Source organism: Onychomys torridus, chromosome 4 (genome assembly GCF_903995425.1).
Source record: "Onychomys torridus chromosome 4, mOncTor1.1, whole genome shotgun sequence".
NCBI classification, from domain to species: Eukaryota; Metazoa; Chordata; class Mammalia; order Rodentia; family Cricetidae; genus Onychomys; species Onychomys torridus.
Window position 1 is genome coordinate 96,965,370 of NC_050446.1, and position 72,089 is coordinate 97,037,458.

Sequence of the window (72,089 nt, forward strand, 5' to 3'; positions counted from 1 at the left end):
CAATGGGGAGAAGCCAGTGAGGTCTCAGCCCTACACACAGAACTACAGGCAGCTGAGGAAAACTGAGAGCAGGAGAGGGTATCCTCCCCAGGGAGGAGCACACCAATTGGCTGTCCAGGGCCAAACAGTCGGCCCTGAAAACATACATACAATTAGCATTGTATGGACTCAACAGGTTATATTTGGGAATATATATGTCTATACAAATACATATATGCATGCAATAACATTGAAAAGAGAGGCCATGACTTTGAAGGCGATCAGGATGGGGTATATGGGAAGGTTTGGAGAGAGAAAAAGGAAGGGAGAAATGTAATTAAATTACAACCTCAAAAATAAACAAAAAATTAAAACAAGAGTTATGCTTGGATTATTATTATCTTAAAAAAAAAAAGAATGAAAGGTTGGTTTCCCAGTGTGGTCTGGTAGGATTGTGTCCATGTTCCCACTGTTGTCCTGAAACATTGCCACGATTAACTGGTTCTTTATGACACATTGATCCCTAGAGCACCTGGCCAGGCCTCTGGGCACCTACACATCGTTTACACCTAGCTCAGGGTGAGGTCCTGTCAACTATTCAGCAAGTGTTCAATGGATGGATGAAATCCTCACTGGAAGCTGAAAATACAAATTTATTTTCCTGATTAGAAGATCTTTAGTAAATTTTACTCTTTGATGTGCTTCAATGCATGTCTTACATAAAACACAGGGCGCTGACCAGATGCTCCAACAGACTCTGAGACATCTTCTCTTTTCCTGATTAGATGATCTTTACAAATTTATTTGCAAAAGAGTGAGTGATCTGTGGGCATCTGGTAAATGGAGTGTCATGGGCACCTTTCAAGGTGTGCACAAGAAAAAGTCACTTGGCCTGAAAAACAGTAATCAGAGGCCTGGGGGCAGGTTGGAGGGAGGAGTGGGGGACAGTCAGCTTAGCGTGGAGTTGGAAGACTGGTGTGAAGAGGGAGCTGAATGTGACAGGGAGAAACTTTAAGGAGAGGCCAAGAACCGAGTGGCCTGGAAAGGCTTTCTGTGCTGGCCAGAGCTCCCAGAGCATCCTGTCACCTTGCTCCTTATGCCCCTCACTGTTACCCAACTAACACTATGAACAGGAACTAGGGTGGCAGTGGCTGGGGCCATGGGGAGTCTCAGCCCTGTGATTACTCAGGTCTGGTCTATTTGTGGTCACAAGAATGCAAACGTGTGGCTTTCCGTGGCTGCCTGCCCTGAGGGTTCACAAGGCTAGCCGTCCACAGGCCTGTTTCATTTCTTCACGCTGACCTCCTTAGCGCCTTCATGCCTCTAGATTTCTTTCCCTTCATTCCCAAGAAGTTTATCCCTCTACCCAGATGAGTAGAGTCTTTCTGTCTGCCCTGGTCAGGGGTGGTACGTTCCTGGGCATAGCACCCCTCTCCTCCCATTTCCTTCCTTCTTTTCTCTGACTGCTGAAGGTCCCAGAGCTGGTGGCAGCAGTGATTGGATGACCTAGGGCCACTGGCATCACATTATCATGGATGGGTCTTGGATAGCACTGGCCAGTTTCGGTGGCTTTCTGGAAAATATGACAAACAGGCACTGAGGGCGGAAAGCCATGGTTTGTACATTTTCCTGATCCCTGCAGTGCATTTACCCTCTGCCTGTGGTGAAATGAGAGAAATCACCATGACGTCATAGAAGGCAGAATAGGGAAGAGATGCTCAAGCTGCCATGGATCATCTCACACTGGGTGTGGGGCCCGGGGAAGCATCTGGCATGGACAACACCGTATAATCACCGGGAAGTCAGGATGTTGAATCTTTCTTTTTAAAAATATAACTGATTTTCTTATACATTTTTCTAACATATGGTGTAGAGGCATAATAGTTTAACAGTTGCTCTGAGAAACTGCAAAATTAACCATTAGACCTTGTGAGATGTGAAAACTAACTCTAGCCAGCCACCAGCTCTGCCTGGGCCGGGAGAAAAGTGAGCGACTGCCAGCCTCAAATTCTAGAGGGCACCACCTTCGTGGCTGTGTCTACTCTCCTCATCCAGATGTTGGACAGCCACAGCTGGGGCTGCAGGTGACTGTCAACAGGCCTAAGAGTGCCCCTAGAGTCAGACCTCCAGGAAGAGCACTTGGCCCTGGCTCCCCAGTGCTCACAGACATATCTTTTTCTGGCTTGGTCCTGCCCTAGCCCAGTCTCTGGATGCCTACCCTGGTGGCCCAGAGCCAGGAAATCCTCATGATGTAAAGTTCTTCCCCTTGGAGGTGTGAAATTCTGAGGGCTAGAATTACCACATCACTAAGACCCATGCTTGCTCAATGCTCCCCGCGAAGTAAGGAAGGGAGGCAACATCTCTTGTGTGTCTTGCATCTGCTTCTTCTCATGGCTGCAAGGGTGCCACGCTGGGTCTGAATGGATGTGGCTCTGTTTGGACATTTCTAACTGAGGAGGATGAAAAGCAGAGCAGAATTCATTCCCCATGTTCTAAGTGTGCCCACCCTTGCTCTAGCCCTTGGGAACACCTGAGGAGGGACCCATAGTGGAGAAAAGACTCAGACAATGGATTGACTCTGTGACTGCCTGTTCCCATGTGTCTGCCCATGAACCATGCACTCACTCACTTCCAAAGGTCTGGGTCCTGTCCAGGGCTTGAGAAACCTGGAGAAAGGGTTCCGGCCCCACACATTCTCCAGGTCCTCAACTGAAGACGCCTCACTTCCTTCTCAAGCACCCACCCTCTTGTGTTCCCTCTTAGAAGAACTTCTCCAGCCTTCTCCGCTGGCAGGGCTATCTCCCGGGTCTCCTTTGAGCATGGGCCATGCGTTCCTATGTTCAAGAAGGCTAAGACCTTGTCATTTGGTCCGCGTAGGGTCAAGTGGTGGTGCCAGGGAGAAGAGCATAGGATGCAAAGCTTGTCCTAGCCTGAGTGTGGGCAGCAGAAGCCAGGAGAGTCGCCAGGCTGAGTGCTGGGAAGAGCCAGTGAGCCAGTACTGAGGCAAATCCCCACGACGGCATTCTTGTTCAGCAAGCGGTCTGTTTTCTTACTAGGTTTCCAAAACCCATCAAGTCAGTTCTCAGAAATCACAAAATAGACTTAAAACTGCCAAGAGGAATACAGGAGAGAGGCAGAAAACGGTGCCTCGCTTCCTGACCAAGCAAACCTACCGCGCGGCTCTTTTTCTCAGACTGAGTGCCTGCCTTCTGTAAACAGTGAAACAGGGTCCCCATGCAGGGCGTGATGGCCTTCCTCTGTGTGAGTATGTGGTAGCTGACTCCTCAGAGGCTGTTTCTACTGATGTCTCTTCAGTACACCTTCTTCTGAGTTCCTTGCATTTGGTGAAGACTTCTCTATTCCTGTATTTTGAGGCATCATTTTCCTCCCGTAGATGGATATATTCCTCTCCTCTGAAGATCTAGGTCTAGCCATTTTCCCAATTTAATCTCTCTTTTGCTCTGCTTCCTAGAAAAATATTTTGAGGCTAGTTGAAAAAATACACTGGGTAGAAGGGTAAGAGACAAGCCTAAGGCGCCATCTACTGGTTGATTGTGAGTATGACCAAATTGAACTGGAATGGAACAGCTTGTGTTTAATTAGTTGCTTAAAAGTTGAAGGGGTCAGTGAGATGGCTCAGAAGATAAAAGGAGCGTTTACCACCCAAGCCTGACAGCCACTGACCCTATGAAGCTGACTTCTGGCCTTCACACCATGGACAAGCCCACCTCCATCCTATGCACACACAATAGATAAATAAAAATATATTGTTGTGCTTGAATCTTTGCAGGTCACATAAAAACTCAACGGGAACAGCAAGAGACTTAAAAGGCAAACGTGAAGAAAACGATATCCAAATGAGAATGAATCCTTGAGAGCAGTCAACACGGTGCTCTTTTGAGCAACGATTCTCAGCCAGCCTGTGGGTTGCGACCCCTTGGGGATCAAGTAACCTTTTCACAGGGGCTGCATCTCAGATAATTACATTATGATTCATAACGGTAGCAAAGTTTCAGTTATGAAGTAGCATAACTGAAGTAGAAAATGATTTTATGGTTGGGGGTCTCCACAACGTGAGGAACTGTATTAAAGGGTCGTAGCATTAGGAAGGTTGAGAACCACTGCTTTAGAGGCTCTTGAGGAGAAGAGATGTAGGAAAGTCTAGGACACCCACAAGCCCTATGTGCTGTAGCCTGTGAAGGAAAAACACAGGCTGGGCATGGCGACCCATGCCTTTAATCCCAGAACTCGGGAAGGAAGCAGAGGCAGGACAGAAGGATCTCTGAGTCTAGGGACTGAGTTCTAGGACAGCCGGAGGAAAAGGGTCCTACAAGTAGTCAGTGACCCCATCCTCCAGCTCCCACTGTTAGGAATCCCAAAAGAACAACAAGCAACTCAGCCATAACATAGAGGCAGAGGACCCAGGTCAGACCCCTCCAGGCTCCCTGATCTCTGCGAGTCCTCATTAGTCTCCTTCAGTTGACTGAGATTCTGAGGGCTGTGTTCTCATAGTGACCCTGGCCCCTCTGGTTCCTCTGATCCTTCCTCCCCCTCCTCCACAGGACTCCCCAAGCCCAGCAGAATGGTCATCAAAGAAACCAGAGAGACGGACAGGTGCAGATGCAGAGTCCCACAGCCAAACTTTTGCCTTATTTTAAAATCTGTCCCAGAGAAAGGCAAATTCAAGTCACAGTGTGATACCACCACACACACCTGGAATGGGTAAGATTAAGACCAATAATGGTAAGTCAGACAAAATCTGGAGCATCAGGTGCTTACACACACTGGTGAAGGGAGCATACCTACCCCTGTTCCACATAATACAGAGTGTGTGTGGTGTGAGGCGACCCAGTGCTGCACACACACAAGGCCCAAGTTCCAACCCTTGTCCACCCCTTGTTCTGTGTAATATTATATTTTACAAGTTAAATAGAGACATGCCCTACCACATAGCAACTCGATTCCTTGGTATATATTCAACAGAAATGTGTACACCTGTAAACCAAGACTCATAGATTAATTCTGACTTTGTTACTGGTACTGGCCAATCATGGAGACGACTGACATGTCCATGAAGAGCAGGTATCATAGTTTATAGTGTATCGGTGCCATGAAGTAGCTAACAGCGGACCAGCCAAACAAAAAGTTGCACCTGTACATGGCAAAATATAGGCAATTTCTAAAAACTTGACCGGATCGAAAGAAGTCAAATGTAAAATCATGCAGACTGTATTAACATTATACAGTTAGAAAGGTCAAAACCTTTGTTGGATGTCAGGATAATAGTGATCTTGCATGCAGGGGAAAGAGATTCATAGTCTCCCTCCTAAGGGGTGTGACTCCCTATCCTCACTTGAGGGGACTATACATGTGACTTTTTTCTCTCCTCTGAATTGGGGGGGCATGGGGGTACAATATTTGTGTGAGCTAAATCATTTGGTTGAAGAGTTCAGCTATTTTTAATCTCCTGTTTATAAACTGCTGGATTGTCCTCCAGAATGTGCTTAGAGAAAGGAACATTTTCCTCTGAAATGCTTGGTGGGTAATTTCCCTTCACACCTACTGCCTGCTCAACGTGTGGATCTCACATATTTACTAGTAGAGAAATGTTTTCTTTATGGGTATGCATTTATACAGAAATCAGCTTTATATTATATATTAATATAAATATACACTATATAAATATTAATATAATATAATATTAATATATTAATATATATATATTAATGTTTCCTGAAGAGTGACATGATACAAAAATTTTTAAAATTTGAATACAAGTTTTTATACATTACCTTGTTAAATTTGTTTGTTTGTTTTTGTTTTGGGGGACAGGGTCTCATTATGTAGTCCTGGCTGGTCTGGAACTTGCTATGTAGATCAAGCTGGGCTTGAACTCACCTGCCTCTGCCTCCCGAGTGCTGGGATGAAAGGTGAGTGCTACTGTATCCAGCAATTTAATCATTTACTCTGCCAAGAATATCCCACTGCAGACTCTGCTGTGTGTGAAGTAAAATACATAGATCAATTTTTATTATTTTTTTCTATTTTATTATTCATCAGCAACTTATTGACACTTCCTTACAGAATTCATTAGGTAAAAATGCAAGGCTCTTCCTGGTGTCATTTGACTGTTTTCCATTTCTTGAACAGATCTTTCCCCATGGGGATTTCTGCGTAGTCATTTTGTTTCTATCTGGCTTCTATCCTGCACTGTCTTTATAGGGAAGACACTTCACTTTGCTCTGTTAGAAGCAGTAAGAACCTCTTATTTCCCTGCCATTCATTGTGGCCAAGATGGTTGCTACCTCGGAGCCTGTTTCCCTGCCAGTAAGAGGGGAAATGGCAAGTGTAGATGGTGTCTAGCCAGGAGAAACACAGAAGCACCAGAGATCCACCTGGCCGCACTTGGCTAATGGAGCTGAAGGTGGGGTCCTGAGGAGGAGAAGGGAGACAGCGGTTATTAAGCACTTGCTTGGTGCCGATCACACTGCATATTCCCTTGGACAACACTCAGCAGCCTGGTGTGCAAAGGCTGGAGACTGAGGTAGCTAGCTCGAGTTACCACAGAGCCTTGTCCAGGTCTAGCCAAGTAATAGCTGCTCTGGTCTTATCCTTCCTTTCTTTTTCCTCTCCTTCCTCTCCTTCCTCTCCTTCCTTCCTTCCTTCCTTCCTTCCTTCCTTCCTTCCTTCCTTCCTTCTGTCCTTCCTCCTCCCTCCTTCCCTCCTTTCCTCCCTCCCTTCTTTCTTTCTTTCTTCCCTCCCTTCTTCCTTCCTTCCTTCCTTCCTTCCTTCCTTCCTCCTTCCTTCCTTCCCTCCCTCCCTCCCTCCCTCCCTCCCTCCCTCCCTTCCTTCCTTCCTTTCTTCTCCTCTTCCTCCTCCTTCTTCATGTTTATGTGTTTATTTTGGTGGGGGGCATGCACATGCTCTGGTGTACTTGTACAATCTGGATGCCAGAGAACATCTTGAAAGAGTCTGTTCTCTCCTTCCATCATGTGGGTTTTGGGGATTGAACATAGGTCCTCGGGTGTGGTGGCAAATGCCTTTATTCCCTGAGTGACCTCACCAGGCTTCCTTCCCTCCTATATTCATGGATAGTGTGTCTTTTTGAGAATTATTGGTTGCTTTCAAAATTCAGGCTAGCCAAAATGCAAGGGCCTTGCTTCCCCCAAACTTGGGGACATATGAGTGCCCAAAGATGTCAGGATGCCCATAGAGCAGAAGGTGATCTGGGTGCTGAAGTTTTCCTTCATTTTTTTTGTTTGTTTTGTTTTGTTTTATTTTGGTGTGTGTGTGTGGGGGGGGTGCCTGTAAAATTGGGCAGGGCCACCAAGGATGCAGATGACTCCATGTCAATCCCTAGCTGAGTGTTTTTTTAATGGAAACAGCATCAGCTGTCTGCTCCTGCTTCCTAGGAAGTCTCCCCAGGAAGGACTGAGCATCGAGGCTGTGTTAATTCCCTTCCTAAAACATCATGACCACAGCAGCTTAGAGAAGGAAGGAGGGGTTTACCTGGGGTTAATCATTCGAGGGGGTTAGAGTCCATGATGGCAGGGTGGAGGCTTGCAGACATGGCAGCTGGAGCTGGAAGCGGATAGCTGGGGGGGGCTCACATCTTGAACCACAAACAGGAAACAGAGAGAGAAAGCTTTGAACCCTCAAAGCCCAGCCTCAGTGACATCCTTCCTCCAGAAATGCCACACCCTCTATGTCTTCCCAAACTGCTGGGACCAAGAATTCAAGCATGGGAGACTTTGAGGGTGTCTCATGCAAACCACACAGGCTGAGCACAGCGTATGGGAGGAAAGGACAGGGCCTGGAGGACCCCAACACTGAAGGAACAGAAGGAGTCAAAGGCTCCAGGTGTTGTGCCTGTGTCGCGAGACCCCCACGCAAGACCGGCACAGAGCCAACATCCGATGCAAGTACAAAGGAGTTTATTAATAACAAGCAAGCCTGGGCTTGGTCCTCGTCCAACACACTGGCTTTCCAGGTGAAGGAGGATGACCCTGAGCTCTCAGAGTGAAGGGTATTAAAAGGGAAAAACCACAAGCTAGGGGTACGAACCTTTGTGTTTCAGGGTCATACTTCAGTTAACAGGAACGTTTAGCCAGGAGAAGAACTACAGAAGACAAAATACATTTGGAGACTCCCCCAGTACTATTGGAAACTTTGATGAATTAAACCTTTGTTTTGGCTATTTCTTGGCCAGCAGCCTACCCACCCTGGGGGAAGTGGGTTGCCTTGACCGGAGTCTTAGCTGGGGTTCAGCTTTTATCTTAGTTTTGCTAGAAATGCACTTTTCTTTAAAATGGAGTTTGTCTTGCTCTCTCACAGGTAAGTGGTCAGAGAGGTGAGTGAAGAGCCTAGGCACAGAACCAGTGTGGTGTCTCCAGGAGGAGCCAGGCCACTAAGGTCAAGGTGGGCAGATCCAACTGGTACTTGGGAAGCAAGTGTAAGAAGGCTTCGGAGGGAGGCCCTGATAGGGAGATCACAGATAACGTTCCTGGGTGCAGACAGTGCGGATTTGTGTGCTTCTCCATGTGTTTAGGGAGTGAATGAGGGGGGAGAACACAAGAAGTCGCCCAAGAAAGTAAACAAGCAGTTACTTCTGGGAGAGAGACAGTTGGGGCGGGAGGTGAGATACTGATGGCTGTGTTTTTTGAGGGTTTTTTTTTTTTTTGGTTTTTTTTTTATATTGCCTTGATATTTGAATCATATGAAGTGTCATGTGTTAAAATAAAGAAAATTAAAATCTACACCAAGAACCAAAATATGTCCAAGGGCATTGACAGTTGGGAAGGCATTAGTGAATTAGTGACCTCATGGGAATATTTTCAGCAGTATATCAAGGCAGATAAATTAGGGCTGAATGGCTGGAGAAGGGCGCCCTAGCCTGGCCAGAGGGGAACTCAGGCACATGGCTTGCCTTGCTCTTCTACCAGCTGGCACACGGGAGGGGAGAGACAACCTATAGACGTGTCTCCTGAGTCAACATGGTAGCTTCCGGCCATATGCGGCTCCCGAGCTCTTGAGATGTGGAGATGGGGGGAGAGAATTTAAATTCACTGGAATTTTTATTCCTTTTCACTCAAGGCATAATTAACCTCTGCTACCCTGCACACATTTGAAGGGAACATTATGATATGCTTTGGTATGTGAATATCCTGATGAAACCACGATTACACTTAAGACAGCGACCCCATGACCCCAGATGTATTCTTCTCCTGCATCTTTGAGGACCCTGCCCTCATTTACTACAAGCCAGCAGCCCTTCCTGTTACGGCAGCTTAGACTGAACTTAAAGAGCTGCATATGCATGGAATCCCCCAGGCCTTGCTCCTTTCTTCTGCCGCTGTTGCTCAGGGTCATTATTTTGAGGGTTTTGTACCAATAACTTTATGGTTTGTTAGTCACTCAGTCGTATTCTATACCACTAAAATGCTGTTTATTTTTCCATTCATCTGTGAATTAATGTTTTCAACCCCAAATTTTAGATGTTGCGGGAAAAACACTGCTGTTTACATCCTTCTATTGGTGTTTTATAGGCATATGATTTCATTTTCCTGGGTTGCATACCTAAGAATGGAATGGTTGGATCCTGCAGTAAAATTTAATCTTAATGAACTTTAGTTTAACAGCAAAAGGTGGCCAGTAGCCATCATATCAGGTCATAGAGTTTTAGAGTACACTCAGTGCCCCAGTGGATGGGTGCCAGGGAGAAGTTTCCATGCTCCTCCAACATCTGAATTCACTGACTTATTACTCTTTGAGCAAAGAGGGAGTCACTGTGCTGGAGCATTTATTATTTATCTATCTATCTATTTATTTATTTATTTATTATGTATACAACATTCTGCCTATAGATGGCTGTGAGCCATCATGTGGTTGCTGGGAATTGAACTTAGGACCTCTGGAAGAACAGCCAGTGTTCTTAATCTCTGAGCCATCTCTCCAGCCTGGGACCTTGTTCTTAAGGGGCTTGTAGCCAAATGGACTCTGGAGGCTGTGGATGTGTTTGTAGTTTGACTTCGTTTGGCACTTCCAGCTCACAAATTACAACATGGAGACTTCTTATTAATTATGAAAGCTTGGCCTTTTAGCGTAGGCTTGTCCCCAGCTAGCTCTTATAACTTAACTAGCCCATATTCTTTAATCTACGTTCTGACATGTGGCTTTTTAAAAATTATGTATTTATTTATTTACCTCCCCTCTGTTCTATATGTCTGATTTGGCCCACATTGCTAGCATCTCCCATGTGCCTATATTCATGCCCATTCCTTTCTTTCCCTGGAAATCCCATCCATCCTCTCCTGCCTAGCTATTAGCCGTACAGCTAATATAATTATTAAACCAATCAGAATACATCTTGGCAAAGACACTTCTTCATAGCATACAAGAAGATCATCCCACAGCACATATTTGTTGCTGAAGTCTGCCAAGAAATAGGAGGAAGGATCCAGTGTCACTATGAAGTAGCATCGTTTAGGCAGGTGGGTGGGCTTGGGCAGTGGACTGAGGGGACCTGCACAAATCAGGTGTATGGGTGGGGGAGGGGGGAGTGCAGTTGTTGGTGAGGGAGGATAAGGACACAGCCGAGTTAGTAGGAGTTGTTCCAGATGGGACATGGTGACAGCCCAGTGCAGGAGACGTGGCTCAAGAGAGCTCTGTGCACTCAGAGTTCACATTCTGCCACACAATGATGGGAGATAGATGTCTCTAGTCAGTGCTCTCCCTGGAGAGAAACTATTTTCAGGCTATGACTTCTGGGTGTGGGTGTACTGAACTGAGAGACTTCTTAAAAATGTTAGGTCCTTCCACGCATGACGGATTCCATCTTGCCCCAGGACACATTCCTCAGAGGCAATGACGGGTTTTTGGTGGGAGAACAAGGGTAGCGGGGGCTGTCATAGGGTGTAATTTCTGAGCTGAGGGCATACTCCGGGCTAGGATGATTATGAGTGACTCACTTATGAAGCCCATCCTGCATCCTACATGTATGTTTAAGTTAGAGACTTGAGAGCCTGTTTGTGGAGAGTCTGTAAAGACAGAGAGACCAGGGGTACTACGGAAACCAAAATGCAGGTGACAGTTGGGAAATACTCAGCTTCTGCCAGGGGTCTGGAACGCACGACTTCATTTAGTTCTCATGGGAGTCCTATAAGCCAGGCAGTGAGAGCACGGGTCCAGGTCACACCCACCGAATGGGTTTTAAACTCAGCTAGTTCTCCCTTGCCCAGAAGCTGATATAGATAAAATTCTCAGGGTTGGGGACTTAGCTCAGTGGTACAGCACTTGCCTAGCAAGCACGAGGGCCTGGGTTCGATCCTCAGCTCTGGCCAAAAAACAAACAAACAAACAAAACAAAAAAACCCTCTTGTATAGCTGAAAATGGACATAGGTTTAGACTTATGCCAATTTACCTGTATGAAACAAGCAGGCTTAAAATTGAACTGGCTGTAGGCTGGATCCAACCCCACCTCGTACTAGGGCTGTCTCTCCAGTGTCTTACCAAGCATCCGAGAAGAGCACAGCTCCTTCAGAGCTTTTGTTTACAAAACCATGAGCTAGGCTCTAGCAGTTCTACATTCAGCTAGGCAACTATTGATAAAGCAACTGATACTGCTGGGCACCTCCTCCCTCTCATCTGCCCCTACCCACACAGCTGCCCAAGCAGGCATGTTCTTTCCATTGCCTGTGGCAGCCCCTTAGTGAGCACAAATGATCCTTAGAGAGCCCAAGTTGGGACTGCACTAGATGAATGATAAGGTCAGTCTCAGCTCTAATATGATCATAAAGGCTAAGAGCGGGGACGCTGGAGTCAGACTGTCGGGGACAGAAGCTCAGCTCTGTGCTTATCAGCTAACCGGAGTGAGTTTACATTATCTTTCTCTGCCTCAGTTGCTCCAAGTGTGTAACTGGGGTAATGAATCATCATCAGGATGTTTGGTAGAATTACATTGAGTTACTGTCTAAAAAGCTTTTAGGAACACTTCCAAGTATACACAGTGCTACACATTTTATTATATTTTATTATATTTCTAAGCAGCCAGGTCAGACTGAGGTCCTGCAAATAAATAAATAAATAAATAAACAAACAAACAAACAAATAAATAAAATAACATGTTCAATGAGGTAACCCACTACAGCTGGGGCTGAACTTAGTTCTTCATGCTATTAATCCAATGAGTTCAAATATACACAGCTGCTATTTTAAGAGTGAGAATAGAGATTAATGAGTTTTAAAATGATCAAAACTTTGAGAGTGGTGTGAGTGATTACTCAGTTTCAAGATAAAAACGATTACCTTATTAGTGAATATTTTACAGGTTTGTATGAAAGCATACATGTCATGAATGCTAGAACTGTTTTGAACCAGCTCAGTGTCAACACTGGGCTCAGATGGAGAGATGATCATGTGCTCTAAGGGTAATAACTGTTGGCTATTAACAGTAAGCATTTATCGTGTTTACCTATACAGCAGTGTGGGGTGTTTTGAGAAAATATCCTAAAATAGAGACACAGAAAACAGCCATAAAGATCATACGGCTGTAGCATAACAACACACCCCCCTAGCACACAAACTCGGTTCTGTGTATTGGATGATGGCCAGTTTGGAGTGATTTCATGAAACAGCGGATACATTGTAAGAAAAAGGTTAGAATATTGATGGCCATGGGCAGGATCATAAGGGATTTTGCAAACTTCCGTGTAGGGGCTAGAGAGATGGCTCAGTGGTGAAGAGCACCAACTGCTTTTCTAGAGGACCTGGATTCAATTCCCAGCACCCACATAGCAGCTCACAACCACCTGTAACTCCAGTTTTGTACAGGTTTTATGCATGCTGCCACAGTCTCTGTGTCTGGTAGACACTGTTTCCTTGGAGTCATCCACCACCTCTGGCTCTTACAGTCTTTCTGCCTTTTCCACGCAGATCCCTGAGCCCTGAGCGGAGGGGTTTGGTGAAAAATCCTGTTAGGACTGAGTTTATTACTGTAGCTCTGTGGAACAACTGGAGGTCTAGGATGGTGGCACTTGCAGCAGTTCTTCTATTATTCAGTGTTGTTGTTGTCTTTTCAAGCTGTCCTGGGTTTTTGTGTGTTTTCACAGGAAGCTGAAGATGGTGTTTTCGTTTTCTGTGGACTGTGATGGAATCCTGACAGGGACTGCATGGAACGGCAGATTGCTTTTGGAAGCATGGCCATTTTCACAGTATTAATCCTACCAGTCCGAGAACATGGGAGATCTTTCCATCTTTTGCTGTCCTCTTCAACTTATTTCTTCAGTGTCTTAAAGTTTTTACTATGCAAATCTCTCACTTGCCTGGTTAGAGTTATCTGAAAATAAGTTTTGAGGCTGCCGTGAAAGGCACTGTTTTCCTGAGTTCTTTCTTGGTATGTTGTCATTTGTATATAGGATGCCTGCTAATTTTGTAATCCTGCCTCTTTGCTGAAAATACTTCAGTTGTAGACTTTCCTGGTGGAAACTTTAAGGATCTTTTGTGTATCAAATTATACCATCTGAAAATAAAGATCTTCTGACTTCTTGATGAACTATTTATATTCCCTTTATCTCCTTCCCTTGCCTTATTGCTCTAGCCAAGACATTAAGTACTACATCAAACAGGTATGAGAGTGGACATGCAATATGTTAGTCTGTGTCTTATTATTAGGGAATTAATATGAGGATTATCAATAAACAGTATTGATTTCTGTTACTTTTTGTTATGTTGTAGGCTTCATCTCCCTCTTTTGATTTGCTGCTCAGGAATTATTTATTCCTTGTGTCTTCTTGGGTGTGGTTAACCTCTTCTTCAGACTGAAGTTTTCTTTTTGTGCCTTCTAGAGCTGGATTGGTAAATCGAAACTGCTTAAGTTTGGTTTTATCATGGATCTTTTGTTGGTTATGATTGATAGTTTTGCTGAGTATAGTAGTCTGGGCTGGCATCTGTGGTCTGAGTTTGTAGAACATCTCTCATGGCCCTCTGTCTTTCAGAGATTCCATTAAAAAGTCAGATGTTATTCTAATGTGCCTGCCTTTATATGTGACCTGATCTTTTTCCAGTGAGCTTTTAATATACTTTGTTTTTTTACATTTAGTATTTTGATTATTGTGTGTTGTAGGGAATATCTTTTCTGGTCCTGTCTATTCAGTGTTCTGTATTCGTCTGTACCTGATAGGGGCCTCCTTCAGAGTGGGGAAATTTTCTTTTATGATTTTGTTAAAAATATTTTCCGTGCCTTTGAATTGGGCTTCTTTTCCTCCCTCTATCCCTACTATTTTTAGGTTTGGTCTTTTCATGATATCCCAAATTTCCTCAAAGTTTTATATCTAGGTTTTGTTTTGTTTTTAGCTTTACTGTTTTCTTTGACCGAGTTAACCATTGTAGCATGAATCTTAAAAGTTCTTATTAATAAAATCAAACCCGAGGCCAGTTATTGGAGTGAATGCTGGAAGATCAGAGAAGCAGAACAAGCCACAGCTATCTCACCTTGCTAGTTCCTCAGGTGATCCTTTTTCCTCAAGCTGGAAGCTTCTGAGTCCTCCTCCACATGAATCTCAGCTGAACTGTGTTGCTCCAAAGCCTGAACGCTTAACCAACCAAATGCTTAACTAACTACATGCTTTACTCCTCTAGTTCCTGGTCCTCACGCCTTATATACCTTTCTCTTTCTGCCCCCACTCCCTGGGATTAAAGGCTGGGTTTCTGGGATTAAAGGCGTGGGTCACCAAGCTTGGCTGTTTCTAATGTGGCCTTGAACTCACCGAGATCCACCTGGCTCTGCCTCCGAAGTGCTGGGATTAAAGGCGTGCACCACCACTGCCCAACTTCTGCTATGGCTTACTCTTCCCATTTTCTAGCCACCATTTTTGGCCTTGTTCTAGTAGCTGTCTGTTCTCTGACCCCAGATATGTTTATTTAGGGGAACACACAATATTTCAGGGAACACATACCCACCACAAACCATTTCTTCTACTTTGCCTTTAAGACCTGAAGTTCTCGATTCCATACATTTTAATCTGTTGGTGAGGCTTAACACTGAGGTCTTCGCTAAGAGTCAGAGTCTCCAGGCAGTGGAGGTAAGCAGGGAAGGAGGTCTTCTGCTGGTTAGTAGCTACAAGGCTAAGAGTAATTCAGGAGAGACTGGACGTGAGGACAGGAATGATAGTAAAAACCTACCTGCATACCAGCTCAGTGTGGCCCCTGGGATCCCTGGTAGATTATGTTTCTGCAGATCAGCAGCTGACACAAAGGAACGGATATGGGCTAAAAGGAAAGGCCGAGAAGGATTGTGGGAAATAGCTAGGGGAACCCTTGGGCCTGCACCAAGAAGTAGGGGGCAGGTATGGTGAGAGGTGGGCCTCCTGCAGGCAGGCTGCAGCTGTAGTAGGAGGAAGAATCAGGTAACCCTAACCCCATTTTATGGGTGAAGAAACTGGAGCATGGAGAAGTCAGTGATTTTCTTCAAGTCTTACTGCTGAGGGGGAGTCAAAATGGAGCACAGCCAGGTTGTTTTGAGTGAGGCTCTCACTGTGTGAGCTCACAACAAAAATATGCATGTGGTTTAGTTAACCTTACAACTAACTTCACTATCAACTGCATCTTATCCACTCACCAACCAAGATGAGCTCAACTTTAACCTCAAATTCTGACTTCCTGCACAACTCTGTGTCTTTGCAGACATAAGCTGTTGTTTCTGGTGCTCCATACAGCATTTCTGAGCTGTTCATTTCCATCCTGTCTTGGTGATGACTTATGTGTGGGTCTAGTCCTTTCTGCTTTGTATAGCCTTCTCTTTGGGGTGGAGTACTGCTATGACCACTGTGGGCCATGGAATATTTCATTTCATATGCAATTACTTCCTCCTATCAAAGACCAGACCAAGTGAGGATACAATACCCCAGTGGCAAAGCAGAGGCCAGTTAGAGAGCAAAGGTCAATAGAAGCCTTAGAGTTATCGTTGTAAAGGCTGAAGAGAAGAAAACACAGTGACAAGAACACAGTGGGACCTTTGACACTAGTCTGGTGCTCCCCCTCCTCCAATGCCTTAACACAGCAGCAAACTCTGGCTACATCATCATCATCATCATCATCATCATCATCATCAACCAATCATCAATCAATCACCATCATCATCCAAACATGCATGCAACTTTGGAGATGCACAGAACACTCAGAGGCATATTATATTAATTACAAACTGTTTGGTCTATGGCTCCTAAACCATTGTTTTCCTTTACGTTTATATGTCACCTAAAACTTGGTTGTGATTTTTAACTATGTTAGTGGACACTGAATCCCTTTTGAGTTGCATCTTACAAACAGTTGTAAACTAAACAGTTACAACTGTTTGCTGTGTGTGACCTGCTCCTGCTTTTCCAGCTCTACCTACAGGACTTTGGGAAAGTCATCATCCTCTCCTGATAAGGATTACAATATTCGTCATGGCACCATCCTGGAGACTAACTAGGATAGCATGTGGCACATAGCACAGCTTCTCAAATGCGTAAAGATGAACAAATACAAGCAATGCTATCTTCCACAGGTTAGCCAAAGCTGGTTGTGGTTTGGCACAGCTGACACACAGGTAGGATAGTGGGGATGCAGCAGTGGGGTGGTTAGCTAAGTGGTGACCAGATCAGGATTTTGTGTGTTTACCGAGAATGGACTTTATCCTATGGGTCAGGTTCTGAAGTCATTCTTCAATGGAAGACAAATATAACCTTCTGTCTGTTGGGAGGTAGATTATGGTCCAAGATGTCCCCATGTATAACACTGTTTAACTTAACAGCCCATAGCAATTCTATGCCCTATCCTACACCATGCTTGGTGGCAGGAAGGTAGTCTTTAAAGGTTGAGTTTTAAAGGATCTTGAAATGGAAGGCATTTGCAAGTAGTTCCTCTCTATAGTGTGCTAACCCTTTGAGATGCCTTAACTCCAGTATCATGGCATCTTAAAGATGAGAAGTGCTTCTAGAGCCCAATATACATCCGTGCCACCACACTGGAAGTTATATAATACTTTGTGTTAGGGTTTTAAAGTTGTCTTAGTCCTTCTAAAATATACTCACACAAAGAGGTAAAGCTGGAAGTTTTCCTGTGTCCTGCAGCTGCTCCGTCTCAAATGAACACACAGAGGCATATTCTATTAATTACAAACTGTTTGGTCTATGGTTCAGGCTTATTGCTAACTAGCTCTTTATCTTAAATTAAAAAATTAGCCCATTTCTATTAATCTATGTATCGTCAGGTGTTTTGTGGTTTTACCTATGTTGCATTAAATCTTGCTACCCCAATGGCCCACAGCGTCTCCCCTGACTCCTCCTTTCTTCTCTCTGTATTTTTTTTTTTTTTTTTTTGCCAGAGCTGAGGACCGAACCCAGGGCCTTGCACTTGCTAGGCAAGTGCTCTACCACTGAGCTAAATCCCCAACCCCTTCTCTCTGTATTTTTGCTTGGATTTTCCACCAGGCTATAACTTGTCTTGCCATAGGCCAAGGCAGCTTCTTTATTAACCAATGGTAGCAACACATATTCACAGCATACAGAAAGACCATCCCACAGCAAAGAAGCAAAGGGAGAATGGAATGGACCTGTGTTCTGATATAATGAACGCAGGCTGTAACTGATTAAGAGCCTGAAGGAACAAGAATTTTCTCTTTAGCTTGCACAGGTGCCTATAACAGATAAGTGAGTAGATGGCCAGGAAATACACCATGTCTTCCCCAGGTCCTTCATCATACCCTGAATGAGGTTATAGTTACCATCACTGCTCGGAGGCAAGCGTCCCTGCCACCTTTTTAAGTGGTTAGTAGGTTTTGCCACTGAGCACTTTCCCTGCCTTCATTTTCTCTATATCGTCAGGTTTGTTAAAATGAAAAATTACAAAAATCAAATCAATCCTCCCCCCAAAACCAATGTGCAGAAACTGGCAAGTAAAACCAAAGGAATTTGAAAATGAAACCAGAACAAATGTTTGAAAACCACGTCTGCCAGGACAGGACACACAGAGCTATTTGGTAACCCAAAAGTACCATCTTGGTGTTTCTTGTGCAATACCCATAGACCAAACTCTGCACTTTGTAATTTTCTGTAGACGTCACTTGGAGTCGGTTAAACCAGGATACTGCTCAAAAGATTGTATCTTTTGTAGATTTCTAAATCTCATAATCTTAAATATGATGCTTGTGGGTTATAGTCACAAGGATGTAGACTTCCCATTATTCATAGTCTTACATGTTCCTCAGTTTTTGTTATAACAAGAGAGAATTGAAAAGTGTCATCTTTTAGTTGAAGGCACACTTCCACAGCAGTGGTAAGCATGTGCTGTGCAGACTGCTCTCATGGAGATTTGGAACACTAAGATGGGAAATCTTGCTATTTGGAGTATTTCTGCCCCAGACCCAAAAAGGAATAAAGAAAAAAGCCAAGGAAAGACCTGGTGGTCAAAGATGCTTCACCTTTACCAAATACACAAACTTCCAAGTGGGAGTCTCAAATCATGCTTGCTGTTGCAGCCTTGCAAAAGTACAGCAATCAACACCAGGGCATGGCAAACACCCTACAAAGACCCCATGGTAAAAGCTTTGCGTTGATCACAGCTACTCAACACTGTCACTGCTTGCAGGACGAGAGCAGCGTATACATTTTCCCAGGCACATGATGGCCACTGGAATTTAGAGTTCACATAATCTTCACATCATGAAATAGTCTGCTGATTAAAACCATTTGTGGTGATATTGTGTTCCCCAATATATCATGCACCCTAATAAATTTATCTGGGGTCAGAGAATAGAACAACCACTAGACAGACATAGAGGCCAGAAAATGGTGGCACTCACACCTTTAATCCTAGTCTTCTGGAGGCAAAAAAGATCCATCTGGATCTCTGTGAGTTCAAAGCCACACTGGAAATAGCCAGGCATGGTGACTCACGCCTTTAATCCCAGGAAGTGATGGCAGAAAGCAGAAAGGTATATAAGGTGTGAAAACCAGGAACTAGGCTGGTTAAGCTTTTAGGCTTTGAGCAGCAGTTCGGCTGAGATTCAGAGGCTTCCAGTCTGAGGAAACAGGATCCCTGAGGAATTGTGAGGTGAGGAAGCTGTGGCTTGTTCTGCTTCTCTGATCTTTCAGCATTCACCCCAATACCTGGCTTCAGGTTTGTTTTTATTAAGAACTTTTAAAATTCCTGCTACGACCACTTAGAGACGCAAACTCACTTTTAGCTCTTGGGTCAAACAAAGATGGCCACTGGCAAGACCTGGCCAGGGAGGGTTTATCACCGGCCCAGAACACTGAGTGGCTAGGCTGTTCTCCTCAGTCAGACTTTCACGCTAGTGTCTGTTCCTTTCACAGGTTTCTGTTAATGGAGGAGTTAATTACTTCTTCATTACAAGTGATTGACACCAAGAGAAAAAGGTTCTTTAATATCTCATCCTGTCTAGGCAATTTTTAAAAGAAGGTTTATTTCTTAAACAAGAGGGCATTGAAGTTTGAGACTACAAAGTTAGACAGTTATGTTTTAATGTCTTCTACTATTAATCAATGAAAATAGCAAAAATTTAGGACACTGTACATTTTTATTTTAATAAACCACAAGGCAAAACAACACTTTATTTAATAATCATATAGGAAATTTCATTTGAAAATGGCAAATACAGTACATATACAAAGATTCTGATCTTCATTACACAGTAAACCCCAGCTTCAAAATCTTTCTAAAATCAGTCATATGCAAAATACTTGGTTTTTGGAGGAGGGTTAAGTAAAGTATATACAATTTCTTAAACCGTGATATGGCTTATTTAATCACATATTTATTTAGAGAGGCAGATACTTTCCAAATACAAGGTATCTTCCAGGTAGAAAAGGGACATACTGGCACATTTCAGCTTTGTGCTGCATTTATTTCAGGATATTCTTGATGGCACTATTTAAACCAACAATCATGGATTTAGCTGTCAAAGTCTCCAAAAACATTTACCAATCTTAACAGAAATCAGAAAGTGACTATTGGTTCCCAAAAGACCTTTTGTAACCAAGAACTCAATGACTGGCTTGCCTAAATGGAGATATATACTGAGGATTTCCCACAATTTCTTCTTTCCAGTTTGCGTGCTCCCACTAAACCACAAACAACATATCTAACTGTAAAACATAATCTGAAACCCTGGCCTGCAGGATCCACCAGACAGCCCTGGAGTTGGAGTTACAGTTTGCAAATGATGCTCTGGCTACAGAGATGTTTGGCCAACCACTCAGAAGTCAGACAGCATCTCGTGAGATGTTACTGTTTGTTTATGGTCCACAGATGAACTGAACCGGATGAACTGATCTTGTACGCAGGGACACATTCTGTAACTACATACAAGGTAGTCAACAGCAAAAATGCCTATAACTGTATTTCAAGTGGGTTCAGATTCTGTAAGAGCATCTTATGATGATGAACCAATGATCACAAATACATAAAGCCAAATGTAGCTGAAGTACGTACTTCAGGATCAAAATCTCCAACAGGGCTGACGGGTATCTTGAGAAACCAAATCCCTTCGCGGTGGTTGCTCAGTCTATTTCTGTCACATATGCTCTACTAAGTTCAGTGTGCAGAAACCTGGGCAGGGGCCGATCTGCTGTTTTAAAAACCTTTCTCACCTGGAAAGATATTTCTAAGTATTGCCTGAAAGTTCTCTCTGAAAAATGAGAGAGAAGCTGTGTATCTATCTGATCTTGACTGTGTCCACTCTGGGAAGGATTGCCTAAAGACAAATACTGTCAGGTGGGCCACCTGGGCTTAAGAAACAGGACACTGATATAATCAGGAAACATTTCAGAGAGAAGAAACAAAACCCCTATCCCAAACTGCAAAGGAACACAATAAACTAGGAAATCCAGTGACCTGGCAAACAATGCCAATGGGAGCTGTGAAGATCTCTGATCACATCAAGACCTGTACCACAGCTGTATGTAAGAATTACAATAGCTTTGGGTCTGACTATATTTTATTCACTGCATTCTTGTCACGCTTGTTAAGGCAGCAAGATCATTAGTCAGATAAAGTCTTCCTAAAACAAAAGACTGCAGTGGGCCAGAGTTGTGAAACACAGGTTAATTTCTACAGTAACTGGTTACCTGCAAACATTGGTTAAAATAGACTGCAGTGGAGCAGTGCCAAGTTTTTATGTTGTGATGTTTCCCAGTGCAAAACTAGCACTGCAGCTCCCCCATTCAGACCCTGCTTTTCACAGAGCAAGGAGCTCAGCCAGCGCAGCTGAGGAGCTGCGCCACTGCACACTGGGCTCACCAGGTGACGGACAGAGCAAACCCCATAGCTGTGTGGTCCCTGGAGCAACTGCTGAGCCAGTGTCCTCCTCTGCAGGTTCTGACCAGTGCAAGTCAAGTCTATCAGCTCTCCGTCTTGTGGATCTAGTAAAGGACAGTCCAGCTCTTGCTGCAGAATGAAGTACAGAAACCGCAGGCACACTCCACTTTAAGCAGACTATGATAGTTAGGAGTTGCAAAAGTTTTCAGTGTTTCTGTATTTTATAAACCTCTTTTCAATATTCAAATTGATTTTTTAGGCTGTTTTATCAAATAACTTAAGGAATAAGTCAATATGAAAATCTAGATATGGACTATAGAGTGAGTTCCAGGAAAGGCTCAAAGCTACAGAGAGAAACCCTGTCTCGAAAAACAAAAAAACAAAACAACAACAACAACAAAAGAAAAGAAAAGAAAAAAGAAAATCTAAATATGCCCACATTGTGATAAAGGATGCTTAGAAGAAATAAACTCAACTGACATGGGAAAGTGTTAAGTATAAAATGTACATTTTTCCCTTTCTTTCCTAGATACCTAAAGGCCACAAATGCCCAGGCAGCCACTTAAATGCCTGTCACTTACTCATATGGTTATCACTGTTGTATTTAGTTTATATTCCAAAAATTCTGAAATTCAGATTTATAATTTTAAATGGACTCACAATAATAAGTCAACAAAGTAAATTTAATTCTTTTTTTCCAAAGCAAACTTTGAATTCAACAAATACTACTGGGTTTTATTAGGTAACATGAGCTGTTTTTTGATTACCCAACAACCTTATGGGTAAATCTGGATTTCCTTATTTTAGCTTTACACACAGGGAAAGTCTGTAGTAAGAAGATAACACCTCCCCTCCCTTCATTCACACATCATTTGGTTTCTAGGATTTCAATTCACAACGCAGGGACATTGTCACCCCACTCTGATCCTCTGAGGAGCCAAGAGCCATATAGAGGGTCCATGCTGAAAAGAGATCATCTCCAAACAACTAAAGAGCCATATAGAGGGTCCACGCTGAAAAGAGATCATCTCCAAACAACTGCTGGAAACGAAAGATGAATGTCCATGACCGCCTCTTCAACAAATTCCTGCCAATATGTTCCCTTAGGCTTGGAAATATTTATGCCGCTCCCCTGACATAGCTTGGATGTCCATCCTTACTTCGGTTCTTCTGTGCACATACATGGTTAAAAAAACCAAAACCTTTTATCCTTTGTTTTCTCAAAGCGTTTTCTCTGCCAATCCCTCTCTATCTTTCTGCCATAGCATTATTGCAAAACTTCAATATTGTACTTGGGGGTTTCTGTAATGCATGGAGAACCCCCCCAACCTGTACCATAAACAGGAATTCTCTCTGGAGTAGCAGGGTACTCTGCATGGCAGGCATTAATAAACTCAGGTGCTCTCTAGTTACTGAAAGATGCATAGGGATCATGGTGTACACATGAGAACAGGGTACTAAGCAAATGATGACTAACAACTGTTGGCACTTCTTCAAAGGACGTGGAGAACTGCTGAAGCTTTTGTCTCCTACTGTCCTGAGACAACTCTACAGAAAGCACAGAAGTGATCTTCAGGGAGGACAGAAATCCAAACCTCACACCCCACTGCTTGCTCCTCTGTTTTAGACCACCACATGGCAAGGTAACTGAGGTTAAATCTAATCTCTGCCATTCAGAGTTCTAGTAACAATTTCCTAAACAATTTAATGACAGTGACATTATTTCTGATAAGATTACAAATAATCAAAACATTGAGATTCAAAACCCAGTAACATCTGGAAAATTTGCCTATAAAGTATGACTCTAATAATAATATTAAGAGTTGTCTGTGAAATAAAACAGTTCTGAAATACTTAGGAATACATGCTTATTCCATTTTCTGGATATTATTACTTTCTGAAATCTGTTGAGGGCTGATTTTTATAAAAACAGAACACAATTCCAGAAACTAGATGCCAAGGTTACACAGAGACAAAAATCCCAAATAATTCAACACTGAGTTTGCTAGCACTGACTTCATATAAAAGGCCTGTAAAAAGTAGTTTTAGATGCAAATACTGAATTCTGAGTCTTCCTGTATGTCTTGTGTATTCTGTCAGATTAGTGAAGCATGGTCTTGGATTGTCTTCTATGAGGTATCTGCAGAGTTACATCTCACTCTGTAAACAGTACTTTGGAAACTTCATCTGAAAATCATGCAATTATCAGTCAGACCCAAGTGACTGTTTTTGAGAGACCGGTACTTGACATGGACACAGCTGTCAGGGACTCCATTAGGTTTGCATTTATTGCTCTCAAGTCTGTGACTGCAGGATAAATAAGGCTGTCGACCCCAAGGACACAGACTCAGGTACTGGAACTCTGACAATTTGCACAAGTTCTGTTCACTTCTTGTCTGTAACTTTGGAGCTGAATAGTGCATTTATACATGCCAAATGTGTTCAGTAATAAATGCTTAGCTTTGGACTGCACTTCTTCCCATTTAGATGAACTTCCAGGAACTGCAATATCAAGAAAATATCGCATTATCTATTGTACACTGCTACACATTAGTAAACGAGATACAGAAAGAACCGACAGTACACTGCGATCACATGCTCATCAGTCTGACCCCCCTCGCTAAGCCCTTCTTCTGTAGAAGGTGGTTCCTAAGCCCAGAACGGCTTCTCATGACCTCAGTCTTTCCACACTCAGGAGAGAGAATGCTGGATACAAGCCTCTTGTTTAAGGACCTTAGGCTCCTTAAGAAAGAATCAAATGCATGTATTATTTTGATTTTAAAAAGCCATAGATCTCTGAAATGATTTAAATAAGAGTCTTGTTTTTATTATCCAAGACAGTACAGCAGAAGTATATAATGTCTTTAAAATGCAGGTAATATCAATTTGTAATATCTCTTCTCAAAGAAGTACAAAAAATTAAATGTTATTATTTGTTTATTTGGCATTCTGGGAATTGAGCATGGGACCTCATCCATGGTAGGGAAAATGCTCTACACTGAGCTATCTTCCCAGCCCTGTTATCCTCTGGACCTACAATTTATCTTTGAAGAGCCTCATCCCTCCCTTAAGTCTTTTTATCAGAGAAGTCTTCATACATATGATAACAACTCAGATGTTGGCCCCAAAATCAGACCCCTGTGAACCCCATCAGCAACATACTTAGCTGCATGTGAACTATGGCAGTGGATTTTCCCGAAGTGAGAGACCAGATTTTCAAATCTTCCACAGAATATACATCTTCTATTTTCATCAATGACTCTTTGATATAATCTACATTCAAATGGCTTGGTACACCTATTAGTTTGGAACACATAATTTGTAAGTTTACTTTGGTAGGAAAAGTTTTATATTACATTTAAAGAAAACAAATTGTTTTTGCCAAATTCAGTTTCTATGGATTGGTCAAGCTATATCTGTACTTTAATATAATTATAGCCATTCTATAAAAACATAGGAAATATACGTGAGCACATACTTTAACACACTTTACTCCTCACTAAAATGGAGTGGCAGTAAAGATGGAACATTGGCTTAACTTTAATAGGTTAGGATATAAGGACTTTTTTCAACATGGTTTCACTATGTATCCCTCTGTCTGTCCTGGATTTCCCCCTATGTAGATAAGGTTGACCTTGAACTCACAGAGATCAACTTTCCTCTGGGTTGTGAGTGCTGGGATTACAGGCATGTGCCACTATGCCCAGCTTAGAAACATTTGATAATGATTATTGCTGAGAACTTTTGTTTTCATGCCTAGACATGCTTTCAGTAAGACAAGGATGTCCAAAATACAACAAAGTCACAAATCAAATGAGATGAAGGAATTCAATAAACCACAACTGCATTAAGAATCAAAAGGTGCACTCTTATCCTAACTACAGTTTATTAGTGGCATGACACTGACCGTCAAACATTTTCTTTTTTGTAAATGTCAAATCACTCAATTGTCTGCTTTAACTACTGTAAGGGTCAAGTGCATGACCCACAGATGGCACTGCTTCTTGTGTGCTATGTACAAGAGAGTATCAGGAAAAGGAAAGACATGGCTCCTGTCCAGAGCAATCCTGTGACTTGATCTCCACTAGGGAGGGCTAAATCCACAGTGGGGCATTAATGAGCGCTTACCTTCCAGTATTATCACTACTGTGTCCCATATGATTCGAAATGTTGTGAAAGCCACAAGTAATGAAAATATGTATGTACAGATGGGATCAGCAATCTTGTATTCTGGCTAAAAGGCAAACCAATGAAAAGTTGTGTGACTAAACAGACAGTGACATTAAAGCACACTATAAAGCAAGCAAGGTGCACATCCCTGCTCTAACAGGATTGGAAACCACTTTTAAAACTCGGATACTATAACAAGAAACATCATCTCTCTTAAGACTGTTCAAATGACTTCCTCGTGTGTCTTTTCTGGAAGTGTGATCATTACGTCTATTCTCCTCTGTGCCTTCTCTGAATCCTTTACTCAGAAGCATAAGACACTGAACCTGGAAAGAACTGTAACAGCAATCTGGATTAAAATACTCATGAAGGGGACTGAATTAAAATTCAGAGTTGCTGCGAAGATGAGGGCCAGAGCACACAGCCTACCACCCAGTAGTTCTGAGACAAGGCTTAACACTGAGTTTTACAGTGAAGGTATTACCAAAGCCACTACAGATAAATCAGCTGGTAAGGTGACAACATTGTGCTTACTGATAATAAGTAACTATACCCATTACGTCAGTGAAAAATGAATAGAAAGGCATTAGTGTCCAGTACATTGATAAAAGACAACTAGCTTTTTAAATAATCATTAAATACTTTTGAAGTAGGAAGTGCATTATTTTACCTTGAACCGTATGATGTATGCAGCTATAAGCACACCAACACTCTGGACCAAATCCCCCAGGGCATGGACAAATGCAGCTCTCACTGCCAGGCTGTCCTGCCCATGACTGTGTCCACTAGACACCATGCTTGGAGAATTTGAAGCCAGGGCGTGGGCGTGGGCGTGGGCGTGGGAATGGTGGTGACCGGACTGGTTCAACAGAAACCCCATTCTGTTCAAAATGAAAGAAAACACATTATTTCTCTAAAACTACTGAGAAAACAGTTATTACTACTCAGACAGTAATGGAGCAATGAAGAACAGTCATTTAATAAGGACGAAAGCAACTGTTACACAGCAACTATAGTTTTAGGTGCATGAAGCTTATGATCTGGATGGGACATCAGAAGTGTAAGCAAACACACAGCCAGTTAATGTGAAATGCCTTGGAAATGTATACAGCTTTGTAGAAGCATGAAGATGAGAAGTGGGGTGATGGCGTAGGTGGGTGGGGTGGGCACAGAAGAGCTTTCTCAGACTCCATGTGAGGAGCAAAGACTTACAGAAGTCAAGAGCAGATGGTGGGTGAGTATTCTAGGAAGAACAGCAGGCAAAGGCTTAAAATGAAATGTGCTCAATGCATTTGAAGAAGGATGACATTGTAGCCAAAATAAGGAAGTAAGAAGTGCTTAGAGGAAAACAGGAGGGCTACACAGGGCTTCATTTTAAAGGTGACTTTTATTCTAATTTCAATAGAAGCTATTGGCCACTAGACCAGATCTGGCTATTTTTTTTTAAGATGAAGTTTTAGTACAGGCATACATATTTGTTCACACAGTGAATATGGCTGTTTTTGTTAACATTAGGGTTCCATTGCTTCACACGAAAACTCCAAGAGACTCACTCACTAGCATTTTTGTTGTTTTAGAAGTGCAGGAATCAACCCAAGGCCTCAAGCACGCTAGGGAATGTTCTATCACTAAGCTTCACCCATAACCCTCGTCTATTCTTTAAAGAAAGTCTGCTAACATCTGCTCTAAATGGTTAGGTTGACACCATATTTCAGTAGATTTGAGGAGGAAAGAATGATTTCAAAAACTAGCTAAGAGACTGGTGATAGAGCTCAGCAGGTAAAGGTGCTTGCTGCTAAGTCTGACAGCCTGAGTCTGACTCCTGGAACCCACATAATCAAGAGAGAAATGACTCCTGTCAGGTGTCCTCTGACCTCCATGTGTTCACAAGAGCATGTGCATGTCCCTCACACAAATAAATAAATGTGAAAAAAAACCCTTAAAATACAGTTAATGTAAAATTATTAAATATTAAACAACATACTTGAATTCCTTAGTGTTCAACATGTGGGCAAGTTAATGAGTTTATAATGCTCCATTTTATTATATTTTTAAGTAAAATTTATGTACTGTATTTTTAAGTATGAAAATGTTTAATGGTCTGAATATATACACGTGCAGTGGTCTTTTAGCTCATAGTATGTGAAGAAAACATTGGGCTTACATTACATTAACTGCAACTCCAACAGCTGCGGTGATGAGCATGATGTCACCATTTATTTCATAGCTCATGTGGATTGTTCTCTGCACAGCTTCATATAAGAGGAATCCCATAAGTACATACACCAACATCACACTGATCATAGCCGACAAGACCTCTAGAGGGAAGAGGAGAACACACGGATCTTCAGCACGGCCACTGTACTTCATACTAACTAAACACTGTTCACATTTTACTCACATTTTCTTTCCTCGAAGGAGGTAAATGCACTATGTTATTTTTGTCATACAACATTTTTTATGTATTTCACAGATTGAATTATCTAGACCCTTAACTAATTCATCCCCATCCTCTATTCATACCTCAAATTCAGTATATTTACAGGCTATTCACGAGGTAAAACTGATAAAGTAAAAAATGGAAACATGACCACAGACTGCTTTTCTAACAAAACAAGTACACGTAAAAGTGTAACAACAGGAAGCTCTGGGTTGATCTCTAGCTTAATTCAGGTCTGGTGGTGCATCTGTAATCCCACCACTCAGGAGGTAAGGTTAAATGGATCGGAAATTCAAGGTCATCTTCCCCAGCTACATACTGAGTTTGAGGCCAGACTGGGGTATAGGAGAGCTGGTCTTAACAGCACAACAAAACAAATACCCTATAAGAAAAATGATTTCTAAAAAGAGGTAAGGAAATAAAGAGTAATTTGTCACAGAAAGAAATGGACACATTTTCAATAACAAATGTAATAAAGAAAATTGTATTTTAATGGGTGTTTTGCTTGCATGGATGTCTGTGTACCATGTGCATGCTTGAAGCCCAAAGGGATATGGGATCCTGTGATTGGAGTTACAGATGGCTGTGAGCTGCCATGTGGGTGCCTGGGTTCTCTGGAAGAGCAGCCAGTGCTCTTAACCTCTAGCCCCTCAAAATTCTTATATCCTTGTTAAATTGCCAAAAAAGTTTAAGACTGATAATTTCTAAAGTTAGCAGGGATACTAACAGAAATATTAAATGGTTGAACTTTTTTTTGAGAGCCAATTAGTAAAACTAATCAAAATATAAAATGCATATATTTCTTGATCTAGCAATTTTACTAGTAAAAAGTACATGTGCACAAACACATCTAGAGGGCTTTGTACTGTAACACATATCTGAAGACATGTTAAATGTACATGCAACAGGAACTTAAAGGGTTAAGTATTATACACAGTGAGGATACCAGACACCTACTTTAAAAGAAAAGAGGATAACAAGGAAAACAAAATTAGGCAAATGAATGATTACAAGACAGGAAGAGAAGAAAGCATGTATCTGGGAAGTGGAATGAACCAGGGGCTTAGGGGATTTTTTCATTTTATTTTTATTTTTTTGGTAATGTTTGAAATTAAAATTGTTTTTACCACAAATATTAAATTTATACTAAAGAAAACCTGATGATTTATAATTAAGAAGCATAAGACACAGATTAAACTAAATGGCTTAGAATGCTAATCAAGTAATATGATTGATTATTATGATTAAACAAAAGAGCTATTTTACTATGGATAAATAAAGGTTTGGAGAAATTCCAGGAATAGTGATAATTATTGCTTAAAAATCTCTTTTTACTTAAGGTGACAGAATGCAAACTGTAGTGTTTTGAAAGAAAATGGCCCCACAGGGAGTGGCACTATTAGGGGGTGTGGCTTTGTTGGAGGAAATGTGTCACTGTGGAGGCAGGCAGGCTTTGAGGTCTCAAATATGCTCAAGCCACATCCAGTGTCTCAAACCACTTCTTGATGTCTGCAAGTCAAGATATGGAACACTCAGCTCCTTCTCCAGCACCATGTCTGCCTGCACCACCATGTTGCACCATGATGATAATGGACTAAACCTCTGAAAATGTGAGCCACCCAATTAAATGATTTTCTAAGAGTCTCCATGGTCATGGTGTCTCTTCACAGCAATAGAAACCCTAACTAAGACACAAAAAACAACAGGTTAAGTTTGCCTCCCAGAGAAAAGGAAGAGTTCAGTCATCCATGTCCACTCCAGATGTCTCATTCTTGTTTTGGGTTGGTCTCTGGTCACACAGCTTACAATAAGTTTATCATTCCCCACATCACATCTACAGTGCCAGCTATGGTCAGGCTGACTTATGGTTATCCAATGTTGACCATTTCGTTCATATCTTCCTTATGCCTCAAGTTAAACTCCCATTTCTAGCAAGTTCTAGAACTTAATTCTTTTATGTAAGAAGAGTTCATGTGACATGATTAAATTTGCAATAAGATGTGAATAATAAAAGGCATGGATTTTGTTGTGAGTAAGGGGAAGCTGTAAAGAATGAATCACAACTAGGTAGAAGGGCTTTTTTGGGGGATGCTTGTATGAAGGAAATTTTTAATGAATGCTTTCTGATCCTCTAGCATCAGGGGATAAAGCAACAAACTATACAGAATTAGTTACAGATTAAACCTTATCTAACTGGGGAGATGACTCAGCATGTAAGAGCACTTGCTCAGCAAACTTGGGGACCTGTGTTCAAATCCCAAGAACCTGAGGAAAAAACGAAACATGGTCTTGGGTATACTTGTAAGCTCATCACTGCAGGGGCAGGCTGGAAGATCACCAGGGTTTCCTGGTGACCAATCTAGCTCTAGGTTCAGTGAAGACACTTATCTCAAGGGAGCAGGTGGAGAGTGACAGAGCAGGACATCTTTGTCCTCCGTGTGTACTCATGCAATTCTCTACACATGTGCACATCAACCACATATATACTACACACACACACACACACACACACACACACACACACACACAGAGCCCTTTATCATAAGAGTTATGCATGTGTAAGAGAAAGTGTACACACATAGTGTTCAATAATATTCATGGCCTCAGGTGTTCACTTGGAGTCTTGGAGTATGCTCCTTGCATATGAAGGGAAGCTATTATACATATACTATCTACATAACACTATCTACATAACTATATAGCATATATCTGTAGCCAAATGCTGCCCAAGACACAACTAGCTGGCTCTGACCATGATCTCTGCTCAGCAAACATTTTGAACAATACCTGTCCTATCATCATTGACACTGGCTGAGGAGTGAAGCCACAGACACATCACATCATACACTGCTCCCTACCCCACACACAAACAACTCTGCTTATTACAGTCTTTCTACCAGTGCAGTCCCTGAAGATCTGGAAGAAATGCCATATAAACAAAGACAATTACTAAGGTAATTCAGAGAGGTAGAAAGGAAGCATGGAGATGGGGGCAGCTGTCAGAATGGCCCCTTTGTAAGAGAATCTTTTTCCTCCTGAGGATTTGAGATTTCTTCCAGCGTGGTTTCATTAAATCCTGAGTTTTATTAGTTCTCAGAGTAAAGAGACATGCCCACATCAAATAAATCCAGACATTTAAAAACAACACACAAGGCTTCGGTCCTCCCTCCCTCTCCCCACATAAACCTGCTGCTGTAGCTCACTGTCAAGAAAACCCAGAACGATTTCATAGGGTCCACAGCCTTACACAAAGGAAAAGAACCCTGCAGTGATGTCAGAGACTAGTGACAGCTCCAGGAGAGGGCCACGAGCTCTCCTGCTCCTTTCCACGGGCCCTCGGCATTTCTTTTCTGCTAAGAGCACAAATTCTGTTTTATCTCGCAATGTGGATTCTTAACAAATTAGAATAAAAATTTAGCAAACATTTTCAAGACTGGATATTCCAAAGAGTTATACTGGCTTTTCTGCATACATGCATACCTGCTACACAGAAGCCTTGAATTCATTTTAATTGTTTTTCAGAGAAGAAATGAAGCTGATAAAATGAAGAATGACGACTCCTTTAAGTGCTGGGCACTGTCCTGAGTGCTTTTCAAAGAGTGATGCACTTACTGCCCTTAATAACTCTATGTGGGAGGCACTATTATTAACATCCTTTACAAACAGAAAATGGAGGCACAAAGATGTTACAGAACTTGTAACTAAGGTCAGATTTGTAGGAAATGAGACAGCCAGGATTTGAACCAAGCTATTGGTTTCTTTGCTGCCTCTCATGGGTGTTTGAAAACACCAATTAAAAGGCTATAATCAGCTGGGTCGTGGTGGTGCACGCCTTTAATCCAGCACTCAGGAGGCAGAGGCAGGTGGATCTCTGAGTTCCAAGACATCCAGGACTACATAGAGAAACCCTGTCTGGAAAAGCTCCCCCCCAAGGCTATATTCAATAGACCATAATCGTGTGTGTCTGTCTGTACGTGGGTATACACATGAGAGCAGATGACTGCTAAGACCAAAGGCAGCTGATCACTGGGGCTGAAGTTACAGGCAGCAGTTAGTTGGGAACCAAATCTTCTTCAAGAGCAGTACATGTAGGGCTGGGGCAACAACACAGGCCTGGGTTCAATTCCCAGTACCCACATCGTGGTCCACAACAGGCTGTAGATCCAGTTCTAGGGGATCTGATGCCCTCTCTGGCCACTTGAGTACCAGGCATGCAAATGGTGCACAGACATTGATGCAGGTAAAACGCCCATAAATATAAAATAAAAATAAGTCTAAAAATCAAAGTATATCTTTATTTAAAAAAAAATTTAAAAAGAGTAGTACGTGCTCTTAACAAAGACATCTCTCCAGCTCCAGAAAATATGATCTCAAAGAGTAGAGAACATCTACACAACAGAACTAAAATGATAACTACAATTAAACTGTGGTAGACTATTAGTTAAAGATGTGTTATATCTGTTTATGCTGTGGAACATTTGTTTAATGATGCAACGGTGTGTTGCATTCTTTTAACTCTGTGAAGCTGTGTTACTGTGCCTGTCTAAAGCACCTGATGGTCTGACAAAGAGCTGAAGGGCCAAGAGTGAGGCAGGAGAGGGACAGGAGGAGAAAAAGAGAAGAGGGAGGAGTGGGAAAGGGAAAAGGGAAGGATGCTGGGGGCCAGCCACCCAGCCAGATACAGGATAAGAAGGAAAGAAAAGACATACAGAAATAGAGAAAGGTAAAAGCCCAGAGTTTAGGTAGATGGGATAATTTAAGAAAAGCTGGCTAGAAACAAACCAAGCTAATGCTGGGCATTCATAAGAAAAAAATAAGTCTCTGTGTGATTATTTGGGAGCTGGGTGGCAGGTCTCCCAAAGAGTAAAGAGTTAAAAACAAACAACTACATTACACCATGTTGATATTTACTACTGTCAGATAGTTTGATTTGGTTCTTAATACAGTGCTAATTTCTAATAACTCTAGTTCTATTTTCTGCCTCCTTACGTAGAATCTCAATGCAATAGCCAGTGTTTAGTTCTTTATTCAAAAAAGCCAAAGAACATCATTTTTATCTCAATTCCTTAATGTTTATTTTTTAATCTCAATTCCTTAATGTGCATTATCATGTGCTGAGCTTTTCAAACCAGGAAATTCTTAATTTTGGGGTTCTATGCAAGTATCTATTGATATGGCCCTTCATATAACAGTTCACATAGTTATTTTGTATTTTCAGAATATGTAACAAGTTTAAAACCACATCAACAGTAAGAATCAGAGCTATGTAGGTAATGATATAGATTTAAGCCCTTCCAAATTAAATATTATGAAAATATTTGCAGAATTATAAGGTCAGTCACATACCATATTTTGTACATATGATGAAAATGCTTAAAATATGGCTTCAGTTGAAATTCTTAGAATACAAAGAAGCAGCAAATGCTTATTAGAGAGTTACCCAGATGGTTTTGCTAGGTTCAATAAAGTGGAAATAAGGTTCCTTACAGTGGCATTTTCAGACACAGGGAGACATGAGTAATTGTAACCACATAATTCTGGTACTATTTAGGAAGGCCTGAGTAGGATGTTCCATGGAAGACAGTTTTGTGGATAAGTACCATTATTTTCATTTGCGTTGTTCAAACCCACTATTATCACCTTAAAGATTTCAGCTAATTAGGGTCATAGTTCATTGTAGTTTTACATTAAAGTATTATAAGCCAAAAGAAATTTATGTTACCTACCTAGGCGATGAAATCCAAAGGTGAATCTTCTGGTTGGTGACTTTGAGGACAGCCACAAAGCAAGCAAAGTGAGTATGATGGCACTGAGGTCAGTCAGCATATGAAGTGCATCTGTCATAATTGCTAAGCTATTTGCAATGTATCCACCTGGTAGAAAGGGAAGGAAGATTAACTGAAAATGTCAACAAATCAAACCTGAAATGTACAACATCCTACAAAACATAACTGTGAGCTAAATTTCTATCCTGATATAGCTAAATTAAAGTATTCTAAAATGTCATGCAAAATAGTATATATGTCATAACCTTCAATTTATATGGGGATGGCTCCAGAAACCCTTTGATACCCTTTGGGTATCAAAATCTGTGTGTTCAAGTATCTTATATAAAACGGTGTGTTTGCATACAGCCTTACATATAAACCTATACATAGTTTATTTTATTTCTAGGTTACCAATACCATCTAATACAATGTAATTATTATACTGTACTATTTAGGGAAATACTATAAGAAGACAAGTTATATATACTATACTATAAGAAGACATCTATACAGACATATTATTTTTTCAAATATTTTCCATCCCTGAGTGGCTGAAACTATGGATATGGCAGCTGTGGCTATGCAACTTGTGGGTATGGAGGGCCCACTGCACAAATTTCTGGCCAAACAAACGAACAAACAAAAAACCAAACATTTCTATCAACAGGGTCTCCAAAGTGTTAATTACTTCATACGGTTAACCATTAAATTGGCAGTAAAAACAAAAGAGGGCTGAAAATTTTTGCTCAACTTACTAATTCTATGAATACAGTGAGTTAATAACTACATTATCTGAATACCACAACAAAGCAGGAAAACATGTTTTCTTTTATTCAGGAAGGGCTGAACATGGAATGACATTGAAGAATTCAATAAAGTGCATACTAGTTTAATCCAAAGGGTAAAACTAACTTAGCTTATAATTCTGAATACAGACAACAATCTCTGAAGAGAGGAACAAAAAGTGATATTTAGAAAATATTTTGTAATCGATGGCATAGGAATAGTAGTATGAGTGTGTGTGTGTGTGTGTGTGTGTGTGTGTGTGTGTGTGTGTGTTAGAGCTTGAATGTCTCCTCCACATCTCACGCTGATGTTTCATCTTCATGAGGTATTACGAGGTTAGAAATTTAAACGGACCATTGGGAGGTAATGTTAAATGAGACCCTAAGGGGAGGGCCTCAATTCAACAGGACTGTGGCTTTATAGGAAGAAGAGATCTAAAAAAGGAACATCTTCTTTATCATGTGACCCCTCAATACTGCTTTGAGACTATGAAAAGGACCTCAACAAATGTGGCCTCTAGATCTTGAATTTCCTAGTCTTCAGAAACACAAGCTGAATAAACTTTTCTACTTTATAAATTACTTAGTCTGCAGTATTCAGGTATGGCAACATAAGACAATATAATTAGGGCTTGAAATATGTGATTTCAGGCATTCACTAGGAATTCTGGAATATATCCCCATGGATAAGTGGGGGACAACCACACAAGTGTATGTATGTATGTATATTAACACATATACTTTTTCATTTGTCTCCTATTATTAATTTTATTCTATTCTGGGAAAGTAGAATAATGACTCATTTTCTTTTCTTTTTTGGAGATACAGTCTCACTATGTAGCCCCGGATGGTCTAGAACTCACTATGTAGATCAAGGTAGCCTTGAACTCAGAGATCTGCTTGCCTCTGCCTCCCAAGCACTAACCGTGCCTGTCCCTCATTTAGTATGAGTTTGTGTTTGTTTGTTTTCAAGTTCCTTTTAGGCTTTAACTGTTCAACAGTTTTTTTTTTTCTTTCTTTACCCTGAATTTCTTTTGTAGAACAACCTGTTCTTTTCTAGATACATGATCTTATCTCTGAGTATACTAATTATATGATTATAACTGGTTCTTAAAACAGGTTTTTCATTAGCTTTCCTCATTTTAGCTTTCTTTGTACATATATAGAGGCACCTGGCATGGCCCAGTCTGGCCTGCTTAGGATGCTTTAGTGCAATAGTCTTATATGTGGGTCCTGTGGGGGTAGCATCAGCATTCCCTGGGTTCCAACAAAAATGCAAATGCTGGCCAGGCATAGTGAAGCACACCTTTAATAGCAGCATTCAGGAGGTAGAGGCAGGTGCATAGTTATGAGTGTGAAGCCAGCCTGGTTTACATTGTGAGTTCCAGGCCAGCCAGGGCTACACAATAGCAAGACTGTCTCAAAATACATACATGCATACATGTTTTGGACTTATCCAAAGCCTCTCTTATTAGAACTTTTGAGGGTGGGGATCAGTACTTGGGGTTTTAACGAGTTCTCTTCATGACTCTGATGTACAGCAAAGCTTGAGAACCACTACTGTAGTGTAACCTGGGTTAGTCCTCAGCTGACGTGTTGGCTTTCTTAAGTATAATAAGACAGTTAACTCTGTTTCTTTTCCAGTTTCCAAGATTTTTGCTATTTTTCTCCTTTTGAGTTTTTCTCATCTGTATGGATTCATCCCTTCCCCTAGCAAGCCAAATCTCTTTAATTCTGTTGGAGAGATACTTTGAGACAGGGCAAAATTAAATATACCAGTTCCTTATCTAAAAGTCAGTGTGTATATCTTTATGTGTTTTTAGGTGCAATAAAAACATGTAAAATACTGCTTTTTCTGTTACCAAGTCCAAAGGCTATCTTAGTTTTCATCTAAGAAGTTCTCGTTTCCTCTTTGAAATACAGTAGTCCTCCTCACCCTATCCTGAGGTATGTATTCCAAGATGGTCACTGGACACCTGGAATCTCGGCTAGTACCAAATACTGTACGTGTATTTCTCATACACATATGAACCTAAGATAAAGTTTAAATGATTTGTTAGGCACAGTAAGAAACTAAGACAATAGCTAATAATAAAACAGGATAGCTGTAACAATACACCGTAATAAAAGCTACATGTGGGTACATTCAGACAAAGGGATGATGCACATCCAGGGCAGGATGGAGCAGGATTGCAAGATCCCATGTTAATACCTACAACAGTGAACAACTGAAAACATGGATTATTTAGTTCTTGAATTTTTCATTTAATGATTTTGGATATAGCTATTGTAATCAATTAAAACTGTAGAACGTGACATCAATGGTAAGGGAGGGACTGTAGTTTAGTTCCTTGGATTTTGGGACACCTGTTTGCCTCTGTTTGACTTTCTAGAGTTGAAGCTCCTTAAGACATGGGTTCTCAGGGGATCCTGTCTGTTCTAGGGACATTGTCTATTGTGATGGGCTGTCTTCTAAAGCACAGGCTTATATTTAATAGCCCACCAGACATTTCCACTTGTCTGCATAAGCATGCAAATAAACACGTTTCAACAGCCTCTGAGTCCATGCCCCAGCCTTGCTCTGCACCCTTTCCACTTCATAAATGATGTTCCCCATGTATCCAACAGGTGAGTGAGCAGCTCAGGATCATTCCTGACCTGTGCTCTCCTCAACCCCATGTCCAGACCAGTCAGTCAGTCTGTTCATCTTCCCTCGAGTCTGTCTCTCCAGCAGTACGTTTCTCTGCATCCACTTGGGTTTGTTTCTAGCCAGGAGCTATCTAAGTCCGCTCCCACCTCTGCACTTACATTCCTTTCTTCACAGGACATCCATGATGAACTTTTAAAAAGTTGCTCTCCTACGTAAAGCCCTTCACTGGCTTCCCATTGTACTTGAACAAAAACTGCACTCATTCGGTGTGGTCTATCAGGACTTGTTTATCTGGTCTTCCTGTTCCTTCCTTTCTGCCCACTACACTCCAGGCATACTACTCTTTCAGTTTCTTAAAAGAACTGAAAGTCTGGGGACCTCTGCACATGCTGTTTTCTTTGCTTGGGTGATTCTTAATATCCTTTTTGTTGTTGGTTTTAAATGCTCCTATCCCATGCAAAAACTATATCCCACTGGGTAATATGTCTATTTTCTCTTTGTAGAACTTAATATTTGAATTTATAATTTAATCACTTGGCTATTCATTTAATGTTTGTCTCCTATATTAGGTCAAGAACTTAATATAATAACAACAGTTTTGCTCTCCATTAGATAGCCAGAACATGCAGGACAATGCATGCAAACTAACATGTAGGTACTCAGAAGGATCTGCTGAATGGAAGACAGGAAAGAATGGACCCAGTCCAATGTCTTCAGAGGCAAACTTAGATTCAAAATAAGTCTCCACTCAAACCTTTAAATGATTTTTATTGGCTCATACTTCCTACATAAGATGATTTAGTTCCAGGTTCTCTGGACACATTTTAATAACCACTCCACTAGATCTAAGTCTAGATAACATTCTGAGTACCATGGTTCCTATCATTTCTGTATTATTAACAAAAGATTCTATATTTGGATTTTGAAAGGAAACAATTATTGTGGCTTTTGCAAAGTATTTACCAAGTAAGGGACTCTGGGAATGAGAAGTCAGGACAATTAAATACTAATTTTTACTTAAGTTAAATTACATCTAAATTAATTTTAAGGGAGAAAATTATGATTAACATGACTAACTTCAAATACTCAATAGCAGCTTCAAAAACCACTGAGTATTTTAGCTGCATGAGTCTGAGAAAGTCCCTGAGACTTAGTCTGCTGAAGTCATGAGATCATGCTCTGACCACAGCTTACCATCTCTGCAGTTTAGAGTTTACACATTTATAATTCTCTAACAGAAAAAATAATTCAGAGTGCTCAGCCCTAAATGGAGCATCTATCTCGCCTCCTCTGAGGCTCAGGGAGCACGTGGGAGAGGGGGCGGGAATTAGCTTGGAGCTGGAGGATGGGGAGATGTGCCACAAAAGGATGTCTTCTGTATGTGGCACAGCTGTGCCACCGTGATTCCTTAGCAAGAACTGTAACACGATTGGACCTGTCAATACTGCACCTGGGAGAGAGGAGTTTACAGGGTTTCACCTCCCTGAGGGACTACAGCGGTAGCCCCTGCTTCAGAAGGAACTTTTCTTCAATGCTCACCGACAGCCCCAGTTAAAGTCAGTGAGTGCATCACATAAACCCAAAGGCATGAAAGTGGGAGCCTTGTTGGGAAGAAGGTTGCCAGTGGGAAAGGGGAAGGGTATGAGAGAGAATGGGTGTGTATAATGATTAAAATTCATTATCAACAGTAAAAAAAAAATCCAAGAATTTAAAAAATACAATTAAAAATTCAACAAAAGCTCATTGTCTAATTTGTATCATTCGCCGTTGGAGGTGTTAGGCAGTCAACAAATAAAAAGGCATGTAGATAGAGTTAAAGCAGGAAAATGACAGGTTTATTCCAGACAGTCAAAAACAAATCTTTCAGAGGTGTCTTTCGAAATGAAATGAGACATGACTGACACACTAGCCAAGGGATGATCTGGGAAAAGGCAGGGATCTTAAAGGCGAGGTGAGAGGCTGCAGAGACAGCTCAGTGGTTAGGAGCCCTTGCCACTCTTGTGGTGGTTCCCAGCACCACATCAGGAAGTTCACAACCACCTGTAACTCAGCTCTAGGTGATCTGATGCCTCTGCCTTTAGGCACCTGCACACACTCATCCTCCCCATGCATACATGTAATTAAAATTAAGTAAACATTTTTGAAAAAGCTGGAAGATGGGTGATGTGCCACATCTGGCCTACTAGTGGGCCATGAATTTCGTAGAGTGGGCTGAGTGATAACTGAAGACATTAGAATATAGCATGTGAAATTTGTCAGAATCTGTCACTAGGAAGTTGTTAGTCCTCTCTCTTTGCAAGTACTGCATTTGTGGATCCCATCAATCATGGATGAAAAACATCTGGAAAAACAACAGTGCCTCAGGACTCTCCCTGCACAGACTTGTCCTCTAAACAATAGGGAACAACAACTACTTATATGGCATTTAGTTTGTTATTTTGTAGTCGAAGTAATTTCCAAGTGACGTAAAGTACACAAGGCCGTATATGTAGGTTACATGCAAATAACTGCCTCATTTTATGTAAGGGACCTTTACATAAGGCAGCTTTGGATGAGGCATCCTGAGATTCAAGTTTGCAGAGAGGACTCCTGGAACCAATCCACCTTGGTTATGAAGGTGTGTGTGTGTGTGGGGGGGGGTACTATAAACTAACGTGACAGTAAAAATAAGATCTGAGAACCTTGGAGTGAGAAATTATTAGCTGAAATAATTAAACGAGAAAGAAAACAAGCTCTCGCAGCTGTGGAGGAGCCCTCTCGCTCACACAGATTCTCCTTATCATAATAAACTTCAAGTTAGTTGACGGAATTAAATTTTGTAAAGCCCTTGGCTATAATCTCAAAAGGAATGACATAAAAGGATCCAAACAAGCCAAATGTAGAGAGAAAGGAAAGTCTAGTACTGTAGATGGCTCTTCCATTCCCCAGTAAGGTGGCCTCATAAGTTAACCTCTTCAGAACCCCCTACGTGTGAAAACAGACTGGTGTTCAGCAACGTCCCTTAATATAAAATTCTGATTCTAAGTCAGGTTAGAATGATTATAGCTGTTCCGAGATCAACCTGGTGTCTTATCAGCATCTGTAAATGGGGGGAAGTTACGTGATCCACAACCACGAGAACACCCCGAACCCTACAGTAAATGGCACACTGCTGGAGGAGTTACAGGACAGCCGTCCGTGCAAGCTGTCTGTGGACGCTCACGGAACCGCACTTCGGAATCCGGTGGCCCTTTTCACATCCTGCCAATGTCTCTCCATACCTAACACACTTCCTGAAAACAAAGTTGCAACCTCAGCTGAGGCGTCGCTACCTGGCCCCGACCGAGCCCTGGGAAAGCCAGGCGGCGACAGCACTCACCTACAAGCTCTCCGATCATGAAAAGCAAGTACAGGACGGCCGCGATGGTCAGCCTGGTCTTCACCTTCCTCTGCTTCAGCAGCTCGCGCCGTTTGCTGCAGCTGTCACAGGGGTCCATCTTCAGACTCAGCTGACTGTTGGTCAAAGGTAAGTCCTGGTCCAATAAGGAGTCATCGTCGGCCTGGAGGGCCGGGTGCGCTCCGTTCACAGGCCTGTCCGGGGCTTCCGAGTCGTCGTCGGCCACCACGACCCGAAGTTTATTGAAGCGCGAGAGGCCCTCGTCGCTCACCTCGTCGGAGAAGTCAAAGGCGCTGGTGTCATTTAAGAAGAGCGGCGCGTCGTCCTTTCGCAGCAGGGATTTGAGGCGCTTCCACGCGCCGCCGGGGCCGGCCATGGCCGCGCAGGGCGGGCGGCTCCGCCTTCACCGGCGCTCGGGCTCCTCAGGGCAGCGACTCGTGTCCCTGCCCATGGTGAGGAGAACCAGACCCGCTACGATCGCTGCGCCCCGACCGCGCGCCAGCTCCGGGGCGGCTCAGGACCCCGCGGCGCTCAGCTACCCGCGGGCCGCCGCCGCCGCCGCCGCCACCACTGCGCATCCCCGTGCCCGGGCGGCTCGCGCTGCTGCTGCTGCTGCTGCGTCCCGGGGCCAGGGATCGAGGCCGAGCGCCAGCTGCTGCGCCCGCCCCGCGCCGCTCGCTCGGAGGCCGGCCCCGCGCGGGGTCTGACAGGCCCGGCCTCCTCCGGCCCCTGCGCGAGGCGGCGCGTGCGCCCGCCCGCCCGCCTGCCCGCCTGCCCGGGAGGCGCGAGGGAGGGGTCGCCGCGGACACGCAGGCCGCGCCGCTCGGGGGCGCGCAGCTCGGGGGCGTGGCCGCGCGTCGCCCCCCGCCCCGCCCCTTGGCCGCCGCAGTCCCGTGCGCGCCGAGCCCTGGGGTGTGCCGGGGAAAGGTCCCCTCCCGGGCTAGGTGTCACTGCTGGGAAATTCCCTCCGCTGGAGGTGGGTCTTGGGAATCTCGGGTCCGATCTTGGTTATGGATGACCCGGTGGGAAACGTCACTTAGTGCTCTCTTACTAAGTGGGGATCTTGGTAGCTTTTCTTTTGCCAAAATGGGCAAACTTGGCTGCTTAGCTTGGCCAAATGGCTGGGACAAGGTTATGACGGTCAGTAGTTCTACGGCTTGCCTTATGTTTACTCTTTCTCAGCAAACATGTGTCTTCCCTCTGTGTTGTTCGCTGTGTGCTACTACTACGCTCCTTGAGCACAATGGTTGTGAGCTTATTTTCCTTATCTTTCATCGCATTCTCAAATGTCCTCAAGACACAAGATTAAAGACCACAGTCAGAAAAATTCATTTTAAAGTGTATCCTGGGTTCTACTCCTCCCCCCACCCCCCTTTGAGATTCCTGGGATCGAATCCAGGGCCTCATGCACCTTAGGCAAGTGCTCTACCTACTGAGCAACGTCTCGAGCCAGAGCCGGTGGTGTCCTGCAAGCTCCCAGTTTCCCGGTGTTTACAAAGACTGCAATCATGACAGCAAGTTAGGGAACCTGAATTAGACACTTTCTGTTCCCTAAATCAGGAAGGGAAGACTACTACCTAGAATTCCATCAATCAGGACACTGGTCATAGCCAAAGGAGAGAGCTTACTGGGGATTACTTCTGCTCCCCAAACCTCAGGAGTAGGTTTTCAATGGTTCAAGAGTGTCCTCAGAGTCTCTTGAACACATAACCTCAAGGAAGGAGGAGTGCAGGTGTTTCATGAGTAGCTGGAATAAAAGCGTGCTTGTCTGGGAACATTTACGGCACGCTGTGTTGAGGAGGGCTGCAGTTGTACCTTCTGTTTTGTTTTTGCTCGTTTCCCTGGATTCTGGAGAAACTGATGAGATGACACCCCAAACCGTGTGTCCAGAAATTCTGTGCTAACCCCACTTCTCAGGGGATAGAGTTAAATCCCCTCCCTATTGCTGTGGGCAGCACCTAGGGATGGCATATGACCTGTAATGAATAGAATATGGCAGAAGTGACTGTGACTTACAGACTAGGTCATAAAAGGCATTGCAGCTGCCTCCTTATTCTCACCCTTGGGGCTCTTGCACTGTAAGGAGACAGCTACCACATCAGGAGGAACTTACCCGGCACCATAAAGACCTGGGAGGGAGGGAGCTTAGCTCCATCAACTGCCATGTGAGTGAACCATTAGCCGTGGGCCCTCACGCCCTAGGAAATCCTTTGGAGGACTTCACCCTGGACAACTGAAGCTTCATGAGGCATCCTGGGCCACAACTACCCAGTTAGGCCACTTGCAGATGATGCAGAGACTGCGTGAGATAATGGATGCCTAATATTTTTGGATACATTGTGGAATATTTTTTTTTACAGTAATGGATAGAGAATACACTATATTTCAAATTTCTCCAGAACATGGAAATACTTTTATTCTTCCTTTTTTTTCTTCTTACATCACGTGGGGTCTTGTTTCTACACTTGCCCAGGTACTAATAGCATGACTTATGTCATCATGCTTTCAAATGGGCCAAATAGACTTATGTCAGTAGGCATGGAACATAACCACATTTACAGACAAACTGTTGAAACATGACTCAGCAGCAAGACCTATGATTCTGCTAGTGGACACTCAGTATGCATTCTTTTATATGGGGCTTTATGCTTTTTTCCAGGCTGGAGACTTTTTTTTTTTTTTTTTTTTTTGGTAACACATAAGAAATTTCACCAACCAGTTAGCCTACCTTTCAGCCAGGTGACCCATAATATGTAGATTGTTTAGGTAACTCCAGAGGCCTTGCTGAAAGAAACATAGCTGAGATAGACGTAAATCTACATCAAAACCTATTTTCTGGCCCGGATGTCTCTTAGTAACAAAACCAAGCATTATAAAACAGCTAACATTTACTTATGACTTGCCTTTGTACCCTGGGAGTGACTTACATTAATTAACATTGTAAGGAAGAAGGTAGTGATAATAACATGGCTTTTGGAGTCCCATTGCTTATCTTTGAAGCCTGGCTCCACCATTCTCCACCTAATAGTCTCTGGCAAACTACCCTCCCTTTGCTTGCCTATCAAATGTAGATGATAACAGTGCCTGCTTCATAGGGCTGTGGTAAAGACCAAAAACGCATGTCAAGCAAGACACACATTGTCCTGAAATGTGGTAAGTGCTCATTCACAGCTGTTTTTTCTACATAGGCAAAGATACAGAGTGCCAAGTGTCTTGGTCAAGATCATACAGCTAGGAAAAAGAGCAAGAACTCAATTACACATGGTTTCAGTGCTCAGACTCAATAATTTCTGCACCACCTTCCTTGCTGCGAACAAATGGAACCCACCTGAAGAAAATCTTAGAAGTGTACAGAGACCTTTATTTCATAGAACACCAAGGGCTATGAGGCCTCTGTACATCCCGGGAAAATTCCTCTGTGGAAATTAGTAGCAGGGAAGTGTTTTTAAACTTTGAAACAGGCAAAGAGGCCACTTAGTCAACGAAGTTCAGTACTGCACATATTAGAATGCTTTTTCTCTTTTTGGAGTCTTTTAGGAGGTCCCATGGGATGTGTTTTCCTTTTCAGGACATGGATACTGTTGGATGAACAGTGATAACTATGTGATACACAGCTAGTAATATAATACATGCTTTCTTTGGGGGTATTCTGCTAACAAAATGGACAGTTTCAATTTGAAACATCCCCCAAGGGAGGAAACAGGAAGGTCCCAAGATAGACAAGAGAATTGTCCAAATATAGGAAAGGCCCCTCCTAGGATGAAGGGGGATACAGAAGGATCCCTAGCTGCAGGGCATCTGCCTAGTCAGACAAATCTACCTGTAAACCAGATCTACTGTAGGCAACTGAGTTCATTGTTTAATATCTTTGGTTTTGTTTTCCTATAGTTTTTAGAGCAAATATTGCTAAGTATTTCTCTATTCATGCTGCAGTGGTGTTTAGGGGAATAAATAATAGGGTGGGGCTCTGGAAGGTAGCGCTGGGTTGGAAGTTTGAAGGTGAAGGTGGAAGAGGGGGTGCTTCATCACAGAGCTACCAGGGAGCTTGGAGAACCGGGCGCAGCTTCTAATTTTGTCCCCCATCCCCTGTGACTCCCTTGTTGCACACTATTGCTGCGTTAGTTTCTTGTCTGTGAAAGGTAGGAAATGGTTTTGTCCTACCCACTTTATAGGGACACTATAAGATCAAAACAGATCCCTTGCTGACTTTTCTAAGGGAGATTAGAGATCATTGTGCCTGAATTAAATCACAGGGTCAGGGAATGTACAATGCTGATGGTCAGGAATCTAGCCTAAACTGTTTTTATATCCACAGTACCTAACGTCATATATGGTAGGAGCCCTGGAAATACTTAATTATTCCTGAAAAATATTTTAATAATAGAGCATTCATCCACAGCTTTACATTTCACTCTAACATAAATGTCTAGCTAGTTGTTTAAAAGCAAGCATAGAAAGCCATTCCTAAGAAAATTCTTGAAGCCTGGTATGGCTACATCTCATTCCTGTAGTCATAGCACAGGGAAGATTGAGGCAGGATTGCCAGGAGTTTGAGGCCATCCCATCCTTGATTATGAATCAGGATCCCGACTCAGAAAAAAAAGTAAAAGAAAAAGAAATAACAACAACAACAACAACAAAAAGGCAAGTTTTGGGGTGAGCTCAGTGTTCCTCATAATGATTAGTGATTACTAACTCACTAATAGTTTATAGTTATTCTAGCTCTATTATAAAATTCATGAATTAAACCTGGACAAGAAGCAACTTCATACAAAGTAACTTGTTGTGGCCTCTAGCCATTGGTGACTTTAAACAATAGGCCTTTGTATAAAGTCACTCCAGAGCTTATTGTGAGGATGATTTAGATTAAAATCTGCCAAGTGCTTCAAGCTTTTCTCAGAATTCTTTTATAAATAAAAATGGCTTTAATATTTTTTTAATCTCAAAAAGTATGTTTATTCTGGTCCTGCCAGAATGAAATATAACAAGCTCACCTGCTGCTGAATTGCTTGTGTTTCCTAAAGAAAAATAAAACAAAACCTAAGATTAAAACCAAGCCTAAATTACCTTTAATGGCTTTAAGCTGACTACAGGAGCACACTTGACTGAACAGGAATTACTACCTTAATCACAAAGAGTTTGTTGTATAATTTATACTACACAACAGCACCTCATAGCCATCATGCCAGATGGTAATTATATATAAACTCTATAATTACTGTAGCCATTCTACACAGAGGAGCAAAGATTTACTATCCTCTTTGTTATTTATATTTTAATAATTTACATTCTATTCACTTACAAATAAGATGAAAGGCAGCCTTCCCTTTAGTAGGCTTCTTCATACAATGTAAATGCTAAAATAATTTCTCCGACACCAAATACTGTTCAATCTTCATTGTATGCAGAAGCCAGCTCTCAGAAGTGAGATCCAAAGGTTGGCTGACTTCCTTGGGGACCCCTGCTCCTTAGCCACTAGCTGTCCTCTGGTCAGAATCCTGTCCCTAGTGACTTGCCCACCTCAGGTAGGCTATCCCTATCCTCAACCAGAAGGAAGAGCTCTGAATATTCTAAACTCAGGCTTCTGGCTGCAGAACTCTGGAGCAGGCCAGATCCTGGAAGACGGTGGATAAGAGCCTCATTGTATTTACAATGGCGTCTGTCTGGCAGGTGGCCAATCAGGTTTGCTTGGGGCTGCAAGGGTTCCTGGGACTTGGGACTTTGATTTACTGTTACCTGTTTGCCTGGCAGTGAACATAGATTCTAGAACCCTGACCACTGACTGATTTGCTGGGTGGGTAGAGAAACTAACCCTGGGAAAGACATGTTGTGCCTTTTGGAACCTGCAGCACGTTGCTCTGAGTGTTCTCAGGGAACTCTGGGCAGAACTCTTGTGGCATTGAAAGATGTCAGAAGTGTCTATCTAAGAATCAGTGCTGGACTTCCATGGCATCAGGGCTCTGGAGCCAATAATGTCAGTCCTTAGGTCAACTAGTTCTGCAGCTTTGCAGGTGGGGAGCCAGCACCTGGTGGATCAGTGTGGTAGGAAACGGCTCCTGCTAAACAACCGTGCCTAGAAACCGAACTATGTCACATATCCTGGGGATATGGTGATCATGTTCTCTAGAGGTTCTTTTTCCAGGAACTGGTGACAGCACATGCCTAGCTGCCTTAGAGCTAGAGCAAGGGTATCCAGGAGATTTAAAGAACATTGTTTCTTGTTATTCGAGCTTTCCTCTTCCAAGTCACCCTCCACAGCTAGCTCACTTGCTTAGGTCCAGTCCAAACCCCCGTGGATCTGCTCAGTGGTCATTATCCCTGGCCACCTTTCATTCTTCATCCCTCCTCTCTCCATTTCCCCTCCTGTCCTTCCCCCTCCCTCTTCTGTCTCTCCTCTTCGTATCTTCCTTCCTTCTCCAATAAATATTATTTGAATGCCTAACAGATGCCAATCATTAACTGTGACACTTACACTCTAGGAAAAGAGAAAGCCCAGATGATAGTTCATTCCTCAGTCCTGCATTCATAATTGCAACCTCTAAATCTAGAATAAATGTAGATTGTTACTATCTATATGTATGAGTGATTTTTAAAAAAAATATTTACTTCTTTTAATTTTATGTGTATTGGTGTTTTGCCTGCGTGTATATATGTGCAACACGTACATGCCTGGTGGCCTTGGAAGCCAGAAGAGCAACAAATCCTCCTAGGACTGGAGATACAGACAGTTGTGAGCAGCCATGCATGTATTGGGAACTGAACCCCAGGCCTCTGGAAGAGCAGTCAGCACTTAGAACCACTGGCCCATCCCTCTAGACCTGATTTTTCTCTCTTTTTCTAATTTTGCCTGGCTGGCCTTGATCCCTAAGGTCCGAGTCATTCTCCTGCCTCAGTCTTCTGGGTAGTTGAGATTGGAGATGCTCATCGTTGTACCTGGTTATCTATGTGTAGTTTTTAAAGGAACTTGCAAAATAATGGATTCGTTATTATTCCTAGGCGATTTTCAGTCTTGCATTCTGGGAAAGGTCTTTGTACGCTCTCACCAGATGAAATCTGCAGATAGCCAGCCCCATCCATTGTGTTATGATCTGGTGCAGGAAGCTTGCTTAATTCTGCCGCAGCTGCCTCTAGTCCTGAGCTGCCATCTCAAAGCTCAGAGTCCTGTCTTCACTTTGTCCATAATTTGGATATTTTTATCTCAAAGTACATTACTTTGTATTTGCTTCCACAAAAGCTCATTTATCTGTTGTCTGGTCACATGGTCAGATTTCTGGGCTCTTCCTGTAAAAGGCCAGATAATGAATAATTTCCGCTGTGTGGAAGGACTGAAGTGTCTGTGACACCCACTCTTTTGTTGAAACAAGTACAAAAGCATGCATGGAAGACAAAAGTCAAGGACAATGGCTGCGCTCTGGTAAACCTTACTCAGAGAAACAGTTCATGTAATTTTTACTTGTCATAGAATAGGATTTTTTCAATTTCCTCCAACCATTAAAAAAAAAGTAGAAACTATTCTTAGTCTGCAGGTTGTACAAAAATAGGCAGAGGCTGGCTTTGTGTCCAGGGCCTGATCAAGGCCATCACGATCTAGAAGTGTTATTAGAGACCATTTACCCACTCCGCCCTCCACAGCATCACACCTGTACCAGTGGGCCCCAACCAGCACTGATGTGGGAGGGGTCAGCCTTTTACACAGTTCTCTTAGTCCTGTCTTCCCTGGATATTATTAAGGAGTCCGTATTTAAATTGCTCAGCAGTCCTTGTTTAGGTGAGGTGTAGCCAAGCTCCCTCTCTGCTTCAGGCTGTCCAAGATGTTCCTGTTAAAATACCTCGAACCTTTCAAATCAGAGATGACTGTGTCTACCCTTCATCCTCAGCTCAGAGACTCTTCCGGTGCCCCTGGGCTGTAGTCACATCACACTGCATTTGTGTGTTAGGATACTTACCATGGGCCTTGGCAGGTGCAGTTTGTTTAACTCGGGTAAGCTTTCGAGTGACTCTGCCCTCTAGGAGCCATCCACGATACCTCGAGTCCAGATGAGCCCACTAGTTAGAGGTCTGCTGCACACCTTTCCTCAGTGTTAATAGCACTGTCTGGCCCATGGCTGCCTCTAACACCTTGTAAGTATTCTCTAAGCTCCAAGAAAGCAGGGACTGTCTTTGCTCACCACTATCTACTCGAAACCTAGCACTAGATCTGGCACAGAGCCAGTGCTCAATAAGCACCCAGTAGGGCCTCAGCCTGCTGGCTGGGACATTGACACCTCTTGTCATAGTCTTTCCCATACCAGTAGACTGAATGGCCTTGGGTGAATTATAAGACCTTTTTTGTTTCCCTCTTTTAAAATAGTTCTGGTAACTAGTATTGTTGGATTGTGATGATCTAGTTGAGATAATGTGCAACACACACACACACACACACACACACACACACACACACACACATCTGACCTAGCCACTGCTAGGTTACTGTTAACCCTTTTCCCCACTTGCCCCTCACTGATGTCAAATTCATGGTTGCTTGACTCCCAGGTACCATTTTCCCGGATTGTTAAGTGTGTGGTGCTCCACCCTCCTGATACCCCATTTCCATGGAGAAATGCGGTTTGATTAGCATGCCATCATCTATCCACTGTCAGAATCAGTCACCTGGTTCCTGCAGCTCTACCCACTGGACTCAGGAGGCCCCACCCATTGTTTTAAATTTGAGCTATTTTGTTATTGTTTTACAAAACATTCCAATCCTGGGCAACTTATGTCAGCCTATCCCTTGGAAATGTGTTAAATGTTTTATGAGGTCTCTAGCTTGATTGTGCTAAACAGGTTTTTCTAAATCCACATACTATTACTTCCTCAAAAATGAAACGGTCTAATTTGCTCCTTAGATATATCATCTTGACATCCTTTCCTGATAGTTTTTTTTTCTACGTGGTTAGTCTTGCCTATGTCACAGTCCATCGTGACTTCCCCTGTTCATGTTAGAAGTTTTAAAACAGTAACATCATTGTGTAGGAATGATTTCATGGCTTTAAGCGCACTATGCTAGAAAACCTTATGTAGTTTATTTAATTTAATCCTTGTAATAATTCTGCAGATGAGACACTGTGAGAGTAGGAACTGGAAAAAGTGACATCAGAGTTACCATGTGAAAGAAGCCAGTTTGCAGAGGAAGACAGAAAACCCTTCCTCATCCTGCTGTCACCTAAGGAACAGAGCATAATCAGCAAAACAAAATACAAGAAGTACAAATGGGAAGCAGGGGACTAGATAAGACCACACATTGTGTGGCTGGACACCTTTGGGACTTGTTCTAGCTCGCTTTCCAGCACTGTCATAAAGACCATGGCCAACAGCAACGTGGGGACAGAAGGGTTGATTTGGTTTGCATGTCCTGATCACATTCTGTCACTGAGGGAAGTCGAGGCAGAAACTCAAGCAGAGCAGGAACCTGGAGGCAGGAACTGAAGCAGAGACCATATAGGGACATTGCTTTCTGGCTTGACTTCCCTAGCTTGCTCAGCTACCTTTCTTTTACAGCCCAGGGATGGCACTGCCCATAGTGGACTGGGATCTCCTACATCGACCATTAAACAAGAAACTGTCCCACAGACTTGCCTCTAGGCCAGGTTTATGGAGTAAATCCCACAATTAAGTTTCCTACTTCCCAGATGACTTTAGTGCTAAGTACACACATGTACACACACACACACACACACACACACACACACACTCACTCACTCACTCCCGCACACCTATCTTCCTTCAGCTCACCATTCCACTTCTGTTCGTGAGAATGCTTGTACTTTCTTAATAAAACTGTCTTTCTTCTATGCCTAACTTAAAAGGCAAGGTTCTCTCTCTCTCTCTCTCTCTCTCTCTCTCTCTCTCTCTCTCTCTCTCTGTGTGTGTGTGTGTGTCTATCTCTGTCTTTCTCTCCCCATGGTGACTACTGGAATTTTCACCTAAACTGTACTGTGTTTTTCTTTTTATATTCAAATAAAATTGTCCTCAAGCTCCCTTCTGAGTCCATTTCTATTTTTTTTTTTTTTTTACCACTTAATGAATTTACTACTTAATAAAAAAATAATTAAGACTAAGAACCCCTAAAGGGCACATCAGCTTCTCTGGTAAAAACACTAATGTTGCCATTTTGTTTGACGACTAGAAGAAATTTTATATATGATTTTTTCAAAGTCACATAGTTGGAAACATGTCAAAGAAGGCTTTGTATGAGGTTTGTCTGAGCCTGGGGTCCATCATGGTGCCACTCCTATAGTGTCCTTTTACAGTAGGTTTGGTGGTTAGTGATGGCAGTGGAAATGGTATGTGTGTGATTTTTTTCTCTTTTCAAATTTAAATGAGTAGCTACACATTTTGACTAAGGGTCTTAAATGTCATGTTGGACTTCTTAAAAAAACTCAGGTATGGTCCTTATATTTAAGATCATCATTCATCTGTCCATCCACCTGTAGATGTAACTGTCTTGTTAAATAAGAAACACAGATCCAATTGCAGAGTTAAAAGCCACGAGGTCAGAGCAAGAGCGGAAAACCTTACCCTTCACTGCTTCTGCTGTCTTTCCTCTCCGCAAGAGAGCTGCTTCTGTGTGTTTTTTTCTTTTTATAGACTTTCTGTTCTGCTTTCTCATTGGTTGTAAACCCAACCACATAACCTCCTGGTCACTGCCTGTCTGTACAGACCTCCAGGTCTTCTATGGTTGGTATTGAGATTAAAGGTGTATGTCTGCCATGCTGGCTGTATCCTTGAACACAGAGACCCACCTAGCTCTGCCTCCCAAGTGCTGGGATTAAAGGTGTGCACCACCACCACCCAGCTTCTGCTATGGCTTGCTCTGACCCCAAGGCCACTTTATTAATATACAAATAAAATCACATTTTACAAATATAGTATCACCACATCCACCCATCCAATGTTCTGTACAGGTTTGTACACCAGATACATGCTATGTACTACACATAGGCCAAAGCTACAATCTCTAGTTTCTGAAAGGACACGGAGAGTTAGAAGAAGAGACTTTTGACAGGGAGTGGAAAGATGGAATAGGAAAGATCTCGGAGCTAAAGGAAGACTTCCTGCGAAGATATGTCCTGGGTTTACTAAGTTTGGTAGAGAATTCAGGACACTCTGTCTTAGATTCATGTGCTCCAAGATGTGAGTGGTGGGTGGAAATGGCATTCTGTCCTGGTCTGATGTGGCTCTCTGTGTGGTTTACTGTGATTCTCAGTTCCCTTCCCCAGAAGTGGGGTGCTTTCCTGGTTCTCCAATGCTCTCATTTTCAAAGTCAGTTTTAGAAAATTTCTGATGTAGATATTACCTTTGAATTTTGTGGTCTCTGTATAAGTAGCACCCTATTTTAGGTGTCTTTATATGTTTTGAGACATAGTAGCTCTCTGAACTTTAAGCTCATAATTCAGCTAGGCTGGCTGGCCACTGCGTTCAAGGGATCTGCCTAGCTCTGCTTCCAGCTCCCACCTCAATGTTGGGGCGATGTCAGTGGCCCTGTTTTCACATGGGTGTTGGAGTTCCAAACTCATGTGCTCATGTGTGTGTGGTAGGCACCTCACTGACTGAGCCGTCATCCCAGGCACTCATTACCTTGAAAAGAAGATGTGCAGAAGTGGTTCACTTCATTTTCTGATGCAGTTTTGTGTTATGTATATGTTTGTATGTGCACCATGGGTGCATTGTGCCCTTGAGTGTGTGTGGACCTGTAAGAAGGGAACCTGGATTGTTGTTGTTGAACCATTAAAACATGTTCAGACAGGAATCTTGGTGACTTAGAGTTCTTTGTGGGGACTTTAATTTGATGACTTTGTTGTGGATCAAAGCACTTGATTTTATTGACATTCTCAGAGTACATTAATTCCCTTTAACCTGCTTGCTAAAACCAACAAATACAAAGCAGAATATTGTGAGGGTGGATGGTTCTATCTATCTATCTATCTATCTATCTATCTATCTATCTATCTATCTATCTATCATCTATCTAAAGGTGTGTGTGTGTGTGTGTGTGTGTGTGTGTGTGTGTGTGTGTGTGTGCATATACGTCTTAGGGATCTACAGGGAACTAAGCATCTTGGTCAGTGTGGGCTGGGATTTCAGAACAACATAGACTTTATTTCTGGCAGTTCTGCAGAAGTAAGTCCATAATCGAGAACAAGCTGCTGGCACATTCACTGTCTGGTAAGGATCCTCTTTCTGGTTATGGGTAACCAACTATCTTTCCATGTCCTCACAGTGAAAGGAGACCAGCGAACCCTTAACAATCTTTGCTGGGAGGGCATTAATTGTGTGAGGTCTCCACATCTGTGGAACCTGATTACTTCTCAAAGGCTCCACTTCCTAATACATTGCCTTAGAGTTTAAGGTTTCAATTATGAACTTTGGGAGCACACAGTCCAGTCATAGCAGAGGGGATGAAATTATTTGGGTGTGGGATTTTCTTTTCAAATGATTTAGGGATTGGCTTCTAAAATTGGAAGAGTTCTAAGGCTTTTATATTTTATTCTATGTATAATACATAATAGTCATTATAAAGTAGTGGTGGCACATGCTTTTAATCACAGCACTTGGGAGACAGAGGCAGGTGGCTTTCTGAGGGGTCAGTCTGGACGACACAAGGCCTAGGTTCTTTTCAACAATAAAAACTTCTGGGCAATAGACTGGTGGGAAACTTTATCTTTCCCTTTAAATAGCTCTGTACAGTTGGAAACTTAAAAACATGCAACCATTGCTTCTGTAAGTTACAAAGTTAAATATAGAATGACACTAAATAAAACTACTTCACCAATGAATCATTGCTTAGGTATATGCAATGCTAGATATTCAGTGAAAAAATAAAGTAGTTTTATGTGAATTTTAAGAAAAACAAGTGGCAGAATTATATGACCATGATAGCATTTCAAACAGTTTTGGGGGGTGGGTGGTGGTGGTGTAGCTGTGTGTAAACATGTATCCAAAACTGGAAGGATATGTGTGTGTGTGTATGTGTACACACACACACACACACACACATATGTATGAAAGTGTAGGGATGATGGCTGGGGACACTTTGACTGTCTATGCCTCCATATATTAATCATTTTCAAGGACCACTTATAAACCATAAAAGAATATAGAATGTTGTGTGGATCCAGTGAAAAATTCTGAGAACTTTTCCCTCCTTCCTTCCTTCCTTCCTTCCTTCCTTCCTTCCTTCCTTCCTTCCTTCCTTCCTTCCTTCCTTCTTCCTTCCCTCCTCTCTTTCTTTTTTTGTTTTCATGAAATAGGGTGACTCTATTGCTTTATGGTGGAGTCAGGATCTCCACACTGGCTTGTAGTTAAGTGTCTCCATCCCAAAGTGTTACAGATGGGAAATCTGTGAACTAATTAATGAGTTCCCCTCTCTCTAATGTCCTATCTCTCTCTCTCTCTCTTTTTTAAATTTATTTTATTTGTGTTTTAATTTTACACATCAGCCATGGGTTTCCCTGTCCTCCCCTCTCCCTACCCCGACCCCACCTTCCCCCCAACCCCTCCCCTCCATTCCCATCTCCTCCAGGACAAAGACTCCCCTGGGGATTCATTTAAACCTGGTGGATTCAGTACAGGCAGGTCCACTCCCCTCTTTCCAGGCTGAGCAAAGTGTCCCTGTGTAAGCCCCAGGTTCCAAACAGCCAGCTCATGCACTAAGGACAGGTCCTGGTCCCACAGACTGGGTGCCTCCCAAGCAGATCAAGCTATTCAATTGTCTCACTTATCCAGAGGGCCTGATCCAGCTGGGGGCTCCACAGCCTTTGGTTCATAATTCATGTGCTTCTATTTGTTTTGTCCCTGTGCTTTTCCAATCTTGGTCTCAACAATTCACACTCTTACAGTCCCTCCTCTTTCTCCACAATTGGACTCCTGGAGCTCCACCTGGGGCCTGGCTGAGGATCTCTGCATCCACTTCCATCAGTTATTGGATGAGAATTCCAGCACTACCGTTAGGGTGTTTGGCCATCTGATCACCAGACTAGGTCAGATAAGGCTTTCTCTTGACCATTGCCAGCAGTCTCTGCATCCTCTGGAGACTCCTATCTCTCTTTAACGTCAGCACAATTTCACCAGAAGTCTGAGTCATATTTCCTTTCTCCTTTTTAGAGTATATGTCACCAAGAGAAAATGGGTTTGAAACGTCCAAACTCAGTCTTTGACGACTGTTGTAAGATCCACCGCACATTTGGAGTCTTGGATTTGGTGTTTTGACTAACCCCGATACTCACTAGAATCCTTTAATGATCTCAGCGATAAAGCCACTGACTCTGAGACTCTGTGTATTCATCTGCCTGTTGGGAGTCTCCCAGTGATCCTCAGCTTATTAGCTAGATCCATTGCGATGACCTAGTGAGCACATATGACAACAATAAATGCTGGAAGGGTAGAGGATTATTACTAGTCCAAGTAACAAAAAGATACTTAATGTCCATCAACCACAGCCACCGTGTTTACTTCCTCTTCCTATCCCTGGATAACCACCCCCACTAATCTAACCCGCCTCCACACACAAAATACAAAAAGGATTTTCTTGTTAGATTTGATGAGTAAGTGTCTTCAGAATAGTGCATGCCCATGAAATCATAGCAGAACATTTCCCTTTTACCTTCAGCCTGGATTGGTCCCTGGCAGCCTTAGGTAGGTCTTTTGTATCCCTTCTCATGCTTGGTTTTCACTAGAACCGAGCTTGTGGTCCATCTGGTTGGTGCTTATTACCAGGTCTTCTGATGGGGCTTTCATGATTTTAATGAGGATCACAAATTCCTTGTCACTCCCCTTATAAGAGTCACATCTGTATTCCCTTCGAGTCTGGGGTGAACTCTTTCCTGCGCTGGTAAGTCACAGGACACTGGAGCCTTATTCCAGTTCATGAGAACTGCTACTTTGACACCCTGCTTCCATGCAGGAATAGCAGCTACACAGAGCCATTGTGCGAGAGTGGCCCTGGGTGGATGCCCTGGTCAACTGTCCTCTTTTAGTCTAGGCTTCTAGCCAAGAAGCCGGAAACATGAGTGGAGCTCTCTTGGACTTCCGGGATCTGGGTCACCACACCTACCATTCTGAGTCTTACTTTCTTGTTGTTTGCTTTTACTGTGAAAGAGCCCAAGTATCATTTCATTGTATTACATGACAGTCAGAACCTTATGTTGACACTTTTTCTTTTGGCTAATCTATTCATTGCATGACAGCCAAAGGAGTTTGCACTTAATTACCATATATTGGTTGTATAAAGCAATGGGTTTCATGGCATTTTTTTTGCATGGATATAATATACTTTGATCATATTCATTCACCTGTTATTCTTTCTTATTATCTCTTTCCCCTTTCTCCTTCCACATCCCTAATAGATCCCCTTTTACATATGAGAAAAAGCATGTAGTATCTGCCTTTTGTGAGCCTGGCTTATTTTACTTAAAGTGATATTAATTCTACTTATATTCTTGCAAGTGGCATTCATTTCTTATTTATGGCTGAATAAAACTCCATTGTGCATATATTCCACATTTTTACTATCCATTCATTCTTTGATGGGCACCTAGACTAGTCCCATAACTTGGCCATTGTGACAAATCAAACAATCAATGTAGGTGTGCAGGTGTCTCTATAATAAAATGACTTTGAGGATTCACCCAGAAGTTTACCCTGAAATTCCCCATGGACCAAGGACATTCTCTGGCTCTCTGCCCCATGTTTTGTTTTAGAGACCGTGACTGAGGCCAAACCACGGTTCATGGATTCAATACACTTGTGCCTTAACATCACTTTTGGTGTGTCCTTCATCAGTGTGCTTGAATAGAATTCTCAAGCCAATGACCTGCAGAGTTGTTTGAGATTAGTTTATTACACAGTAATTGGAAAACAGAACAGGAGGTATCTATTCCATCACCATTTTAACCTAACTTTTGGGGCAGATTAAATAAAATTATGGAATCAGTTTATCTTCAGTGGTAGTTTGAATGTATGTAATTGGCCCTCATAATCTCACAGGGTGTGGCACTATTGGGAGGTATAGACTTGTTGGAGTAGGTGTGGTCTTGTTATGGAAGTGTGTCATTGTGGAGAAGGGCTTTGAGGTCTTATATATGCTCAAGATACTGCCCAGTGTCACAGCCCACTTCCTGTTGCTTTCTGAACAAGCATGTAGCCAGCACCATGTCTGCCTGCACACCGCCATGCTCCCCATCATGATGATGATGGACTGAACCTCTGAACTGTAAATGAGCCACCACAATTAAACGTTTTCTTTGTAAGAGTTGCGGTGGTCATGGTGTCTCTTCACAGCAAAGAAACCCTAGGACATCTGCCTTTTCCATTCGTATTGAATTTTTACATTATTTATTTATTTGTGTGTATGGGTGTGAGCATGTGTATACAGGGCTCAGAAGCCAACTTATAGGAGTTGTTGTCACACCATCTAGATTCCAAGAATCAACTTCAGGTTATCAGACCCTGAGCCATTTCACTGGCCTTTGCACTGAACTTTGGATATAAAAATAATTCTGGTTCTTTTAATTGCATCCACGTGTATTATGAGTCTGGTTCATTCATACTTAGTATTTTCTTCTTTCTAATTTAATTTTATTTGGATTTGCATTTTTGGTACTCTAGGGCCTTAAATGGGTTTAGGGATCTTCACTAAAGCCATTTTTTCTTATTGCTCCTGAGTAAAACGTGAGGTTTCTCTTTAGTCAGGGGCTTTGTCTGTACTCATCATGTCACGACTGTAGATGTGTTCACATTTATTTTGTCACCTAACTTTATTTATACATCTTTGTTCCCGATTTGCTTTGAATTATCACCACAGACCTAACTAAAAGCTTCATGCAACAATTATGCTACAGCCTGAGTGTTACACTATTTTAACATTTCTCTGCCATGTTATTTAGCCTCTTATTTTTGAATTCTGCCTCACTCAAATTTTTAGGTTGCAGGCAGATCATAGGCAGATTCTCAGCTAGAATAGCACAAATGGCCTCTAGTTTAACTCCCTGTGGAGTCCTTGTTTGTGTCTCTCTGAAATGTCGTGAGTACAGTCTTTGTTGTCTGCATTTCTGTTGGTCTTCTGTCTGCTAGGAGACAGCGTGGTAAAGCGGGACCTGAGAAGAAAGACTCTTAGAATCCCATCGAAGCTTTTTGTCAGCCGAAAACAAAAATTCTGCTATAATTACCAACTGCTTAAAGTCTCCCCAGCTGTAAACCTGTAATTTTCTAGGATTCTTGCCAGAAACTCCATTATAGGGAAAGAACATGTACTAAACCCCATGTGCCACCCTGGTGGCTTCTGGTTTTATCTGATCAGATCACAATCCATCCAAGGCATCTCTGGAGCCAACACATGCATCTCTTTGATCAAAGGAGAGGAAAAAGGAGGAAGAGGAGATTTATTTTTTTATATCTGACGGGTGTGTTTTATTCATTCAAGTGTGAATCATGTGAAAATTAAGATGCTGTATTATTGCCTTCAATTGACTATTTCCTAGAAACGGTAATTTGCTAGACCTGTCTTTGTGGCTGGGGTGAGTCTAACTCTGTTCCATCCGTTCCCTTCCTCCACCTCCTTTCTAGGGGTCACAACGCATGGCATACCACATTGAGGCAGGACCAACCTCCCCCCCCCCCCCAATCAAGGCTGAGCAAGGCATCCCATCATAGGAAATAGGTTCCAAAAAGTCAGCTCCTGCTCCAGGAACAGATCTTGGTCCCACTGCTAGGGGCCACAAACAAACCAAGCTACACAACTATTACCCACATGCAGAGGGCTTAGGTCAGTCCCATGCAGGCTTCCTAGCTGTTGGTCTAGAATCCGTGAGCTCCCATAACCCGGGTCAGCTGTCAGAAGAGGAGATTTTGTGGCAACTTTTCTAGCTGTATCCCGAGAGCCACCAAAAAGGTATATATGATAGTGCTAAGAAATTAACTGCTCACTCCTCCCTCCAGGAGCCTGCACCCACATTTAGCTTATCTTATTTTCCTCTGCTGTCCATTGTGAAGCAAATACTCTTATCTGGGAAGGTCTTTCTTTCTTCTGAGCACCTTTCTTAACCCTAATGCTCAAGTCTATATTAAAATGTTAAATAAAACCCCCAATTCTGTTTCATAAGCTGTCTAGTCCTGAAAGATTTTTTTTCCATTGACTCCATGAACCTTGGTTTGGCCTCAGTCAAGATCCCTAAAACTCTAGGGGAACTTCTTAGATTGCTGAGGGCCTATCTCACAGCTGGAGCTGCATGACTCTATTCCTTCACCAGTGATATGTCACATTCCCACCAGAATGGCCCATTGTTGTGTGATATTTTGTTTGTGTTCTGAAAAATAAAGCTTGTCTGGAGATCAAAGGGTAGAGCTAGTCACTAGTTAACTGTAGAGGCTGGGCAGTGGGCACACACCTTTAATCCCAGCACTTGGGAGGAGGAAGCAGGAAGATCAGGAGTTCAAGCACACCCTGGGCTACACAAGATTGAACCAGTCTAAAAGAGAAACAGAGCCAGGTGGTAGTGGTGCATGCCTTTAATCCCAGCACTAGGGAAGTGGAGACAGGAATGTAAGGCAGGAGGAGACAGGATCTTGGCCCCATATTTGGTCTGAGAATTTGTAGAGGTAAGAAGTCTCTAGTGGCTGTCTGTCCTGCTTCTCTGATCATTCAGCTTTCACCCTGGATATCTGACTCCAGGTTTTTATTGTTAAGACTAATTAGGGTCGTGCTTCAGCCCATGCATTATAGGGCTTTATAGCTTGCAGCTCCAAATTCTTCTGTGTTCCTCCTCTGAATCAGCCCTGAAGTCCTGTAAGCCACACAGTCAGGCAAACCACAGCCATGACCCTGTTCTTGGTGCCACTTTTCTTATTGTTGTGTCAGAAAAATTTAAGGAAAAGGGAATTCATTTTTGGTCATAGTTTCACAGAAGGCATCGGGTTGAAGCAGGTCAGTCCCTGGGAACTTCTGGTGTGGTTTGTTTACATCTTTGTAGACAGTGTGCCAGAGACCCTGGTGTTGAACTTAGGAGGGGATATCACTTTCAAAGCATGACTCAAGAGACCCACTCTTGCTTGCTAGGTCACACCTGCTAAAGGTTCCAGAACAGCACCACCATCTGGGAACCAAGAACCTATGGGGGACAGTCCTATATAAACCTTAACAGATCCACTTCCAGATTTCCCATAATACATCATCCCTTTCTTTTCTTGTCTACCAGTTGAATGAAGAATGGAAGATACAATAGCTGACCCCAGGGACCTGAATGGCTGGGCAGAACTGGGTTCCAGAACTTTCTGAGTTCTATGGGAATATGTTAAGAGATAGGTATTTATTTGGGTGAGGCTTAGAAATAGTAGCATGCACCTGTTGCAGCAACATCTACTGTCTGCCTTCATTGCTGTGGGTATTTTGAATGCCTCTGTTCTTGTTGTGCACAGTTCTTCAGACAGGAGAGTGGGACAGTAATTATTACTGACTTATTCTAGTGCTTGCCATACTTCTTATTGTTTCATTTTAGTGAATTACCTAGGAGGTTCTGCTGGCATTTTAAGATTTTGAAAAAAAATTTCTGGGTTCTTAGTGCTAAAAACCTTTTTAAAGATTAAACATAAAATAAAACCTTGAATTACATATTTGTATCATAAACATAGGACTTTATTAGATAAAGTTAGTATAGCGTGTTGATATTGATGTGTCCTGGGAGGCTGCATGATCACATCTTTCCATCATTCATTAGTTTATTCATTCACTTATATATACCACCTATGGTAGACACTGAAAACCAAAGATAAATGAGACAGACTTAACTTTTGTCACATATACAATCATACATTCTCCAGGTGACCATGAAAAGGTTGTTAATGTCTGTGAAGTCACTATACTTAAAAACAGGGGCAATGCTGCTAGTATCCACATTAATGAGATTTAGTCATGTGATAAAGTGCCTGCTATATACTGCTTAATAAGTATATGTCTTTAAGAATTCTCACTAATAATTCTGATAGTTGAAAATAGCAATTTCCAAAGAGAAAACCTAACCCTGTCTCTAAATAGGGGTATCTGAGCTTACCACCTCTTACTTCCCTCATACAAAGGATACTAGATTAGATACACTCTTCAACAATAACTTTGTAAAAGTATTCTTAGCTGGTTATCACTTCTCTTAGCTTAATAGCTAGGACTGGAATTTCTGTGTTATGGGACAGATACGTGTTAAACTTGTTAAGAAACTGCCATTTTAGACCCTCATTAGGAAAGATTGAGAGACCATGCTTCATCTCCCCAACTGGTGTTTGTGGTGATACATTGTGTACCCTAATAGAGCTTGCCTGAGGATTGGAGGACAGAGCCAGCCACTGGATTAGACAGAGAGGCCAGACAGTGGTGGCACACACCCTTAATCCCAGTACTGGGAAGCACACATGCCTTTAATCCCAGAAGGTGATGTCTGGGCAGAGAAAGGTATATAAGGCATGAGGAAACAGGAACTTACTCTCTTTAGGCTGAGGATTTTGTAGAGGTAAGAACTAGTGGCTGGCTGTTCTGTTTCTGTGATCTTTCAGCTGTGATATCTGGCTCTGGGTTTTTAATGAAAAGACCATGTAAGATTCAAACAACAGATGTTATATTAGTCTGTTTTGCAGCTGAGTCAAAATTCTTGAGGCTGAGCACTGTTAATCTCACCAGGCAAGAACAAGACCACTGCTATGATTTTGAGCCAAATTTAAAGCAAGCTTTATTAAATACTGGCCAGGATGATGGACACTGGTCAGGTCTGTACCCAGGATTCCCAAAGAATGGCACTGAGTTAGGTTAGTCAGGTGCTTATAAAGGCCAAACCACCAAGGCGATGTACTTCCTGCCTTTGTCCAAAGGGGGCAAGCATACATTGACGTTTTTTTCCTGCTTACTTAACTCCTGCCTAGGTGTGATCAAGCACATCCTACACAGTTGGGGCAACCAAGCTTGTTTATAGAAATGAAAATGTGAGTTTGTTTTCCTTTTTTTTAAAAAAGAAATTTTCTACTCACCCTACATACCACCCACAGATCCCACCTTCTTCCTCCTCCCACCCCCAGTCTTCCCTCCCAAGCCACCCCACATCCCTACATCCTCCAAATCAAGGTCTTCCATGGAGAGTCAGCAGAGCTGGGCACACCAAGCCTAGGCAGGCCCAAGCCCCTCCCTAATGCAACAAGGCTACGCAAGGTGCCACACCTCAGGCACCAGGCTCCCCAAAACCTGCCCGTATACCAGGGATGAATCCTGATTCCCCCTGCCCTGGTGTCCCCCAAACAGTTCAAGCTAAACAACTGTCTCCCATATACAGAGGGCCTAGTCCAGTTCCATGGGGACTCCACAGCCACTAGTCCACAGTTCATGGGTCTCCACTAGTGTGGCCGGTCATCTCTGCATGTCCCATCATGATCTCGACCCGTGGAATCCCTCCTCTCTCCCATGGACTGGATTCCTGGAGCCCAGCCTAGCGCCCGGCCGCGGATCCCTGCATCTGCCTCCTCCAGTCACTGGATAAAGGCTCTATGATGACAGTTAGGGTATTCCCTAGACTGGTCACCCGAGTAGAGTTTATTTCCTTACATGAACAGTCCCAAGCATTCCAGGAAGTTATTGTCCTTGGGCAATTGGGGCTTACAGGTCAGAGACGGTTTTTTGTTTTATAGATCTCTTAAGCACTGTAATTAAAACATAACTTTAGCCCTCACAGTACTTTATAAAGAAAAGAGGGTCATTGTCAGTGGACAGTTCTGGAGGCTGAAAGTCTGAGATTGGGTAGCCTATTCAGTCCAGCTTCTGTGGCTAATGACATCCAGGCAAAGATCCACAGCTAGGCACAGGGCTGAGCACCTGGAATCCAGAGAGAGGGAGGAGGGATTGTATAAGCAGGGGGAGGGAGGTCAAGATCATGATGGGGAAATGCACACAGACAGCTGACCTGAGCTAGTGGGAGCTCATGGACTCTGGATGGACAGCTGGGAGCCTGCAGGGAACCAAACCAGACCCTCTGAATGTGGGTGACAGTTGTGTGGCTTGGTTCGCTTGTGGGGCTCCTGGCAGTGGGACTTGGATTTATCCCTGGTGCATAAACTAGCTTTTTGGAGCCCACTGCCTGTGGTGGGATAACCTGCTCGGCCTTGATGCAGGGGGTAAGGGACTTGGGCCTGCCTCGACCTGATGCACCAGACCTTATTGACTCCCCTTAGGAGGCCATGCCCTCTCTGAGGAGTGGATGTAAGGTGAGGGGAAGGTGGGAGGAGAGCAGGAGGAGGGGAAGGAAGGAGAACTGTGTTCGATATGTAAAAATGAAAAAAAAAATGAACATATATATATATATATATATATATATATATATATATACACATACAATCCCTAGTGAGTACTGGTCTGCCATTAACTATCAGGAAAAGCATACTTCTGTCAGGTAGGGAAGACGGACAACTGGGTAACAGCTAGTGGAAAAGAACTGATGTACTATGTAAGGAATAGTTCTGGCAATTTCTCTGCTGTGTAAATCTCCCATCTGCCCAAGTGGCCATACTTGAAGGAGGTTTAAGGATGGCAGTGTATGTGATGTTGTGAGATATTTGTACACTGTGTAAAGATGTGTCATTGTGATTGGTTTACTAAAAAGCTGAATGGCCAATAGCTAGGCAGGAGAGGTTAGGTGGGACTTCCCAGCAGATAAAGGAACTCAGCAGGATGAATCTAGCCAGGCACAGGGGAAATGTCAGTGAGGCACGGAGGAAGTTGGACATACAGGATGGAGAATAGGTAACAATACATGTGGCAGAACGTAGATTAATACAAACTGGTTAGTTTAAGTTGTGAGAGCTAGTGGGACAAGCCTAAGTGAAAGGCTGAGCTTTCATAATTGGTAATAAGTCTCTATGTCATTCTTTAGGGGCTGGTGGTCCCAAAAGAAAGTCAGACAAGAAAGTCCGATTACAATGTGAAATGCCTGAGGTGTGTCTAAGTTAATAAAACCTTCTGTTTGTGACTTAGCCAGAGATGGACATGTGCTACATTCAAGGGATATTTACTTTATTAATCTCTAAGTGTGTGGAATGATTTCTCACTGAGAAGGCATATTACTTCCAGAAAAACTGTTTAATTTTGATGAAGTTCTGTTTATCTGTTATCTGTCTTTTGTTGCTGGTGTTTTGGGCATTGTATCTTAGAAATCATTTCTTAATCATAGTCACAAATATCTATACCTAGATATTTCTTTCCAGAGTTTTATAACTTCAGTTTCTAGGTTCTGGACCATGAACTCCTTTGAGTTAATTTTGAATACTGAGTGAGGTAACGGGCCACACTCATTCTTCTGCACAGGGGTGTCTAAGTGTTTGAACACTGCTGGAAAGGTGTATCATCACTGAATCATCTTTGCAATTATCTTGTGGAAGATCAACTGACCACAAAAAGTATGGATTTATTTTTAGGCTTTCCATCACTCCACATTTCTCTGTATAACTATCCTTGAGCACAGCTTTTATTTGGTGATTCACCAAGGCTCTAATTTGTGTTTTCCTGGTGAGTAATGGCTGATTTAGAAGCTTTCTTCCTGCCTATTCCAGGTACCCCTCACCCCACCCCCAGGCATATTTTGATGAGTTCCCCTGTAGGTTAGCTTTAATTCTTCTAGAACTCCTACATAACAGTAATGACACAGCACTCACTCACTTGTTGGGTGTCTCTCACGCAGCATATTTTCATAATCACCTGTGTGTTTTGTGCACTATTTCTTCAGAATTATTATTATTACCGAAAAACTATTCTTACATTTCAATTTCTGTTTTCATGTGGAAAATTCTAACCTGTTGTTTATGTTTCTTATCTAGTTGATTAACCTGTGTGGTTATGGGTGTCAGACATTTTTTCTGTCTACTTCTGGTTTTTGTCATTTCTATATAATTATGTTTTTATTATTCCTTGATGGCTATACCAGAGCCAAGGGTCATTTTCTTCTATCTTTCTTTACTTAAAAAAAAAATCACTTTATTTTAAAGAACTTAAAATAAAAATACCATGCAGCTAGATAAAGGTAAGTATTCACACACTTACCCTGTCCCAAACATCTCAATCTTCTGACTTTTTTTCTAAAATATTTTAATCCCTATTTTGTGTGTATGGGTGTTTTGTCTGCATGTATGTAAGTGCATCCTAAGGCCAGAAGAGGGTGTCAGATACTCTAGAACTGGAAGTACAGACAGTTGTAAGCCACCATGGAGGTGCTGGGAATCGAACCTGGACCTTCTGCAAGATCAGCAGATGCTCTTAGCCACAGAGCCATCTCTCTGACCTCTGTTTTCTTCTTTCTATGCTCATATACACTGCCACCATTTTACATCTGAATTGTGTATATTCATGCAAAAGTCCTACTTATTCCATCTCTAAATTTTATTTTTGCTTTGAATTATTAAAATATATAGAATACTTGTGAGTTCCTGGAAAACTTGCCAAAATTATTCATATTAGGGAAACATTCCTGACAGAAAAGGAAGTTCATTCCTTCTCTGCACTGCTATTTATTTGTTGTGTTTGACTTTGCAGATGAATCTGGAAACACTGGTTATGAAGACACACATTTACTTCTCTGGTAATAATAATAATATTTGTGTTTTAATTTTACACATCAGCCATGGGTTCCCCTGTCCTCCCCCCTCCCGCCCCCACCCCCATCTTCCCCCCATACCCTCCCCTCCATTCCCATCTCCTCCAGGGCCAAGACTCCCCTGGGGAAGAATAACTTTCTTTGATGCAATCTGCAGATGCCAAAGTAGGCTGCCTCTTCCTCACCCCACCCCACTCCTGCCAATACCTACAGCTGCCTAAGGACAGTGAGTTTGTGGTACAACCAGTTTTCCCACCTTTACACTGAACTCTCTGTCTTTTTCCCCCTCCAGATAATGCTTGCCATGGGCAACTGCCAAATTAACCAGAAGTTCCAGACTCCCTTTGTGGCCCAAGCTCTTGACGGCTCTGTGCAGACCTCACAAAGCCCAATCCCAATCATGCGCGAGTTCAGTCAGGTCATCAGAAACAACAGCAAGAGTCTGCTAGGAGACACACTGCATGGAAATGACTCTGTTGCTAGAATTCCTCAGCAGAGGGAGAAGCATGTCTGCTCCCTCTTCCCATGGTGGGAAACCAATGCGTTTGCTAGCTGAGGGGTTATAGCAGGAGCATTAATAGCCCTAGAGCATCTGCTCTGGAAGGCCTGTTCTCAGCATGGGTGATGATACCCCATGGCTGTGGACTGTGGAGCTCTCCCCTCTGATCCTTGCCACCTGTATACTCGACCCCAACCCCACAGAATCATGTGTGTGAACATGATTTTGAACGCTGGCTGGTGGCATTGTGTTAGGAAGTTATGTAACCTGTGGGGGAAGTGAGGCGTGGCTGGGAGGGATGGATTTTTAGGGGTGGGTCTTTGAGGAGTAGGGTCTGGTTCTACTTCCTGTTCTGTTTTCTGCTTCACCACACACTTCCAATGCTTCAGAGCCTTGTCTGCCCCACAATGATGGACTAACATTTCTGAATCCATGAGCCAAACAAGCCTGTTGACTCTGCTGTTGGGCATTTTGTGACAGCGATGAGAAAAACTGACAGGTATGATGAAGAAAAAAAAAATTAAGACTGAAATAATAACAAACTGAAAACATGTGAAGGATGTGGGAGCTGGGGTAGGGAGGGTAGAACTGAAACCCACTACTATTCAAAAGTTCAAGACTGTGTGGTCACACCTTTCGGTGTCTCCTTGGTCTCCTGGGACAGCGACCATTCTTATTCATTTATTTCTACAACCTAGACCTACGTTCTACGGGCGCCTCCCAGTCTCTCCACAGACATGCCTTGGCAGCCGCACCTAACATCCTTCTTTGGTCTTTTTCCACCCGCTACAGCCCTGCGCACAGATTCACTGAGGGGATGATACACTTTTCTCCAAGGTTTATTCTGTTTTCTACAAAGGTTCTTCTGAAGACCAAATTATTCATCCATCAAATATTTATGTAGAGGATTGGCACGTGGTGTGAGCATATAAACAGATTAAATTCTTTATCTGAAGACTTTGACTTCTAGATCAGGGGACAGAATGTAACAAGGGGGTGGAACAAAACACAGACATGAACTGGGTGTACACATTGGCAGAGTTAAGAAAGCTGTCCCGAGCTCTTCCGCTGGCAGCTGAAGGTTCAGAGGGATCCTAGTGGATGGAAGAACTTACCAGGTTAAGTAAACTAGGTAAAACAAAACAAAACAAAACAAAACAAAACAAAACAAAACAAAACAAAACAAGCATTCTTGAAGATGAGGAAATAATTCAGAGATGGCTTGTGGAATGGGTGTAGGATATAAATGGTAAAAGATTAGATAGATAGAAAGCAGGTCAGTACCTTGCCTGGACCAAATGGTTACACTTAAAAATGGCTGACATGGTAAATTTTATGCGTATATCAAGCACAATAAAAACATAAAACTAAAATGTTATTTTGTGCCTTATATAGGTCGTTCTACTTCCTCTCTAGCCCAGACAAGAACTGACCTGCTTTCTCTTGCTGTAGATGGGTTTTGCCAGGTCCAGGCCACCTTGTTATGGAAGCATAACAAAACAAATTATCATCAATTTGAAAATGTCCCGTGTTCTGTGTATCAGTAATTGACCCTCTCAATACTGTGGTCCATTGCACGGTGTGAGCAGACTCAGTTTGTCTTTTTGTTGTCTTCTTGGTCACTAATTCAGTTGTTTTGAAGTGTGTCTGTTTATTAAATATATTTAACTTTTGTAACGGTTAGGCCGCCAACTTATTTACCCCAAAGCTGAAATGAAGAGAGACACAGAGAGAATAAATCATGGGAAGTGACACTGGAGTATCCCCTAGTCCCACAAAAGAAGTCTAACCTCAAAATTTAGTCAGCGCCAAAAATATAGTCTAAGCAGGGAGGACTGTTGACTTCCCCAAGTTCTTTCTTTTCTCCCCAGTCCCGGACTGCTAATTGTTTTCCTTCTTCCCAGTGCTTCTTCGCCTGTGCACATGGCTGTCTTTGAAAGGCTGCATTTCCTGGCTTCTCCTGTAGTTGTGTGCGACATGGGACTAAGTTCTGGGAAGTAGGATTTGAGTAGTGGTGCTTATGCAATTCCAGGCCACTGCACAGACGGTTGTCCCCTCCTCCCTCCCTTCTCTTCTATCATGTTGGGTATATGGACACACTGGGTCCCTCTCAGACCCAAACACCCAAGTCCACATCATCATTACACCATCACCACCACCACCACCACCACCACCACCACCACCACCACCACCACTGTAATAATAACAAATGTGGTGGTGGTGGTGGTGATAGGTGAAACAGCTTAGTAAAAGTCCTGAGGGAATTCACAATGTACTAGGAAAGACTGATACACACTCAGTAATCATGGTTCAGAGTGGATCTGGGTAGTGGTTTTATTTCAGCTAAAACAAAGCCTGGAGAAAGATCTGAGGAGGAAGCAATTCATTTTGACTGTGGTCCTAGGAAAGAATGTCTAAATAAGGTGGTAAGGGATTCAGACAATGAGTTGAATTCTGATAATCAGAAGAGAATAAATAAATGCCTTCCAGACAGAACAGAATATGTGAGGGCACAAAGCCACAGAAGGACATGGTACAGCCAGAGAATAACCATCACCAAGGGCAGATGTAAGTGAATGCAGAGAAAGGCAAGTCCTGTTAAGTAGGGGTAAGAGTCTGACAGCCCTTGAATCTGGCCCAAGGAATCTGGTTTTGGGTAAGTTGAATTTGGGGTGTTTATGGGAGAGACTATCAGGAGATGGCAGGAAGTGATTCTGAGTCAGGAAGGAGGTGAGAGCTGAAGATGTAGGTCTGTGCATCCTGCAGATCCAGGGACAAAATGCAGTAAGTAAGGGAGAAAGCGCAGAGTGAACAGAGGGCCAAGAAGGAGTTATTGCTGACCTCTTCAGGGATCTGTGATGCTTGACTGTGTAACTCACCTGGCTTCTGCAGCATTCAGCTCCTGAATGCACACAGCAATATTCCCTAGGCTGTAGGACATGCTACCGACTTTCTCAATGCATTCCTAGCGAAGCTTTTTAATGAGTCACTATGAGGTGTGGCACTTCCTTGTAGGTGACTTTCCTTGGGATCCTAGAAGCTCTTCTGGCTTGGCACCTCACAAAACTTTTGTTCAGTGAGCCATTGTTATTTAATTTCCAACAAGACCTCCATCTTATCCTTGGTGGGGTATAGTGATATTTTATTTGTATTGAAATGTGATTTTATTTGTATGTCAATAAAGTTGCTTTGAGGTCAGAGCAAGCCAGAGCAGAAATTGAGCAGTAGTGGGGCACGCCTTTAATCCCAGCACTTGGAAGGCAGAGCTAGGCGGATTTCTGTGTGTTCAGGGACACAGCCAGCATGGCAGACACACGCCTTTAATCTCAATACCAACCATAGAAGACCTGGAGGTCTGTACAAACAGGCAGTGATGAGGAGGTCATGTGGCTGGGTTTACAACCAATGAGAAAACAGAACAGAAAGTCTTTAAATAGACAGGACTCACAGAAGTAGGTCTCTTGCGGAGAGGAGGAACCGCAGAAGCAGTAAAGGGTAAGGTTTTCCGCTCTTGGTCTGACCTCGTGGTTTTTAACTCTGCAATCGGTTCTGTGTTTCTTATTTAACAAGCCAGTTACATCTACAGTGGGGTGGCGCAGGATCTTGTTGGAAGTCATATCTCAGCCAGTGGTTGAGGCCAGTTCTTACAATGGCAATACTTGTAGTGAGTGGTCTCTTTACTCCTAACTGGATAATCCTGTTACCTCCTTGTCTGGTATAGTAATTCTTCATATTATACTTTCCACTTTCAAAACTGTAGGTGCTTTCTTTCCTGACTGGGACCTGGCTGATGCACTTGTAGCCGGAATCATGACTGGACTCTCCATGGGGGCCTGAGGCAGGATGCAGATCTACTCACCACTCCAGCTAGCTCATGAGGCAAATGGAAGCGATGTCCTGGTTTCCCATTTATGCCTTCTTTCCAATCTCCCATCCTGCTGTCTCCACCAGTCCTTCTCTTGTTGAAATCCCTCTGGGAATCAGTTAACATTGGGAATGTAGAACATTCTTGCTCCAGGAGATAGCAGACACTGTGTTCTCAGGGATAGCAGATCCTCTGCTCTAGGAGGTAGCAGAGCAGGGGGAGGTGAAGATGTCACAGAGGGCAGCCAGGACTGACAGTACCCTTCAGTAGTTGTTGATTCTACCAAGTTCCTCATCAGATAGGACAGACTGTGCTCAGCACTACAGTGAATCAATACAGCTCATCCCCTCATCCCTGGCATACATAAGCGACTTTTCTGAAACATTACAAGGAAATATGACACTCTGAAATCTTTAGCTGTTAATGAAGCTAATGCCTGTGACCATGCCCTTTCATTTAGTAAATTAAATAAGTGGTCTAGAAGAAGCACTCTAAGACGAAGGTAAGTGGATAGCTCATTTTAAAGACAGCACTTTCATAAAATAGAGCGAGAGATGCTGACAAGAAACTCAGAGGAAGGCCAAGGACTAGGACAACGATTTTGAATTTGATCCACTGACATTCTTTTAAACAAAAAGTGACTGGAGACCCTGGGCTCTCAGGATTACTGGTCTCATCATGTTAGAAAGAAATTGAGGGGCTGGAGAGATGGCTCAGTGGTTATGAGCATTTGCTGCTCTTGCAGCCACATAAGGTGGCTCATCACCATCTGTAACTCTAGTTCCAGTGGATCTGATGTGCTCTCTGGCCTCTGTGGGCTCATGCATGTATGTGTTAGACACACACACACACACACACACACACACACACACACACACACACACACAGGCACACACACAGGCACACTCAGGCACACACACACTTACATGTAAAATAAAAGTTAGATAAATCTCTAAAAAAGACATTGAGTTTTTGAAGACCATGAATAAGTTCATCTTGTTCCCAGCACTAGCTAGTTTGCATTTCCTTTTGATTTGCCTCATTCTCTAAATAATTAACCAATATAGTCAGCCTTTTCCCAAAGAGAGTATGAGAAAACATCAAAGAACAAATCTCAGAATCTAATTGGCTATTGCTACAATTAGACTCCCCTGGGTACAGGCTTTTGCCCCATAAATCACTGGCAAGATGGGACTGGGGTGCATGCAGATCTACTTTGTACCTACTTGCTTGTTGCCAACAAAACTGGTTCTCCCGTCACATTGTCTCTTGAGTTTTCATTGGTTGGCAAAAGAGTGGACTTCTCCGGCTAGAGAGATGGCTCATAGGTTAACAGCACCAACTACTCTTCCAGAGGTCCTGAGTTCAATTCCCAGCACCCACATGGTGGCTCACAATCATCCGTAATGAGATCTAGCGCCCTCTTCTGTATACATAATAAATAAATAAATCTTTTTAAAAAAAGAATGGACTTCTCATGATTACTAATTTGTCTGGCCAGCCTTAGAGTGGGGAATATGCCCATTAGACCCCACGGCTGCTAGGGGTCTAATAGTTCGACACCTTTCACAACTGTGATGGAATGAAGTAATGGCCCAGGAAAACCAACTGGTTGTCTCTGGAGTTGGGGTAGTCACCTGGATGTGCATACTCAGACTCCCTTCACCTCCTTCTGGGCTCTCTCTTGTCCTCGTTGGAAAGGAATAAGAGCGGGGGCTTGGCCTGTTCTGGTTTCTGCTCTGTCATTGTTTCTGGTGTTGCATGAATGGAAACATGTCGTCAGTTTCCAGCAAGAGCCCTCTGGGTTGGGTTTAATTTTAATTTTGGACAACTGGGCTGAAAACAGTCACAGTTCCATGACAAAAATGGTGTTGTTGGTTTTTTGTTTTGTTTTGAGCCAAGTATCGAACCCAGGGCCTTGGGCTTGCTAGGCAAGCGCTCTACCACTGAGCTAAATCCCCAACCCCAAAATGGTGTTTTTAAGTGGCAAAAGTGTCTCAGCATAAGGCTGAAGAGGAATGGTCAGTAAAGGCCCCCCTAACCACTACAGCATTTTCCACTTAGACTTATTCTATCAAAAGGAAAGAAAAAAAAAAAGGTTCTCTCATGTGAAAGGGTTGATGCTACTCTGTAGTGTATTTGCTCTGCCCGTGACCTTGGGCTATATGGCCCGAAGGAGGTGATGCTTCTTGCCATTGTATGTGACCTCTTAAAAGGAAAAGGAGAAGGGTCACAAGCCCCTTCTCCCTGCCCCCTGGTTCCTGGTGTGATCAAGCTGCCAGGTAGATTCACTCCCGGTCAGATCCGAGGACGACTTCAGCTGTCTACTCCCTTCTGTATTCATGAGTTTATTTCCTCAATTTACCCTAATAAATTTCCCTAATACCCCTTAAGCAGACTCTCACGAATTTATCGCTTTATATGGTGCCCAACCACGCGCATCTGAGCCCCACATGCCCCTACTAATGCCCGCGGGTGGCTGCTGGTGAATTTCTCTGCTCTGTAGAGCCCACATGCAGCCCGGACCCCTCAGAACCTGCCTGACCCCTGCTCAGGGGACTGCCTGCATACAGTGGCTGTGCCGGGAGCCTGCAGGC

At 42.8% G+C, this 72,089-nt stretch overlaps 1 protein-coding gene across 1 annotated transcript; it reads right to left on the bottom strand.

The window, feature by feature from the left end:
• Positions 1 to 21,677: 21,677 nt before the first annotated feature.
• Positions 21,678 to 41,236, bottom strand: Slc30a4 (solute carrier family 30 member 4). Its single transcript, XM_036184935.1, has 7 exons — positions 40,467 to 41,236; positions 33,632 to 33,778; positions 27,630 to 27,783; positions 26,136 to 26,346; positions 25,424 to 25,529; positions 24,458 to 24,592; positions 21,678 to 23,797 (listed from the first exon to the last, which is right to left on the bottom strand). The coding sequence occupies exons 1-7, from the start codon at positions 40,858 to 40,860 to the stop codon at positions 23,643 to 23,645; spliced, it is 1,302 nt and encodes a 433-aa protein (XP_036040828.1). The 5' UTR covers positions 40,861 to 41,236; the 3' UTR covers positions 21,678 to 23,642.
• Positions 41,237 to 72,089: the final 30,853 nt, after the last annotated feature.

Excerpts from the sequence above, each read along its gene's own strand:
- Slc30a4 (XM_036184935.1), bottom strand. The coding sequence starts at position 40,860 with ATGGCCGGCCCCGGCGGCGCGTGGAAGCGCCTCAAATCCCTGCTGCGA. Across the intron at positions 33,779-40,466 it reads CATGATCGGAGAGCTTGTAG|GTGGATACATTGCAAATAGC; the intron begins GTGAGTGCTGTC and ends CCTTTCTACCAG. Across the intron at positions 24,593-25,423 it reads AGTAGTGATAATACTGGAAG|GTGTACCAAGCCATTTGAAT; the intron begins GTAAGCGCTCAT and ends CCAAACTAATAG.